Source organism: Nomascus leucogenys, chromosome 7b, assembly GCF_006542625.1.
Source record: "Nomascus leucogenys isolate Asia chromosome 7b, Asia_NLE_v1, whole genome shotgun sequence".
Lineage (NCBI taxonomy): Eukaryota > Metazoa > Chordata > Mammalia > Primates > Hylobatidae > Nomascus > Nomascus leucogenys.
This window is the reverse complement of record NC_044387.1, coordinates 144,698-201,825: the sequence shown is the minus strand read 5'-3', so window position 1 is coordinate 201,825 and position 57,128 is coordinate 144,698. Positions and strand designations below refer to the sequence as shown.

The window sequence follows — 57,128 nt, the reverse complement described above, 5'->3', positions numbered from 1 at the left end:
CAATAGTCCTTAGGTAGCTTGTCATCTATGTTCCATGTAACATTGATGACGTCATACTAGTTGGACATGGTGAAGAAGGAAGCGCTCTGGCCTTGTTAAGGCCATGCATGTCAGAGGATGAGCGAGAAGCCCTCAGCAGTTCTGGAGCCTGCCATATCAGTGACGTTCTCAGGGGTGCAGCGTTTGAGGGCAAGCCAGGGACAAGTTATTGCATCCTGCATCCTTACAAGGAAGAAAGAGGCACAGCATTGATGCACCTCTGTGTTTTGGAGTCAGCATGCACCACACTAGAGGATACCTCTCTGACCCCTTTATTGGGTAACGGGAAAACTGCCAGCTTTGAGTGGGGCCCAGAGAAAAAGAGGGCTCTGTTAAAGATTTGGATTGGGGCCGGGCGCGGTGGCTCATGCTTGTAATCCCAGCACTTTGGGAGGCCGAGGCAGGTGGATCACGAGGTCAGGGGATTGAGACCACGGTGAAACCCTGTCTCTACTAAAAATACAAAAAAAAAAAAAAAAAAAAAATTAGCTGGGGGTGGTGGTGGATGCCTGTAGTCCCAGCTACTTGGAGAGGCTGAGGCAGGAGAATGGCGTGAACCCGGGAGGTGGAGCTTGCAGTGAGCCGAGACTGCGCCACTGCACTCCAGCCTGGGCGACAGAGCAAGACTCCGTCTCAAAAAAAAAAAAAAGATTTGGATTGGGAGATGGGCTTCCCTGCTGCATAGATCCAATGGGTTACCGGGGGGCTTATTTGGGGTAGGAAGGACCCTATATGGCATCTCTGGCAAACTCCAGTGGAAGAGTTGTAGTGCACTGTCCTAGAGTTCTTGGACAAGACCATGCCTTCTGCCGCAGAGAACTACTCACCAAGTGAGAGCAGTACCAGGTACGCTGCCAGACCCAGGTAGAAACCGAGCACCTGCTAGTGGGACATCAGTGACCATGCGACAGGGTCTGCCCAAGAGACGTATTGTCAGATCCTCCAAGTCAGTAGGTCAGAGGCTCAGTAGCAGTTGATGGTGCAATGAAAAAGGTAGCCTTGGGCTTGGACCCAAGCGTGTCTAGTGGGTAACAGTCATTTACAGGAAGAGGTGGCAGTGTGGCCCCACATCTGCTTTGCACTGATATTTCTCCCTTAGCAGACAAGCATTCTGGTCTGGTTCGTATACGGGTCAGTTTGATGTGTTGATATGAACTGAAAATGAACCACAGGTACACTACAGTCCCACTCAGGGTGACCCTAAAGGACGATAATAGGAAATCCTCCATGGGGCTGAGCTTCCAGCAGTTCATGTGGATATCCACTTTGTGTGGAGGGAGTGGACAGAGTAGTGGCCTGAGGGAGGGACGCATATGGACTTCTGGGTTGTGACGTCCTGCTGGCTGGTCAGGGGCCTGAAAAGAGCAAGAGGGGAAGATGGGCCTACAGGAGTGGCCACGCAATATGTGCATCTTTCTCCCTCGTGTTAATACTGCAGAGGAGTCGCTGAACAGCAGGATGGATGGGATGTCAGTCAGCTGTGCCCCTGGCTACCCATGTGCTTGAACAGTGGATTGTGAGTGGAGGCGTCATGCAGAAGGGCACAGGTTAGTGTCCGCCAGCACAGGCCTTCTTTTATCAAGGCTTGTCTCATGATTACTCCTGCTGAAAGTGATCAGTGCTGAGCCCCTCCTGAGATACCATCCCTAGGGCACCCCAACTAGTTACTTAGTGGCAAGTCGGTTACAGCCCTTCATCCTTGCTGGAGTTGACATCTGCTCTGGATAAGGGTTTGTTTTCTGTATCCACAGGGTCCCAGGCCAGCATCACTATCCAGGAGCTTCAAGCATGCTCCGTGTACCAACATGGGATCATGGGTCACGTTGCCTCATGCCAAGAAAGCCATTTTATAATGAAAGAGCTATGGTAGTGTGTGGATTACCATGAGATCCACTGCTTCTCTAATATCCTGTGTTATGTAAAAGCAGCTAGGCTACTGGAAAGATGGGCTGACTTTTTAAGGGCTTAGCTGAGGTCCTGGTTCTCGGACAGTATCCTGAGGAGATGGGATATTTACACTGAATCAGAGTCTAATATATGGTCTCTGCCCCCAGTAGATACATCATGTGGATCCGAGAACAGACACAGGTCCAGGAACCCAAGAGTTAGGATTAGCTACTTCTCACCATCATTCCCAGTGACTCACACGTAGAATTTGTACATTCTGTCTCCACAGCCTTAGGATCTGCTGGATTAGAGCCTGTTTCCCAGGTAGGAACGCTTCCACGAGGGCACTCCCACTGGTTGCAGGAAGGATACCTCCGCTGAGCCTGAATCTGCAAAGACCACCAGGTTACTCTCAGCTCCTCATACTGGTGGACCAGCAGGCCACAAAGGAGGGGATACTTGATCCTGATAAATGGTGAGGAGGTAGCGTGGCTGCTGCATAATGGGGCAAGCAGGCATTGGTCTGGCACTTAGAGGATTCATCTAGGTCTGTCTTAGTGCTTCCATGCCAAGTAATGACAATGAAAAGGTCTTTTCAGCAGCCATAGCCTCTAAGAGCTCAGATGCCTTAGGGTGAAGGTCTGGGCGACGTCACCAGGCAAGCCATGGAGACAAGCTGGAATACTGGTGAGGGTGAGGCCAAGGAGGAGGTGGCTGCTGAATATCTGTTACTTGGGAGAAGCTGTAGCAGTGGGGATTGTATTTGTTCTGCTAAGCCTCTTGTATTAAGGCTTTCATAGGAGTTGTAACTAGCCTTTACTTTGAAGAATCGTGACAGAGTAGACTCAGTGTTGTAGTTGAGTAGATCTGAGGGGTGCAGGAGATGGTGTCTTCACTGATGCCCTCAGCCCACCTTTAACTGCAGTGGACACAGAGCTGCATCTCTGCCGTGTGTCTTTGCACTTCCTGCTCCAGGCCTTCTCTGATACCATGGCAACCCCTGAGCCTGTGCCGAGATCGTGCCACTGCACTCCAGCCTGGGCAACAGAGCTAAACTCCGTCTCAAAAAAAAAAAAAGGGCGAGGGGAATACATACAGGAATGGACTGTGAGGATACAAAGCCAAGAATGAATTGTAGATTAGTGCAAATTTATCAACATGGGTGCACTTCAAAGAGAATCTTTGATTCCATATTTTGGCTCAATGCCTGGGAGTAGTTATGACTGTGCCTGGTTGGCTGAATGAAGCCTGGACTCCTTGGTGGTTTACACTGATGGGAAGATGAGAATGTGGAGTGGATTTGTGAGTATGTGACATGACCTGGCTGCCACTCTCCTCTCTCTATCCCTTCATTAGACTGTTGTGTAATTAAAAAAAATAGGTTATAAATTTCTTTTCAAGATAGTAAAGGGGTACATTCAACAAAATGAAAAGGCAGCCCATGGAACGGGAGAAAGTATTTGCAAATCATATATCTGATAAGGAGTTAATATCCAAAATGTATAAGGAACTTACAAAACTCAATAGCAAAACACCAAATAACCCAATTTAAAAATGTGAAAAGGACCTGAATAGACATTTCTCCAAAGAAGACATGCAAATGACCAACAAGTATATGAAAGGGGCCCAACATCACTAATCAGGGAGATGCAAACACCACAACGAGATATGACAACGCGATCCACCTCGCACCTGTTAGGTTGGCTATTTTATATATATATATATATATATATATATATATATATATATATATATATATATAAAGGCAAGAGATAACTAGTGTTGGTGAGGATGTGGAGAAAAGAGAACCCTTGTATACTGTTGGTGAAAAGGTAGATTGGTACAACCATTATGGAATACAGTAAAAAATTAAAACAGAACTACCATGCAATCCAGCAATCCCACTTGTGGATGTATATCCAGAGGAAATGAAATCAATATCTTGGAGGATATCAGTACCAGCATGTTCATTGCAGCATTATTCACAATAGCCAAATTAGGAAGCAACCTGAGTGTGCATTGGCAGGCGAATGGATAAAGGCCAGGTGTGGGTGCTGGCTAGGGATTCTAAAATTATGGGAAAACTGGAAAATTGATATTAGGGGACCATCTGCCCCTTTGGCCATGCCCTCTCTACTTCCTGTATACAAAACTCACTCACCTTATCCTTAAGGGAGACCACTGTAAAAGTTCTAACTAGTTGCAGCATCCAGCTCAAAATTTAGGTTCTCTGACTTCTATGCAATTTGCTCCTTCAGGTCCAGAGGTAGATCCTTGTGGTCCAGTGACTTATAAAAGATTTGTCATTCATCCTCCAACAAACTCAGTGTACACTAGTTTAATCCAATGACGTATAAACTAAAACATATTTTATGTGTCCCAAACATACAAAGAAAGATTAAGGGCCGGGCGCAGTGGCTCATGCCTATAATCCCTGCACTTCGGGAGGCTGAGGTGGGCAGTTCACCTGAGGTTGGGAGTTAGAGACCAGCCTGACCCACATGGAGAAACCTCATCTCTACTAAAAATACAAAATTAGCCGGCGTAGTGGCGCATGCCTGTAATCCCAGCTACTCGGGAGGCTGAGGCAGGAGAATCGCTTGAACCCAGCGGGCGGAAGTTTCAGTGAGCCGAGATCGCGCCATTGCACTCCAGCCTGGGCAAAAAGAGTGAAACTCCATCTCAAAAAAACAAAACAAAAAACAAAACAAGAGTAAGAATTGGGTAAATACAACAAAGACCCCATATTTAGACCCAATCTCTAGTCTGTGGCACTTGCCAAATTCTGTTGAGCATAAATAGTGAAGTCCCCTTTCCTAGCAGCGCCGGCTCAGTTTTCCGGAATGTTTCTCCTTGTCTGTTACACTTCGTGTCCACATCTAGGAGGACGCTGGAGAGGAACCTTCCTGGAGGCTGCATAGTTTCTTCTATGGGATCAAATGCCTCCTGGCTTTTGTAAGGGTTACTTTAGGAGCTGAACTGTCAGAGGGTTTGAGATTGTAGTTTCTTTGGTGATACGATTTCTCCACATTTTCAGTAGTGACATTCTAGCTTCATAACATGAGTTGGGAAGGTTTCTGCCTCCTGTTTCCTGAAATGGTTATGTAGGGTTAGTATTATTTCTTCCTTAAGTGTTTGCTAGAATTCACCAGTAAGGCAATCTGGATCTGGAGTTTTCTTTGTGGAAAGGTTTTTAATTGGTAATTCAATGTCTTTAGTAATTATGAGGCCATTCAGATTTTTCTATTTCTTTTTGTTCCAGCTTTGGTAATTTGTGTCTTTCAAGAAATTTGTTCATTTAATTTACATTGTCAAGTTTATTGGCATAAAGTTGTTCATAGTTTTATAATTCTTTTAATATCTGCTGAATCGATAATGATATTTGTGCTTTCATTCCTGATAAGGTTATTTTTGTCTTCGTTTTTCTTGATTAGTCTAGCTAGAGGTTTATCAATTTTATTGAGTTTTTTAAAGAACCAGTTTTGGTTTCATTGATTACCCTCAATTGTGTATATATTTTTTATTCCATTGATTCTGATCTTTCCCTCTAATTCACTTTTCCCTCTCTCTTTCTTTCTTTCTTTCTTTCTTTCTTTCTTTCTTTCTTTTTCTTTTCTTTCTTTCTTTCTTTCTTTCTCTCCCTCTTCCTCTTCCTCTCTCTCTTTCTTCTTTTCTTTCTTTCTGACAGTCTCACTCTGTTGCCCAGGCTGGAGTCCAGTAGCACTATCACAGCTTACTGCAGCCTTGACCTCCTGGGCTCAGGCGATCCTTCAGCCTCCTGAGTGGCTGAGACTACAGGTGTGTGCCACTACCTGGCTACTGTGTGTGTGTGTGTGTGTGTGTGTAGATGGGGGTCCCACTATGTTGCCCTGGCTGGTCTCGAACTCCTGGGCTCATGCTGTCCTCCCACCCTGGCCTCCCTGCTGGGATTACAGGCATGAGCCACCACACCTGGCTCATTTATTTTTCTTTCTTTCCAGTCTATTACTTTTAGCCTATCTTGGTGTTTATATTTAACATTTCATTTCTTGAGGTAGCTTATAGTTTGTGTCTCACTTTTTAAATACATTCTGATAATCTCTGCCTTTCAATCTGAGTTTAGATCATTTCTATTTAATGTAATCATTGATATTATTGGATTTAAATCTACCGTCTTGCTATTTGTTTTATTTGTCCCATCTTACCTTTGTTCCATTTCCACTTCTTTTCTGCTTTCTGATGGATTGATCAAGTGTTTTAGTATTCTGTTTTATTGCCACTCTTAGCTTATGAATTGTGTTTTTTTGTAATTTTTAAAATGTTTTCTCTAGGATTTATAATATACATTTTTAACTTCTCATAGTCTACCCTCACATAATGTTATAGCATCTCACATATAATGTAAGAGCCTCCTTACAGCAGTGTGTTTTCCTTTCTCCCTCCCATCCTCTGTATTGCTGTTGTTATGTTTTAGGGCTGGGCATGGTGGCTCATGCCTGTCATCCCAGCACTTTGAGAAGCCAAGGCTGGAGGATTCTTGAGCCCAGGCATTCAAGACCAGCCTAGGCAACATAGTGAGACCCTGTCTCTACAAAAAAATAAAAAATTAGCCAGAAATGGTGGTATGCACCTGTCGTCCCAGCTGCTCGGGAGGTGGGAGAATCATGTGAGCATGGGAGGTTGAGGCTACAGTGAGCCGTGATCATGCCACTGCACTCCAGCCTGGGCAACACAGTGAGACCCTGTCTCTGAAGAAAAAGAAAGAAAATATGTGCAAAACCCACAAAACTATAAAGAATAGTCAAGCAGTTTGAAAAGAACCAAATGGAAGTTCTAAAAGGAAAGTTTTAATTTAGTTCAAATTTTAGTTGAATTTTAATTTCAACTAAATTAAAAACTTAGTATGCAGCTTTACCAGAAGATTATAAATAACCAAAGAGAGAGACTTCATGAGCTAAAAGATAAATATGAATAAAGTATACAGAATGCTGCCTGGAAAGACATAGATATGGAAAACCTGGAAAAAGGGTTAAGAGACATAAAGGCTAGAATAGGAAAATCCAACATGAGCCTAATTAGAGTGCCAGAAGGAGAAAAGATGGAATGGAGCAGAGGAAATATTTGAAGAGATAATGGCTATGAAATTTCTAAACTAATGAAAGTCACATAATTGGGAAATTCATATAAATTTATATAATTGAGAACCTCATGCAGAAAAAAATACAAAATAAACCCACACGTAGATACACCACATTGAAACTTCAGAACACCAAAGACAAAAAAAGTCCTAAGTGCAGCTGGAGATGCGTGGAAAATGACCTTCAAGGGAGTGACTGAGAGCTGAAGTTTTGTAGCAACAAGGAAAGCCAGAGGAGGGCAATGGACGAGAACTTCGAGGTGATAATGGAAACTAATGACGCAGAATTCTGTATCCTGTAAAAATATCTTTCAGGAACCAGGACAAAATGAAGACATTTTCAGACAAATTGAGTTTACTACCGAAGATTCTCATTAAAGAAACATTTAAAAGGTGTACTTCAGGCAAAAAGAACTGGTATCACAGGATGATCTGACAAGGAAAAAGGAATGAAGAATACAGAAAGAGGTAACATTTGGGTGAATCTAAGTAAACATTGATGGCTTAAAGCAACAATAACAATTCCTATGGGTCTTGAAAAGAAAAATAATAGCCAGGCACAGTGGCTCACACCTGTAATCCCAGTTCTTTGGGAGGCTGAGGCAGGAGGATTGCTTGAGCCTGGGAGGTTGAGGCTGCAGTGAGCCAAGATCATGCCACTGCACTCCAGCCTGCGTGACAGTGAGACTCTGTCTAAAAAACCAGAAGAAAAAGGAAAAACAAAGAATATTAAAATGCATAATAATAAAATTTAAGTTGGGACTGGAGTAAACAGAGTTAAATACTTCTCGGGTCCTTGTATTGTTCAGGAAAAGGGTAAAACTGTTGATCAGCTTTAGGATTTGATAGTTTAAGTGTGAGTGTCACAATTAACAGCATGCCTTAGATTGGATTCCTTCAGAAGAAGTAGCTGAAACGAGGATTCACATGCAAGTAGTTTGTTTGAAGCTGCAGGAAATAAGGTGGGTGGGTGAGAAAGTGAGGCAGGGGAGGGAAGAAGTGCCATCCTCCCGGCTGCCTGGTCCCTTATCCTGTGGCCTGTGTAGCAAGATTGTACTTATAACTTAGCTGTTAGATCCAGAGGATAAAGACAGTTTTTGGGGCTGCACATGGTGGCTCACGCCTGTAATCCCAGCACATTGGGAGGACGAAGCGGGTGGATCACTTGAGCCCAGGAGTTGGAGACCAGCCTGGAAAACATGGTTAAACCTTGTCTCTACCAAAAAAAAAAAAAAAAAAAAATACAAAAATTAGCCAGGCATGGTGGCAGGTGCCTGTAGTCCTAGCTACTTGGGAGGCTGAGGTGAGAGATTTGCTTGAGCTTAGGAGGCAGAGGTTGCAGTGAGCCAAGATCACGTCACTGCACTTCAGCCTGGGTGACAGTGAGACCCTATCTCAAAAAAAAAAAAAAAGTTTTTGTTAATCAAATTAGGTAATTATGCTGGGAGTTCCAGGATGACAAGTTTGTGGGTGTAAGAGGCCTGATAGCCGGCCGGGCGCAGTGGCTCACGCCTGTAATCCCAGCACTTTGGGAGGCCGAGGTGGGCGGATCACAAGGTCAGAAGATCGAGACCATCCTGGCTGACACGGTGAAACCCCATCTCTACTAAAAAATACAAAAAATTAGCCGGGCGTGGTGGCGGGCGCCTGTAGTCCCAGCTACTCGGAAGGACGAGGCAGGAGAATGGCGGGAACCCGGGAGGCGGAGTTTGCAGTGAGCCGAGATCGTGCCACTGCACTCCAGCCTGGGCGACAGAGCAAGCCTCCGTCCTCCCCGCAAAAAAAAAAAAAAAGGCCTCGTAAATCTCTGTTCAGGGTCTCCAGCAACCTATCAGGGACTCTCCCTGTCAGGCAGAGCCCTGTCATCACCAACTTTAGTGCGTCTTTGGGAGGAATTGGGGAAATCTGAGAAGCGCTCACCAAACATTCTCCAGCTTGATAGCTCCTGGCATGCTTTGCTGGGCCTGTTCCCTTTGCGCTCATCGCAGTAAATGGAAAACTCTCCAAAATTTGTATGTCAGAGAGAGATTTGTCGAGGCTGCAGTGCTGTCCTCGTTGGGGCTATGATCCTGCTGCAGTGCGAAGACTTTGATGAAAGTGTATAATCCTGTTGTTTATTCAGTTATTATAAAGGTGTCTTTGAGCACCTTTCAGATTTCAGAGATTTAAAAGATTTCCTGGCCAGGCGTGGTGGCTCATGCTTGTAATCTCAGCACTCTGGGAGGCCGAGGCAGGCGGATCACTTGAGTTTAGGAGTTCGAGACCAGCCTGGCCAACATGGTGAGACCCCATCTCTACTAAAATACAAAAATGAGTTGGGTGTGGTGGTGCATACCTGTAGTCCCAGCTACTTGGAAGGCTGAAGCAGGGAGAATGGCTTAAGCCTGGGAGGTGGTTGTTGCAGTGAACTATGATTGCACCACTGCACTCCAGCCTGCACGACAGAGCAAAATCGTGTCTCAAAAAAAAAAAAAAAAAAAATTCCCGATAGTAGCAATCTATTTAAAAACTTCAACTGATGCATGTTATAATCATCTTCTGCACTGGTAGAAATCTGTTTTCTGAAAGGTATAATTATGTGTGAGATTTCTTTCTTAAACCAGAAGGATTTTTTTTTTTTTTTTTTTGAGATGGAGTCTCTCTCTGTCACCCAGGCTGGAGTGCAGTGGCGCAATCTTGGCTCACTGCAAGCTCCACCTCCCAGGTTCATGCCATTCTCCTGCCTCAGCCTCCTGAGTAGCTGGGACCACAGGCACCTGCCACCACGCCCGGCTAATTTTTTGTATTTTTAGTAGAGATGGGGTTTCACCGTGTTAGCCATTGTGCTCGATCTCCTGACCTTGTGATCCGCCCGCCTCGGCCTCCCAAAGTGCTGGGATTACAGGCGTGAGCCACCGCGCCCGGCCTACTGTCACTTTCTTTAAGGCATAACAACGTCGTAAATGCCATGGCCATGATTTTGGATGTCCTGTACCATCAGGTGAGAATTACCATTTTCTTTAACATGGGTCGTGCTTGTTTGCTGATGGAAATGATCCAGAAGAGAAGGACAAGTTGACGGTTGAGAGGGTTAATGTCAGGCAAGAAACTTGAGTGGACGTTGAGGAAAGAGTGAGGTTCAGTGGACTGGAGGTTTGTGGTGGTTTCATGACACATGGACTGGAGATTTGTAGTGGTTTTATGACACAGCTCCTAAGTTCTTTGGCACTCTTCCCATGGAGGGGTAGGGTCTGTGACCTCCCTCTTGAAGCTGGGTAGGCTTGCAACTGCTTTGACCAATAGGCACAGCAGCAGTGATGCTGTAGGACTTCCAAGGTTAGACCAGAAAAGGGCATGCCCTCCAAGGATCCTCACTCTGATGGGAACCAGCCATCATGTAAGAAACTCTACCCTTGGCTGGGTGCGGTGACTCACGCCTGTAGTCCCAGCACTTTGGGAGGCTGAGGTGGGCGGATCACCTGAGGTCAGGAGTTCGAGACCAGCCTGGCCAACATGGCGAAAACCCGTCTCTACTAAAAATGCAAAAAAAAAAAAAAAAAAAAAATGAGCTGGGCGTGCTGGCAGGCACCTATAATCCCAGCTACTCGGGAGGCTGAGGTAGGAGAATCACTTGAACCCGGGAGGCGGAGGTTGCAGTGAGCCAAGATCACACCACTGCACTCCAACCTGGGTGACAGAGCGAGACTCTTGTCTCCAAAAAAAAAAAAAAAGAAAGAAAAGAAACTACCCTGAGACCACCATGCAGGAGAGCCCAGTGGATGTGCTGCTGACAGCCGCGGCAGAGCCCCCAGCTCACACTCAGCATCCACTGCCAGCCTTCTGAATGAACCGTCTCAGACCTCGAGCCAGGCTCACCTCCAGCTGCAGCCAAACCTCAAAAGAGACCCAGGCAAGAACTTCCCACTGGAGTCCTTCCTGAATTTCCACCCCCAAAACAAACAATTGTAAATAACAACTGAATTGTTTTAATCCACTAAGTTTGAGGATAATTTGTTACACAGTAATAGTAATTGAAGCACATTTCTTATGGAGTTAAAAAAAAAAAAAAAACAGGCTCGACACAGTGGCTCACACCTGTAATCCCAGCGCTTTGGGAGGCTGAGGTGAGTGGATCGCTTGAGCTCAGGAGTTTGAGACCAGGCTGAGCAACATGATGAAACCCTGTCTCTACAAAAAATAAAAACATTAGCCAGGTGTGGTGGCACACACCTATAGTCCAACTACTCTGAGGAATGAAGTGGGAGAATTGCTTGAACCTAGGAGGCAGAGGTTGCAGTGAGCTGAGATCGCACCACTACATTCTTGCCTGGGTGATAGAGCAAGACCCTGCCTCAAAAAAAAAAAAAAAAAAAAAAAAAAAAAAAAAAAAAAAAGTGGGTATTGTAGTAATGCAGCAAGAGACCAAGAAAAGTAGGAGGTAGTGATCAGAGACCTGGCTGCGTAAAAATCAAGATTCGGGAAATGGTGGCGTTAGGACTTCACCATGGTGAAGGTAGAACTCTTAATTTTCATCTTTATTAAATGTCTGTTTGCAGTTTTAACCATTGGCATATTTATTTTGTGTTTGTGATTTCTGTGAAATATGAGTACAATAAAGACGGATAGTTTGCATTTGTTTTCTAATCTCTCAGACTGTTGTCAGAAAATGTTCTCTGACTTTTTAGAATTGCTGTGGTCAGGATTGTGGAAACTGTTGCGATTCCAACTGTCCCTTCCAAGTCCAGTCAATTTTGTGCTTTGTAATGTCTGTGCCATTCGTGCACCACAGAGGGAAGAAAGCGTTAAAATGGTCATGTCACAACATCTTGATTTGTCATTGAAGGAGAAGGAGAAGGAGTCTGGAAGGTCGCTGACAACGGGTGGTGGTCAGGAAGGAAAACCCAGTGCCCGTGGCCCACAGGCCGGAGGAGGAGAGAACTTCAAGGAGGGATATTCAACTCCCTGTGGACCCCCATTTGTTCATCCATACAATGATGCTCTGAGGAGCACACAAGGAAGGTGCAAATTTGATAAAATGTGCATGATGTAAGGAGCATAAACCCCCTCAGGAAAGAGATGCTGCCTTTCCACTAATGTATCCCTGAGCTGCACAGAGCAGCCCTGGGGGACTGGGAGGCCATGGTCCCAGTGTGAGGAGCAGGGGAAAGGTGAGCCTTAAATGATCACCAACAAACAACAGGGCCCGTGTCTGGGGCTTACACATGACACGTGGTCCTCACAGCACCATTGCTCAGAGGAAGAAACCAAGATCTGGAGGGATTGAGTAATTTGCCCACATTCAACAAGTTGGTGCGCAATGAAGAGTGGCTCCCCTTTCAGACCTGAAGGCCGACGATCTTCCATCTGTGCTCTGGGGGCAAGACGGGAGGTCCACAGATAAAATTGCGGGTGGTATCCCTCATCTCACGGTCTTTACGCTCATGGGACGTGGGAGTGACCATCTTTTCAGAGGGAGGGAAGGAAGGGGAGAGGCTTGAGGAAGGTTTTGGGGGTTAGGATCTGAGATGAAATTTGAGACTATAAGATTTCAGATCGGATGCTGTGGCTCATGCCTGTCATCTCAGCACTCTGGGAGGCCATCGCTTGGACTTGGGCCCAGGAGTTTAAGACCAACCTGGGTAACATAGTGAGACCCTGTTTTTACAAAAACAAACAAACAAAATGCCAGGTATGGTCATGCGCGCCTGTGGTCCTAGCTACTCAGAAGGCTGAGGCAGGGGGATTCCTTGAGCCCAGGAGTTTGAGGCTACAGTGAGCTAGGGACACACCACTGCACTCCAGCCTGGGTGACAGCGGGAGACCCTGTCTCAAAAAAAAAAAAAGATTTTAAGCTTGCTGCAATTCCAGATGAAGGTAGATCCTGGAAGCACTTTGTGGAAGAGGTCACCACACTTGAGTATTAAAGACTGTTGACAGATCAGAAATCAAGGAACTGACTGACCACGGTATTGGACAGGTCATTTATGTGGATGTCCAGATGAACCAGTTTGGCGAAAAGACTCGGGATCAAAAGGAGATCTAGAAAGTTGAGGTCAAACTCTCTGTGAAATCTGGGAAGAGATCTGGATTTTCTGGGAAAGGCAGGGAGTGGTTAATAGGCCCAGACTCCTTGAACTTCAGAAATGGGGAATGTTCTTAGTGCTTCTAAAATGGAAAAGACTGTTATGGCAAAGACCTGATGCCCCGGACTGGGTTAGAGACCATAAGCTCTCTCATGCATTCATTCACGTCTGCTAAGCACCTACTGTTTGCCGGGCACCATGCTTGGAGCCTAGGGCCTTCACAGAGAGATGACAGCCTCTCTTCTCTCCAGCCAAGTCAAGAAGGCAAGCATAAACTAGTAAATGGCTTTGTTTTTTGTGTTTTTTTTTGAGATGGGATCTCACTCTACCCCCCAGGTTGGCTGCAGTGGTGTGATCTCAGCTCACTGCAACCTTTGCCTTCTGGGCTTGGCCAATTTTTTTTACTTTTGGTAGAGACATGTTTCCAAGCTGGTTTCAAACCCTTGAGCTCAAGTGACCCAGCCACCTTGGCCTCCCAAAGTACTGGGGTTATAGGTGTGAGTCACTGTGCCCAGCCAAGTAAATGCCATTCTTAGAAAAATACTGTAATTGGCATAAAATATAAATTGTGATGGGACACCAAAGAGTGCAGGTTCAATCAGGCCCTGGCCACAGGCCTCTCTCTGAGCTGGAATGGCGATACCCACCCTTCCCAACTTGCATGAGCTCCTTCTGCCATGTCGTTTCTGGTGTTTGTCACTCAAGTGCCTCGTCTTTTCCTAAGGAATAATTTTCCAGGCCAGGGGCAGTGGCTCACACCTGTAATCCCAGCACTTTGGGAGGCCAAGGAGGGCAGATCACCTGAGGTCAGGAGTTTGGGACCAGCCTGGCCAACATGGCGAAAACCCATCTCTACTAAAAACAAAAACTAGCCGGACATGGTGGTGATTGCCTGTAATCCCAGCTACTCGGGAGGCTGAGGCACGAGAATCGTTTGAACCCGGGAGGTGGAGGTTACAGTGAGCTGAGATCGTGCCACTGCACTCCAGCCTGGGCAACAGAGCAAGTTCTGTCTCAAAAAAAAAAAATTTTTTTTCCACAGAACTAAGACATAAAGAAATCTTAGGGCACATAACTTTCATCAAGGGGGAAGAGGGATCGCACTCTTGTTGAAACGCCAGCCTCCTTCTTTAGCCAATATTTAGCCAGGTGCTGTGGTTCACACCTGTAATCCCAGAACTTTGGGAGGCTGAGGGCAGAGGATAGCTGAGCCCAGGAGTTTGAGACCAACCTGGGCAATACAGAAAGAGTCAGTCTCTCTCTCTCTCTCTCTCTCTCTTTTTTTTTTTTTTTTTTTTTGAGACGGAGTCTTGCTCTTGCCAGGCTGGAGTGCAGTGGCGCAATCTCGTCTCATTGCAACCTCCGCCTCCCAGGTTCAAGTGATTCTCCTGCCTCAGCCTCCCGAGTCGCTGGGACTACAGGCGCCCGCCACCACGCCTGGCTAATTTTTTTGTATTTTTAGTAAAGACGGGGTTTCACCATGTTGGCCAGGATGGTCTTGATCTCTTGACGTCGTGATCCACCCGCCTTGGCCTCCCAAAGTGGTGGGATTACAGGGTGAGCCACCGCGCCCGGCCACCGGTCTCTATTTTAGAAAGAAAAAAGTGTTCTGCAACCTCCCTAGTTCTGCGCCCTCAACCCTGATCTCCCGCCTCCTCCCACAGCCACCCTCTCGAGCTCAGCTTCAACCATCGTCCTCCCCACAGGGCTCCATCCCAAGCCAGAGCGGGTCAGTTCCCTACACAGGGCCCAGCAACACGGTGCCCAAGAAAAAGTGTTTCCAGTGGGACGCACATCGCCTCCGTGGGTGCTAACTTCTCCCGGTGCCCGTCGGTACCTCTGTCTGGCTGTGCCGTCTCTACTGAGTGCTCAAAGTCCACTTTTAGTCCCAGCCAGCATCCTCTGAGTACCTTGTGCTCGATTCTGAATCCAGCCCTGCTCGGCGACCCTTGTGCAGACGTCCCCGTGCAGCCCCGGTCAGCACCCCGTGGGGACAGCTCCGGTCAGCACCCGACGGCGGACAGCTCCTCCCGCACCTCCCGCCTCGCCCGCCACCCCGCTCCGGGCCGCACCCGGGTTAGGGTTCCTGGGGGGATCCTGGGGGCGGCGGCGCAGCTCCTGGGACCGCCCCGGCCTCTCGCCCAGAGGAAACAGCCCACGGTGAACCCGAGGCCCCGGACCCCGGCGCTGCCTCTCCGGCCTCCCGCCCCGCGCGGGTCCTCCAGGGCGGGGCCCGACGCCCACCCGCCCGCCCCTTCACGGGAAAAATCCTCATCGCACGCTCGGCCCTTCCCCAACCAGCGCCCGGCAGTGAAGCCGCCGCCTCTCCTCCAACCAGCGTCCCCGGCCGCGTCGCTCCCCCGCCTCCCCCGCCGCCCTCCCCGCGCCGCCGCGGAGTCCGGGCGAAGGCGAAGTGCGCGGGGCGGGCGCCGCAGGGCGTGTCACGAGGTGAGCGGGGCGGGCCGAGCGCGGGCGCGGGGCGCGGCGAGGCTCCCGCACCCCCCGCCGCAGTCGCGGGCCTCTCCCGGAGAAGATGGCGGATCGCGCGGAGATGTTTTCTCTCTCCACCTTCCACTCGCTGTCGCCGCCGGGCTGCAGGTACCCCCTCGGCGCCCGGGCCGGGCTGACCCTCCGCTCCCTGCGCGCCCCCCGACCCCTACCGGCCCGGACCCCCGTCCCCGCCGCTCCAGCCCCGCCGCCGGCGCGGACCCGGCCCCAGCCCCCTGCGGTCCTTGAGCCTCGGCTCGGGCGCCCCACCCCCACCCCGCTCCCACTCCCTCCATCTTCACCGCGCGTCCCCAGCCTCAGTGACCCCTGGGCCCCGCCGGGATTCTGAGCCGCGCCCGGCCTGGACGGCTGACCTGTCAAGGGTGGAGGCCCTGTGCCGACCCTCTGCGGCGGAGGATGCGGGCGGGATGCGGGCACACCCTCCCAGCGCGGCGTGTCCCGGTGGCCTTGGCCTCTTTCAGTGGACGCCAGACCTGGCAGATAGGGCCTGGCCGGGAGAGAGTGGAAATCAAGCCCGGAGCCCTGCGGGAAGGGACTGGGGTGGGGAGGACGCTGGGCCTCTGGGTTTAGGCCTCACTCCGCCGGAGAGGGGGAGACAAACAGGCCAGACTCTCCTCCCACAGCAGGCGCGACCCCTCCCCATCTGCCGCTGCCGCCGTTGCAGCTCCCCCTCCCCGCTCTGCAAGACCTGACCCCAGGGGCCTGGAGCTGCGCGTGGAGGGAGGAGAGGCTGCTGGCTCTCCAGGGAGGCGGGGTGGGAGGGGTGGGGGCAGGGTTGGCTCCTCCGGGGCAGGCCTGGCTCAGATGGGGGAGGGGATCCACAGGAGAGCAGAGCTTGGGGGTCAAGATGATGGCAGGATGTGTTCCGAGAGCTGGGGGCTGTGGAAACCACGGGGCGTAGGAGCTGAGGCCTCCTTCTGCCCCTCCTCAGGGCCAGTTGCCAGGCAGGGAGTCCAGGGTTGGTGGCTCTCTGACCCTGGTCTCCTTTCCAGGCCTCCCCAGGACATAAGCCTGGAAGAATTTGACGACGAAGATCTGTCTGAGATCACTGATGACTGTGGCCTGGGCCTCAGCTACGACTCAGACCACTGTGAGAAGGTGGGGGAAGAGTTGGGGACACAGATCCAGCTCAAGGGAGGGCCTCATTAGGCTCTTCTTAGCGTTCACTTGGGGTTTGAGGGTGGGTGTGAGCTCAGCCTTGAACCGGGGACTCCTCTGATAGCTCCTCCCCACTTAACCCTTGAGGTTTCCTAGGTATCAACTCTCTCTTATTCCAACACATTGCAGGCCTCCACGCAGGGCCTTCCCCAGCATTCTCCCCCACCCCATCGGTGGCCAGCCCGGGGCAGGAGGTGCTCCTTTGCTTTGGGTGCCCTCTGTCCTCAGATCACTCCCAGAAAGATCTAATCCCTGGCAGCTGCCATCACAACCTTGTCCCCTCCGCAGCCCTGTGCCCTCGTCTGCAGCTCCCATCTGTCTGTTTCATGTCTCCCCCTGCTGAAATCTTTTCTCGCCCGTCTCCTGCTTCTCCTCCTCCCTGTCTCTCCACATTTCTGCTTTCATTTATTGAAGAACATTTCTGAGCAACTGCCATGTGGCAAGTACTGGGGGCTTCTGGCTGCTGGGAGTGGAACAGGACAGCTGCTCTCCGGAGCTGCAACTTAGTAGAGGAGAAAGACTTGTAAGGGACAATGGCTGCCCACGTGTCAAGGGCTGCATTCCAACAGGGACATAAGTTCCACGAGGGGGAAGGGAACCCAATCCACACTGAAGGAATCAGGGAGAATTTCCAGAGGAAATGTCAGCCATGCCCTGAGGTTAGCAGAGCCAGGCAGATGGGGTAGGTAGGAGGGAATGGAGGAGAGGAAGTGCCAGCATGGGGATTAACTGTGCCAATGGCCCTGGGGTTGGTGCAAAGTTGGTGAATCCTCAGAGTGCAGGCTGCCTCTCCATTTATGCATTTGTTTGGTGTTTACTGAACATCCGCTGAGCCCCAGGTCTTGTTCTTGGGGGTGGGTACAACGGTGCACAACATGGACATGACCCTGCCCTGGTGGGGCTTGCAACAGACCAAAAACCATGTCCAGTAACTGTAAGTTGTTTGCAACAGACCAAAAACCATGTCCAGTAACTGTAAGTTGTGTTAAAACGCTTTGAAGGGAACACGGTGCTGGTGTCAAATGTGACGGGGTTCTGCAGTTAGATGAGTCTAAAAGTGGGGCTGGGGCTGCTCTGAGAATCCCTGTCATTCAGCTGTAGAGTTTGGGCCCTTCCCAAGAACTGGAGTGATCCCGATGTGTGTTAGGCAGATTTTTAAAACATCGCCCTGTAGACAGAGGGGCAGAGTGAGCTGGAAGGGGCTCTCCTTTGACTGATGCTCCTCGATTTCCCTTCTCCTAGCACCTGGGCCCCTGGGCTACTGCTGCCCTCTGGCCCAGCCCTGCTATCTCCCTCCGTCCTGCAGGACAGCCTCTCCCTGGGGCGCTCGGAGCAGCCGCACCCCATCTGCTCCTTCCAGGATGACTTCCAGGAGTTTGAGATGATCGATGACAATGAAGAGGAGGACGATGAGGACGAGGAAGAGGAGGAGGAGGAGGAGGAGGAGGGAGATGGGGAAGGCCAGGAGGGAGGAGACCCTGGCTCAGAGGCACCTGCCCCCGGGCCCCTTATCCCCTCCCCTTCCCTGGAGGAGCCCCATAAGCACCGGCCCACCACGCTCCGTCTGACCACACTGGGGGCCCAGGTGAGTGCCGGGACCCACAGCTCCCTGGAGCTGAGCCTGGGTTCATAGCACCTGGGACTGCAGCCAGCCCTGCTCACCCCTTGGGAGCTGGAGGCCCCCTCCTCAGGACGCCGTCATGTGTCTCCACCCCAGGACTCCCTGAACAACAACGGAGGTTTTGACCTGGTGCGTCCGGCCTCCTGGCAGGAGACAGCGCTATGCTCACCCGCCCCGGAGGCCCTCAGAGGTGAGGGGCGGTGGGCCCGCGGGGCACGGGGAAGCCGGGGAGGAGGGGAGGGAGGACGGACTGGCTGCTGGAAGAGGTCTGGGTGGTGCAGAGGGTGACCCCACCTCCCTGCCCAGCAGAGCTCCCGGGCCCCCTCCCTGCCACGGACGCAGGGCCCGGCGGGGCGCAGTCGCCAGTGCACCTGGGTTGCGACTGCGAAGGGAACCGGCCTGCGGAACCTCCGGCGCCAGGGGGGACTTCGCCCTCCTCAGATCCCGGCATCGAGGCTGACCTGAGAAGCCGCTCGAGCGGCGGCCGCGGGGGACGTCGCAGCAGCCAGGAGCTGTCCTCGCCCGGCTCCGACTCGGAGGACGCGGGCGGCGCGCGCCTGGGGCGCATGATCTCGTCCATCTCGGAGACGGAGCTGGAGCTGAGCAGCGATGGAGGAAGCAGCAGCAGCGGCCGCTCCTCGCACCTCACCAACTCCATCGAGGAGGCCTCGTCGCCCGCCTCGGAGCCGGAGCCCCCGCGCGAACCCCCGCGCCGCCCCGCCTTCCTGCCCGTGGGCCCCGACGACACCAACAGCGAGTACGAGTCGGGGTCGGAGTCGGAGGCGGACCTCAGCGAGGACGCGGACTCGCCCTGGCTGCTCAGCAACCTGGTGAGCCGCATGATCTCCGAGGGCTCCTCGCCCATCCGCTGCCCCGGCCAGTGCCTGTCTCCTGCGCCGCGCCCGCCCGGGGAGCCCGTGTCGCCGGCCGGCGGGGCCGCCCAGGACTCCCAGGACCCCGAGGCGGCCGCGGAGCCCGGCGGCGTGGAGCTGGTGGACATGGAGACGCTGTGCGCGCCGCCGCCGCCCGCGCCCGCCGCGCCTCGACCCGGCCCCGCGCAGCCCGCGCCCTGCCTGTTCCTCAGCAACCCCACGCGTGACACCATCACGCCGCTGTGGGCCGCTCCCGGCCGCGCCGCCCGCCCGGGACGAGCCTGCTCCGCCGCCTGCTCCGAGGAGGAGGACGAAGAGGACGACGAGGAAGAGGAGGATGCCGAGGACAGTGCGGGGCCCCCCGGGGGCAGGGGCACGGGCCCCTCGGCGCCGCGGGACGCCTCGCTGGTGTACGACGCGGTCAAGTACACGCTGGTGGTGGATGAGCACACGCAGCTGGAGCTGGTGAGCCTGCGGCGCTGTGCTGGGCTGGGCCACGACAGCGAAGAGGACAGCAGCGGGGAGGCCAGCGAGGAGGAGGCGGGCGCGTCGCTGCTAGGCGGCGGTCAGGTCCAGGGGGACACCTCGCCGGACAGCCCTGACCTCACTTTCTCCAAGAAGTTCCTCAATGTCTTCGTCAACAGTACATCTCGGTCCTCCAGTGAGTGAGAGGTGGGGAAAAGGGGGATGGCCCAGAGGAATGTGCAGACTCCCTGGCCCCAGTCCCAGGGTCCCCCACAGTGCTCAGGGCCCCCTGAGGGTCTGGCTGTGGTCAGGGCTGGGTGCCCTCTCCCACTCAGGACATGGCATGAGGTGGCCTGCTCTGCCTCAGCTCCTTCCCGCTCGTAGGACACCGACACCGGACTGCGGAGGGGACTTGGCCTCTGCCCAAGGCCAGGCCTCTAAGCACTACTCTGACTCTCTGACTCTCTGTCTCCCTGTTTCCCCCGCCTCTGTCCTGCCGGGTCTCTCAGGCACCGAGTCCTTTGGCCTTTTCTCCTGTCTGGTCAACGGCGAGGAGCGAGAGCAGACTCACCGGGCTGTGTTCAGGTACAGCCTCCCTCCTTGCTGGCGGTGGCCCCGGCCTCAGTCCGTGCCATCACAGGATGCCAGTGGACACGACCGTCAGTCCCGCCCCCCTCCCCAGTGACCTCTCCCCCAACGGCAGGTTCATCCCGCGGCATCCAGACGAGCTGGAGCTGGATGTGGATGACCCTGTGTTGGTGGAGGCCGAGGAGGACGACTTCTGGTTCCGTGGCTTCAACATGCGTACGGGGGAGCGCGGTGTGTTCCCCGCCTTCTACGCCCATGCGGTGCCCGGCCCTGCCAAGGACCTGCTGGGTGAGGTCCCAACCCCGAGGGGAGGCTTTTCACCCCAGATCCTCCCCTCTGCCCCCGCCTGACCTGGGCCCTCTGTGCCCCCCTCCCCAGGGAGCAAGCGGAGCCCCTGCTGGGTGGAGCGCTTTGATGTGCAGTTCCTGGGCTCTGTGGAGGTGCCCTGCCACCAGGGCAATGGCATCCTGTGTGCAGCCATGCAGAAGGTCAGTGTGGAGGCCAGGCAAGTGCAGGCTGAGGGTCCGCATGGCGGCCACACCAGCACTGCAGGCTAGCACAGGGCCTTGAGGCTCCAAGGCCTGAGGTCTGATTTCCTCCAGGGAGGGTCTGGGGGATGCTGCAGGGGTAGCCCAGGCCCTGGTTCAGAGGCCTGAGCAGGTGAGTCTAGGGCAGAGCACAGCAGCTGTCCCTCATCACCTCGGGGTCTCTGGGCCACAGATCTTCCAGTTGGCCCTGACTGCCATCAGCCCTTCCTCTTCCTGTCTGGAATCAAGACCAGCCCTCCCAGCCTCTTCCCTGGGAGCCCTCTACTCATCCACTCACTCAGTGGACATTTAGTGAGCACCTGCCCAGGCACCAGTACTGAGACTGAGGCTGGGGGGCAGGAGGGAGCAGAGCAGAGCAGCCCTGCATCTGAGAGCTCCCTCAAGCTTATGGGGCCAGGCAGTGAAGAGGCCAGGGTGGGTGGGGTCTGTGTTCCTGGCTCCTGAGCCAAGCGCAGCAGCCTGCCTGGAGGAGCAGAAGGAAGATGAAGCAGGCTGACTGCAGAGAGGCGAGTGCCCCTCCTGAGCCTGAGGAGTGGCCAAGGCCACGCCCCTTATGTCTTCCAGAATTGCGCCTCGGGGTCCTCAGCATGTGTGTCCTCAAACATAAGCTAAAAGGGGCAGAGGCGTAGTCCCGCCAAGGGAAAGAAAGGCCCTTGTGGGCCCCTCAAGACCCTCTTCTCCCCCAACTTCTTCTGTAGATTGCCACTGCCCGGAAACTGACTGTCCACCTGCGTCCTCCTGCCTCCTGTGACCTCGAGATCTCTCTTCGGGGGGTCAAGCTGAGTCTGAGCGGAGGAGGACCCGAGGTGGGAGTGTGGGGGACTGGGGACCGGGGACTGGGGGGGTAGGGTTAGGCCACGGAGTCCGACGGGGCCGGGCCTCAGGGGCATCCGGCAGGCGGGAGGCAGGGGTGGCGCCAGGCCTCGGGGCGTCTGGGAGGCGGGAGGCAGGGGTGGTGCCTCCTTTGACACGGGCTTCTGCCCACCTCTGCTCTAGTTCCAGCGCTGCAGCCATTTCTTCCAGATGAAGAACATCTCCTTCTGTGGCTGCCATCCCCGCAACAGCTGGTGAGAGTCTGACCATCCCCGAGTCCCCCAGCCGCCCCCCGAGTCCCCACAGACTCTGAGCCCCCACAAACCCTGAGAGCTGCCCGCGCCCAGCCCTGAGAGCTCCACCTGCACCCACTTGGCTCTGTGAGCTGAGCCTGCAGTGGTGCCTGCTCTGAGCTGGACTCAGGAGGTGCGGGTCAGACAGGCTTGCATCTGGTCTGGGTGGAGAGAGGCACACGGGCGAAGGATGTGAGAAGCCTGTGTGGGTGCGGAGGACGCCCGAGTGGGCCTGGGGCTCAGGATGGCCAGCCTGGAAAGACAGCAGGTGACAGGGGTGGAGAAGTGGATCTTCCTGGTGGGGTCCAGCTGAGCCAAGGGTGTGGGATGCACTGGTGGGGAGCTGTAGGCTCTGGGGCCTGCGTGTAAGGGGAGCAGCTAGAAATGCCGGGGGAGACCTGGACCCTTTTGACTGAGCCAAGGAGCTGTACTTAATCTTGCTGGTAATGAGGCCATAGGAGGCTCCTAATGGAAGGAGGTGACACAGTCAGGTTGACGTGCTGGCTCTGGCTGCTGTGCCGACTGCATTGATGCAGGTGCTTGCTGCTGGTAGGGGACCTGGTGGCTGCTGAGGTTATACAGGTGCCATGTCCTGAGACCAAGTGTGCAGATGCAAGAGGCATTGAAGAGGTAGTACAGGCAGGACCTAGGTTGACCAGCTGTAGAGGGTGACCTGGAAGAGACCAGGATGACGTCTCCCTGGGGGATGGTTGTACTGCAGCCCACACACCGAGAGGGGATGCGGGATCAATGACAAACACGGTGAGACTGAAGCGGCCGTTGGTCCCATGGGTCTGGAGTTTAGGAGGGAGACCTGGAGGGAAGTTACCAGGTCAGAGCAGGTAGATCACTGAGGCAAGAGGGGAATGGCCAGGCAGGGTGAGGGGAGGAGGAGGTGCTGGCACAGGAGCAGCAGGCCAAGGGGGCTGCCAGCTTCCCTCCAGGCACAGGCCCCTGCCCTCTGTGTCCCAGCACCCTAGAGGAAGGAGATCAGAGAGGAACCAGAGAGGCAGAGCCAGCCAGAGGCTGGAAAGGACTTGCGGGGAGTTGGAGGAAGCAGGCTCACAGGCAGGCAGGACGCAGCAGGGCACGGTGCTGCCAGGACTGAGGCGTGGGACAGACGTCAGTGCATCTTGGGGGCCTTGTGGACCCTCCCTGTGGTTGAGAGTGAGGGTGCTGCCTGCTGGAAGATGCAGAGCCCTTTTGTGTCATCCCCGTCGAGTGCGGAGATGGTCTGATGGGATCCGTGCAGAGACGCTGCTCAGTGGGGTGGAGAGGTGGGACAAAGTGCAGGGGCGCAGACCAGACAGCAGGGCCAGCTCTGGAGTGGAGAGGTGGGACAGTGTGCAGGGGCGCAGACCAGACAGCAGGGCCAGCTCTGGGGTGGAGAGGTGGGACAAAGTGCAGGGGCGCAGACCAGACAGCGGGGCCAGCTCTGGGGTGGAGAGGTGGGAAAGGCAGGGGCGCAGACCAGACAGTGGGGCCAGCTCTGGGGTGGAGAGGTGGGACAGCGTGCAGCGGCACAGACCAGACAGCGGGGCGGGGGGGGGGGGGGGGGGGCAGACCAGACAGCGGGGCCAGCTCTGGGGTGGAGAGGTGGGACGCGTGCAGCGGCACAGACCAGACAGCGGGACAGCTCTGGGGTGGGAGGTGGGACAGTGCAGGGCGCAGACCAGACAGTGGGGCCAGCTCTGGGGTGGAGAGGTGGGACAGCGTGCAGCGGCACAGACCAGACAGCGGGGACAGCTCTGGGGTCACTGGGACAGCGGACACTGCCAGGAGAAGAAGAATGACCCAAATGTCTCGTCAGAAGGAAACTGGGTGAAGCTCAGGCCTCAGGCTGGACACGGCCCCAGCTAGAATTCCGTGAGAGGAAGGTGGTCAGTCGAGTTTAGGGTTTGGGGTCAAGATGTGGCATGAGTGTGGGAGGAGGCAGAGGAGCTGCTGCCCTGGCCCAGACCTTCCTAATATTTGTCACTCCAGACCCCCCGTCCCCGGTCCCTCGCCATGAGGAGGCACGGAGGAAACCGTGTGAGGTGAACGGTAAACTCGTTTCGTCGTGGCAGTGGTGGTAGGTCAGGAGAGCGTGGGATGTGCTGTGTTGGGATCTGGTATTAGGATGTCTGGTGTTGGGATCACAGACTGTAGCCTTTTCTCCCAGGGCTGCCCAGCCTGCCTGTGTTCCTGGGCAAGCTCCTGAACCTCTGTGCCTAGCTCTCCATCAGGGCCCTACCTCAGAGGGCTGTTGTGAGGCTTCTGTGAGTTAATCGAAAGGGCTGAGGATGGTACCTGAGTAATGCCGGAAGCCAGACCTGCGGGTCGGCGCTCATGACCGTGATGATGTGAACGCGGCATTTGAGGCGGGCCCTGTGCTCTGTCTGTGGACAGCGTGCACACACAGTCCTGGCGAGCAGACCATCATGTGGCTTCCCATCTGGTGGAATCGCAAAGCCCCGAAGCCACGGGGGAATGGACGGGTCGGCCAGTTTCAGGGGTGGGGGTGGGGCAGCGTCCTGCTGCAGAACTGTGACTGCCTCTTCCTCTGGACGATTTTTTTTTTTTTTTTTTTGAGTCGGAGTCTCGCTCTGTTGCCCAGGCTGGAGTGCAGTGGCACGATCTCGGCTCACTGCAAGCTCCGCCTCCCAGGTTCATACCATTCTCCTGCCTCAGCCTCCGGAGTAGCTGGGACTACAGGCGCCCGCCACCGCGCCTGGCTAATTTTTTGTATTTTAAGTAGAGACGGGGTTTCACCCTGGTCTCGATCTCCTGACCTCGTGATCCACCTGCCTCGGCCTCCCAAAGTGCTGGGATTACAGGCGTGAGCCACCGCGCCCGGCTCTGGATGATGATTTTTTGATTTTTGCTAATGTCTGGGATGGGAAGACAGCACAGGTGGAGGAGCTGGGCAGTGACTCTGTGAGTAAGGCCCCGCAAGGAGCTGCTTTCCACTGGGAGTGAGGGATAGACCAGAAGAGGGTTTTACAGACCAGGGATAACGTCCAGCCCCACCTCGGAGCTGGGCAAGGGCTGTCAGTCTGCTAGGCCCGCAGGAGGAGGCCTGAGTTGGCAGGAGACATGGTCTCCAGTAGCCGGGCAGAGGCCTTGCTCTGTGGTCCTGGGGCAGGCCCTGAATAGGGCCACAGAGGGCGGCAGCGCCAGCTCAGAGAAGGGAGATGTGTCCTCAGCGTGGGCCAGACGCCCCTGGTCATCACGGAATTAACTCAGAGCACGAACTCTCGGTAGGTGCCCAGCCCTGTGCTTGGGCTGAAACCAAAAAAAGACAATTTCAGATCTTGAAATTGTGCGACCCCCACACTCCTGTCCCTTACCCTCTCCCCAAGCCCTTTGTTCCTGCCTCTTCTCTCTACATCATTTGTGGGGTGGCCAAGGCTGGGCCAGGGCTCTGACGAGCCCTCCACACTGACTTGCCCGCAGCTATTTCGGCTTCATCACCAAACACCCCCTGCTGAGCCGCTTCGCCTGCCACGTCTTTGTCTCCCAGGAGTCCATGAGGCCGGTGGCGCAGAGTGTGGGGTGAGTGGGGCCCCAGGGTGTGGGGTGCAGAATGGGTGCGGGGGTACGGAGGTGGGGTGCGGAGGTGAGCAGGTGGGGGCAGGAGCCTGGCAGGGGAGGTCTGGGGAAGGAGAACCAGATGTGCTGTGTAGAGAGGGCAGTGGCGGGTGACAGTTTGGGGTCCTGGGCATGGGGTGGGAACAGGCACAGACACATGGCCCAGGCACTCTGGCAGGGGTAGAATTGCTGGGCCAGGAGCGCTGAGGGTCACACTTGGGGGTGAAGTGGCCATGCCTGGGTGGGGGGTTATGGATGCCTGCGGAGGGAGGAAGGAAGGAGAGCTCAGAGGCGCTGTGGAAGGCGGTTTGGGGGTTGAGGACAGGCCCTGAGTGGCTGGTGGAGGACCGTCTTTCCCCAGCCGCGCCTTCCTGGAGTACTACCAAGAGCACCTGGCATACGCCTGCCCCACCGAGGACATCTACCTGGAGTAGCCCACCCACCGCTGTCTCCTGGCCGTCTGCTCCAGGCGCAGCTGGGGCTGAGGACGTCTCGAGAGGCCGCCATGGCTTTGGCAAGGACTGTGCTGGGGGGACGTGGGACCTTACGCTTGTGGGGGTCTGCTTGTGGAGGAACTCTCGTCCTCGGTCCCCAGGGCGCAGCTGTGGGGGCTGCGGGGGAGTGGAGACCCCGCGCCCCTGCTTTTCCTCAGATCCGTTCTTTCTCTGTGTTGTCCTCCTCCTTCCCTCCCCAGTCTCCCTTTTCTCTCTCCTGGTGTCTCTGCCCCTCTCTGTGCCTGCAAACCTTTTCCTCTATTCTTCACTTTGGGGTCAGAACTTCGGGGGTGTGGAGGAGGTGCGGCTCTAGGGACGGGTAATGTCGGGTTCCAAGTGATGCCCTCCTGCCACTCCCCTGCGATTTATAAGGGAATTTTAATTTTTATAGTGAATCTCAAGGGATCATCCCTTCCTTGACCACAGGGACAAGAGGGGCCCCCTCGCCCCAGCCCCACCCCACATGGAGCTCAGGGGGAAGCAGGGAGGGGTTCCCAAAAGAGCCCTGCGGAGGCTAGGAGTGGTTCTTGATGCTCACCTGAAGCCCCTAGACGCTGCTAGGAGGAGGGGGCCCCTCCTGGGCCCCCAATACTCCTCCGCTTGCCGCTGCTAGCGCACCCCTGCAGTCCAGCGTGCATCCGCCCCACGCACGCCCTGTGCTGTGTTTCTGGGCCCTGCCCATGGCCTCAATAAACTCTCTGCTTGGTGTGACATTGGCTGTTTCTAGGGGGTGCTGAGACACGGGGCCAGGCGCCTAGGGGCTGCCCATTGTGGTAGGGACAGAGTCCCCCGTGGCGGGGGTGTTGTGGGAATCTCACCCTTTTAGTTCTTCCCGAAATTGTGCCGGGGGTCCCTGCGGTGCTGCTCTGGGGCCTCATCTGAGGTGCCGTATCTAGAAGCACCCTTGGGAATTCTCCCCAGGTACACTCGATTGGCCACAAAGGCATCCGAGGCTGTGCAATGGGGTGTCCTTTCCACGTGCACGGACTGGGGGCCAGCACGGCTCAGGTCAGTGTGTAGTGGGGGCATGAACTCCTTGAAGAACAATCTGGCCGGGCAGTGGCTCACGCTTGTAATCCCAACACTTTGGGAGGCCGAGCCAGGCGGATCACCTGAGGTCAGGAGTTTGAGACCAGCTTGGCCAACATGGTGAAACCCCGTCTCCACAAAAAATACAAAAATTAGCCAGGTATCCTGGCGCACACCTGTAATCCCAGCTACTCAGGAGGCTAAGGCACGAAAATCGCTTGAACCTGGGAGGCGGAGGGTGCAGTGAGCCGAGATCGCACCACTGTACTCCAGCCTGGGCGACAGAGGGAGACTCCGTCTCAGAAAAAGGAAAAGAAAAACAGTCTACTGAGATCTTAAAATTGATATTTAAAAAATTCTCCAGAGAAAGCCAGAAGAAAATAGGTGACTTTTTCACTATGTGCTTAGATGATTGTAGACGCCCAGCAGTGTTCCCTCCCCGGCCCTCCTGGGTGAGCCCGCCTCCCAGGCAGAGGTCAGCATGGCCTGGGTCCCTCTGTCTGAGCCCAGGATTCGTGCGACACCAGGAAGACAACAGTTGAAGGTTCCTTAGTGAGCTAAGGGAAGTATACACAAACTTACTACATAAACATTAGAAAGCGCTGTCCGTAAAAAACACGTCCCTACAGAGCCAACAAGCAGAGAAATAGCTGCCCAGTGTTAGGAAGCGCATCATGATCCAGAGGTTTAGCCCGTGTGCAGCGCACAGACCTGAGGCCCCAGAGGGACCGAGGACGCAGACCAGTGGCACGACGGAAACGCAGAACGTTTATGAGAAAACTTTCCTACTAATTGAGATAAAGCTGTAAAGAGGCAGATAGCCCCACTGGGTGTGTACGTTTGAAACTTTTGCCCCCTGTGCTAGGGCATTCGGGGTGTGGCCCTCAGTCCCCTGTAGCTGCTGCCTGGAAACCGTTGCCACCCACCCACCTCCTCCCTCTGCTCTTCCACTCAGGTGAGAATTCTCCAAGCCCCGCACTCCGGCGCCCCGTCCCGCCCCTGCCCGGCCTGGCCCCGCCCCTGCCCGGCCTGGCCCCGCCCCTGCCCCGCTTGGCCCCGCCCCTGCCCGGCCTGGCCCCGCCCCCCGACGTGTCTTCAGGTCTCTTTCCCTCCAGCCGGCCCTTAGGACGGCTGTTGGACGTGCTCGTGAGCCCTTCACCTGTCTGCCCTCCACCTCTCTGCAGCTACTTCTGCAATCTCATGGTCTTCTTGAGCTTGGCCGCCCTCCACGCCCCATCCCGGGCTTGGTCGGTTCTGGGGTCTACCGCTCTGGCTTCATCCCTCCCACAGTTTCGAGGGTTTCCCTGTGCTCAGGCCCCTGGCGGTCGCCCCCTGTGCAGACCACTGGGCAGATCCAGCTGACCTCCAGGGGCACTTCCTCGGCTCATCACTGGGCCGGTGCTCTGCAGAATGAGCGGTGAGAGCCACTGTGGCTGGCCAGAGGGTGCCACTCACAGTCACTTCAGACTCACAGGAGCCTTCGCCCCCACCCCTGCATTCATCTGTATTCTATGTTTTTTGCCAGTCACCTGAGCTGCAGGCCTTGGTCACCCCAGACTCCTCCCTCCTGTCACCCTTATCCTCACCCCAGCACCTTTACCTCTGCCCCTGGCTCCATTTCCCCCTCCTCTGCCTGGACCAAACCACCCTGACTTTCCTGGATCTTCGTGCAACAGCCTGCTCCGGCCGCTGCCTCACTGCACCTGCAAATCCACCTGCACCCACACCCAGGCCAGGGTTTTTAAACAGAAGCCTCAGCAGATCCCTCTCTCTGGCCAGCTCCGAAGCAGGTCCCTGTTGAACCTCAGCATGACCCGCCCCCACCCCTGCATCCCACTTCTGCTCTGGGAGCCTCTGGGTTCCTGGGCGCACCTGCTGCCCTTCCCTGTTTGCCACTGGGTGACCTCCCGTCCTTCTGGGCGCTCCCGGGCCCTGGTCTCGGGCCTTCTGAGGACTTGCTCCTGGCTGCTCTCCTGGTAGCGGCTGCTGGCTGTGAGCCCAGAGTGCAGGCGTGGCTGTTGACCTTAGGTCCTCCCAGAACCTGGCGGATCGCCTGGCTCACAGGCAGGAGGCGCTGCATGATGCCTCCAACTTCCGCCAATCTAGCCCAAGGATGGCATCCTAAATAAAACATGTTCTACAGAAAAGTGTTTATTGCATTCTTCTTTGAAATAATGTAAGCAAAAAAGTAATCTGAATATTGACCAATAGGGTTAATTGATTAGGGTATATTTACCTAATTGAAATATTGGGCAGATGTGAAAAAAAGTGCCAATGTTTGTAATTACACAGAAAATTTCTGTTACGCTATTAAGTGAAAATAAATTTCTGGGCACAGTAGCTCATGCTACTGTGTAATCTTAGCAATTTGGGAGGCCAAGGTGGGCAGATCCCTTGAGTCTGGGAGTTCGAGACCAGCCTGAGAACATAGCGAAACCCCTGTCTCTACAAAAAAAAAAAAATTATCTAGGTGTGGTGACACACACTGTAGTCCCAGCTACTTGGGTGGGTAAGGGAGGAGGTTGAGGCTGCAGTGAGCCATGATCATGCCACCGCACTCTGGCTGGAAAGAGCAAGACACTGTAACCACAATGAAAGAAAAGAAAAGGAAATGAGAGAGAGAGAGAAAAAGAGAGAAAGAGAGAGACGAAAGAAAGGAAAGAAAGAAAAGAAAAAGAAAGAGAGAAGAAAGAAAATAGGCAGGGTCATACGTAGCATGCTAGAAACTATATGTTGAAAAATGCTGAAAGGAAACACAAAAAATGTTAAAAGTCATTTTTGGCCGGGCGCGGTGGCTCACGCCTGTGATCCCAGCACTTTGGGAGGCCGAGGCGGGCGGATCACGAGGTCAGGAGATCAAGACCATCCTGGCTAACACGGTGAAACCCCATCTCTACTAAAAATACAAAAAATTAGCCGGGTGTGGTGGTGGGCGCTTGTAGTCCCAGCTACTCGGGAGGCTGAGGCAGGAGAATGGCGTGAACCTGGGAGGCGGAGCTTGCAGTGAGCTGAGATGTGCCACTGCACTCCAGCCTGGGGGACAGAGCAAGACTCCGTCTCAAAAAAAAAACAACAAAAACCTCATTTTTGCTGAAGTTGAGCTGAGGGTGTTTCTCTGCCTTTTTTTCCTGCAGCAAATATGTCTTAATTTTTTGAAGTGTTATTTGCTACTTATTAGAGACCTCCAAGTGCAAATAGAAATATCCACAGAAAAAACTAAAGATAAAAAAGTTAAGATAAATTAATCAACCTCAAACAAAAAAGTTATTTTGGCTACAATAAAAATACCACCCCATAAGGTTATCATAAGGCTTAAATGAATCTGCCACTCAGACAGGCCAAGGGTAGTGCTTGAGTAAGTTATTATTTTTATAAACACTATAAAAGTAGGATTTCCCGGCCGGGCACGGCGGCTCATGCTTGTAATCCCAGCACTTTGGGAGGCCGAGGCGGGTGGATCATGAGGTCAGGAGATCGAGACCACGGTGAAACCCCGTTTCTACTAAAAAAAATACAAAAAAAAAAAAAAATTAGCCGGGCGTGGTGGGGGGCGCCTGTAGTCCTAGCTACTCGGAGAGGCTGAGGCAGGAGAATGGCGTGAACCCGGGAGGCGGAGCTTGCAGTGAGCCGAGATCGCGCCACCGCACTCCAGCCTGGGCAACAGAGCGAGACTCCATCTCAAAAAAAAAAAAAAAGTAAGATTTCCCTATTTTTAAAAATATTACTTTCCCTGGCCGGGCGTGATGGCTCGCACCTGTAATCTCGGCACTTTGGGAGGACGAGGTGGGTGGGTCACAAGGTCAGGAGATCGAGACCACCCTGGCTAACACGGTGAAACCCTGTCTCTACTAAAGATACAAAAACAAAATTCGCCGGGCATGGTGGCGGGCGCCTGTGGTCCCGGCTACTCGGGAACCTGAGGCAGGAGAGTGGCAGGAACCCGGGAGGCAGAGCTTGCAGTGAGCGGAGACTGCACCACTGCACTCCAGCCTGGGCGACAGAGTGAGACTCCGTCGAAAAGAAAAAAAAAATTACTTTCCCTATAAAGAGTAACACATATCATTATAGATATTTTGGAGACTGCAGATGATAGAAGAAAGGCTAAAATCAACTGTATTTTTACAACCCAGAGATAACTGTTTCTAATATTTTGGTGTATTTTTTCCAGTCTCCCTTCTACATTAGGGTTGAAGGCAGAGGGAGGTTAGGGTAATCAAGAAGAATTTAAAGCAAAAGATAAAGGCAAAATAGGGGAGGTTGTTGCAGGCACACCTTGGAGATTTTGCAGGTTTGGTTCTAGAGCACCACAATAAAACTAAGATTGCAATAAAGTGAGCCACACAAATTTTCTGTTTTCCAGTGTATATAAAAGTTATGTTGGCCAGGAGTGGTGGCTCATGCCTGTAATCCCAGTGATTTGGGAGGCCGGGGCAGGAGAATCACTTGAGCCCAGGAGCTCAAGACCAGCCCGTGCAACATGGTGAGACCCTGTCTCTACCTAAATAAATAAATAAATAAACAAGAAATTAAAAAAAACTTTGTCCATAAGAAACAATTCTTCATCTGCTCAAGTTTTATCCTGAGATGGCAGCAATTCAGTCACATCTTCAGGCTCCATGTTTAACTCTAATTCTCTTGCTATTATAATACTTTCAACACATTTGCAGTTACTTCCTCCACTTGGACCTGTCACCTCAAAGTCATCCATGAGGGTTGGAATCAACTTCTTTCAAGCCCTGTTAATGATTTTAACGATGATATTTTGACCTCTTCCTGTGAATCATGAATATTCTTTTTTTTTTTTTTTTTGAGACGGAGTCTCGCTCTGTTGCCCAGACTGGAGTGCAGTGGCGCGATCTCGGCTCACTGCAAGCTCTGACTCCTGGGTTCAAGTGATTCTCCTGCCTCAGCCTCCCGAGTAGCTGGGACTACAAATGCCTGCCACCACGCCTGGCTAATTTTTTGTAATTTTAGTAGAGACGGGGTTTCACCGTGTTAGCCAGGATGGTCTCTGTCTCCTGACCTCGTGATCCGCCCACCTCGGCCTCCCAAAGTGCTGGGATTACAGGCGTGAGCCACCGTGCCCGGCCGTCATGAATATTCTTAATGGCATCTAGAATGGTGAATGCCTTCCAGAAGGTTTTCAATGGACTTTGCACAGATCCATTAGAGGAATCACTATCACTGCTATGGCTTTATGAAATGTATATATATTTTTTGAAACAGAGTCTCACTATGTTGCCCAGGCTGGAGTGCAGCGGTGCAATCTTGGCTCACTCCAACCTCCTCCTACCAGGTTCAAGCGATTCTCCTGCCTCAGCCTCCTGAGTAGCTGGGATTACAGGCGCCCACCACCACTCCTGGCTAGTTTTTGTATTTTTAGTAGAGAAGGTGTTTTGCCATGTTGGCCAGGCTGATCTCTAACTCCTGACCTCAGGTGATCCGCCCGCCCCAGCCTCCCAAAGTGCTGGGATTACAGGCATGTGCCACCATGCCCAGCCTGGAATTTTTTTTGAGATGGAGTTTTGTTCTTGTTGCCCAGGCTAGAGGGCAATGTGGCATGGTCTCGCTCACTGCACTCTCTCTGCCTCCCAGGTTCAAGCAATTCTCCTGCCTCAGCCTCCCAAATAGCTGGGATTACAGGCGCACGTCACCACGCCTAATTATTTTTGTATTTTTAGTAGAGACAAGGTTTCATCATGTTGGCCAGGCTGGTCTCGAACTCCTGACCTCAGGCGATCCGCCCGCCTCGGCTTCCCAGAGCGCTGGGATTACAGGTGTGAGCCACCATGCCCGGTGATGAAATGTATGTCTTAAATGATATGAGTTGAAAGTAGAAATGGCTCCTTGAAACATGGGCTGCAGGACGGACGTTGTGTTAGCAGCATGAAGACGTTGATCTCCTCGTACAGCTCCATCGGAGCTCTTGGGTACCAGGAACATTGTCAGTGAGCAGCAATATTTTGAAAGGAATATTTTTTTTCCGAGCAGTAGGTCTCAACAGTGTGCTTAAACTATTCAGTAAATCAGGCCATAAATAGATGTGCTCTCTTCCAGGCTTTGCTGTTCGATTTAGAGCGCACAGGCAAAGTGGATTTAGCATCTTTCTTTTCTTTTTTTTTTTTTGTTTTTGAGACAGAGTTTTGCTCTTGCTGCCCAGGCTGGAGTGCAGCGGCGTGATCTCGGCTCACCGCAACCTCCGCCTCCCGGGTTCAAGCAATCTTCCCTGCCTCAGTCTCCTGAGTAGCTGGGATTACAGGCGCCCACCACCATGCCCGGCTAATTTTGTATTTTTAGTAAAGATGGGGTTTCTCCACGTTGGTCAGGCTGGTCTCGAGCTCCTGACCTCAGGTGATCTGCCCGCCTCGGCCTCCCAAAGTGCTGGGATTATAGGCGTGAGCCACTATGCCCAACCTAGCATCTTTCTTAAGGGCCCTGGGATTTTCAGAATGGTAAATGAGCATTCAACTTAAAGCCACCAGCTGCATTATCCCCTAACAAGAGAGTCAGACTGTCCTTTGAAGCTTTAAAACCCGGCATTGACTTCTCTCTAGCTATGAAAGTCATAGATGGTGCCGAGCGCGGTGGCTCATGCCTGTAATCCCAGCACTTTGAGAGGCGGAGGCAGGCAGATCACTTGAGGTCGGGAGTTCAAGTCCTGCCTGGCCAACATGGTGAAACCCCGTCTCTACAAAAAATACAAAATTAGCCGGGTGTGGCGGCACATGCCTGTAATCCCAGCTACTCGGGAGGCTGAGGCAGGAGAATCACTTGAACCCGGGAGGTGGAGGTTGCGGTGAGCCGAGATCGCGCCATTGCACTCCAACCTGGGAAACAAGAGTGAAAGTCCGTCTCAAAAAAAAAAAAAAAAAAAAAAAATTCAGAGGTGAATTTAAACATTGTTCCATTGAAACGTTCCCTGGGCTCCCCCTTCTGGTCACTTGGGGGACGGACGAGCACACAGCCAAGGAGGGGCCCCAGGGCGGGGAGGGGAGAAGTTTCTCTGCAGGGGCCCCTCTTACCCTGTCGTTCATGCGATCACTTGGGCTCCGGATATCCCCTCTTCCTTCCTAACGCACCTGAGGGGAAACCACAGAATCAACTTGTTTGTTTGTTCCGTCCATTTCAAAACACACTTAGCCCCTTGGAGAGGACACTGAGCTCCCTGAGGAAGCTGCTCTGTGGGAATGGATGGCTGCCAGCCTGGTGAATGGATTATCTTAGGCTCACAGGAAAGGGGCTGTTTTGTAAATCAACAGTAGCAGTGAAGAAAGGGCAGCGCAGGGAACTGTGGCTTTTGGGGGCCACAGTAACAGTGTGTATGTCACTGCAAATATGCATGTCTATGCATGCTTGTGTGCACGTGTGAGTCCTTGTGTGTTCACGTGTGTACGTCCCCGGGGGGCATGTATCCCCAGATGCGTGTGTATGTGCCTGCGTGCACATGAACGTGAGCGTGCATGTGTGCGTATTTCTGTATGCATACACATGTGCACATACGCATACGTGTACATGCCTGTGTGAGGAGGGTGCATCCGGCTCAAACAGCTAACTGACGAAAAGCATTTCTGAACACAAACAAATCAGAGCAAAACCAAAAGCGGAATGGGGGAGTGGAAAAATCTGCTTCTCTTTCCCACCTTGGGTGAAGAGTGCATTTGAATACCCTCCTCAGAGCTCATTTATCGTTCCACCCCCACCTCTTGGTTATGTTCTCGTAATACCAGGTGCCCTTCGTTTGTAGCATTTATCATGGTTAGATTGTTACTGAAATAGAAAATACGCAATGACGTCATAAAGTATGCACATCTTACGTGTGTGGGTTGATTGCTTTATACATATGCATGCATCATTTTATGACCCCTTAAGATTTGGAACATTTGTAGCACCCACAGGTTCTCTGGTGTCCCCGGTCAGGCAACTCCACACACCCCACCCCCTACCAGAGGCAGTGACTTCAATCACACTGAAATCTCAGGTGCATCTGACATCCCGGGATTAAGCTCATCTCCTTTGCTAGACTGTAAGCCTGGTGAGTGCAGGGTGGGTCTCCTCTGACAACCCCATGCCCAGCACTGCACGGTGCTGATGCCTAAACACGGGTGGGATTAACTCACTTATGAACACTACCCAAGTGAGAGGAAGTGGAGCAGCAGAGCTGGAGGAGGTGCCTGAAGACTGTGGTTGGGTGTTAGTACTCATTTAGTTCTTGCTAGAGGGTTTGGTCTTTCCATGTGATACTGGAATCATGCCTCCAGTTCAGTTCCTCTCTGCCCTCATCTTGAACCACAGCGCTGTTTGAAATGCTTGTTCCTCGGTGCCATAAAGAAACAGCACTTGAACACAAATTTAATTTTCTTTTATAGTTTCTGCAGAAAGGGTAGACTTGCCAGCAGTTTTGCCACGAGAGTGCACCGAACAAAGGAGACAGCGTCATTTATAACCTGATGCGTCCACCCTCCTGCTGTGTCCGGTTTCCACTGGCTGGAACGGGACCTCACGTTCTGTATTTGTCCCGATTGGTTAGCAACTTAGAACATTTTAAAAGAGGCAAAGAGAGAGGGGAACAAAGGAAGGAGGAAGTAACTGGTGGAAATGCTGAGAAAGGTAAAAACACCTTCAAATAAGGAAGAGGAACAGGCTATGAGCCTAATGCTTGCTTGGGCCAGTATAAGCATGCCAGGGCAAATATTTAGGCTAAATTGTGGGAGCTAAGAACATAAAGGACATTGAATTCTTTATTACGGCTAGCAGTTATTTAAGAATGTTAGTACAGGTCTTTGAATAAATTTTGCTTTTAAGAGAAGTTACTATTTACTCCTAGATGGGGAGGAAAGTCTGAAGAGGAACCTCTACTTCACTTTTTACAGCGCCACCTGGGGCCAACACCTCCACTCGGACCACAAGTGCATGAGGGCCCCCCTTGTGCCAGCATCAGGGGCTGCTGGGCACCCCAAGGAAACCACCTTATGGGGGTGATTCCAAACACAGCAGGATTTGGGGTGTGGTCAATGCAGCCCTCAAACCAGATGAAAAGGGATGAAACAGTTGTGTGGAGGGTCCTCAGCACAGTCTGACACCACAGGCTCACACAGGCACACGTGCCCGCCACACAAACCATTCATAGGCCACATTCCAGCAAGGCTCTTGGCTGCAAGTAACGGAACCCTCACTAGCAGTGGCTTCAACAGGCAGGGTTTATTTTCTTATGCTTGGAGCTCTCCAGGTAGGCAGCTGGAGACGCTGGGTTAGCAGCTGCCCAGTGTCCAATCAGGGCCTGTGACTGCTACGCAAGGTGCTCACGCCCAGGGCTGCCCCAGTCGTTCACTACCAGGACTCCTGGTCACAGGCTACTCCTGAACCAATCACTGGATTGACTGGCTCAGGCTGGTCACCGCCCTCCTTGGAGAGAAAGAGGCTGCAACTCCAAGATCAAGGGACCTTTGCCCAGCACTGAAAAATAGGAGCCCATAAGGAAGGAGGTGGCTGTTTGGTAGCAACGAATGGTGTTTGCCACGGGGAGGTGTCTGAACACCCGGATGGTGTGCTCCTCTCACTTGGCCAACACTGAGGGAGCACCTGGTGCGTGACTGGCCACCTGGGCATGCACGTGGGCCTGGCGTCAGTGTGCCATGCCGCACAGACACGGGCAGGTGCTTAGATGGTCCCTCCCTGCAGAGGAGGCCAACAATGGAGGCAGAGCATTGCTGTTGAAGGGAACAGCCAGGCCACCCCCTAAGACTGGGGGGAAGCGGGTGTGGGTGGAGGCCTCAAGGGCAAACTAGGTCATTGTAAGGGGTTTGGATTTTCTTCTGAGAAGCCTGTGAAATTTAGAGCAGGAATAGATGCTCAAGCCCAGCCTGATGTTTTATTTGTTTATTTGCAGACAGGGTCTCACTCTGTCCCCAAGGCTGGAGTGCAGTGGCACAATTATCACTCACCACAGCCTTGACCTACTGGGCTCAAGTGATCCTCCCACCTCAGCCTCCCAAATTGCTAGGACAAATGGCACCATGCCTGGCCAATTAAAACAAATATTGTTGGCCAGGCGTGGTGGCTCATGCCTGTAATCCCAGCACTTTGGGAGGCTGAGGCGGGTGGATCCCCTGAGGTTAGGAGTTTGAGACCAGCCTGGCCAACATGGTGAAATCTTGTCTCTACTAAATAATAAAAAAAATTAGCTGGGCATGGCAGCATGCACCTGTAGTTCCAGCTACTAGGGAGGCTGAGGCAGGAGAATCCCTGGAACCTGGGAGGTGGAGGTTGCAGTGAGCGGAGATGGCACCACTGCACTCTAGCCTGGGCGACGGAGCGAGACTCCGTCTCAAAAAAGAAAAACAAATCTTTAGAGCTGGGGTCTCACTGTGTTGCCCAGGCTGGCCTGAATTCCTGGCCTCAGGCAATCCTCTCACCTCAGCCTCCTAAAGCCCTGGGATTACAGGAGCGAACCACCGTGTGCAGCCTAACAGATTTTTTTTTTGAGACAGAGTTTTTCTCTTGTTGCCCAGGCTGGAGTGCAATGGCGCAATCTCGGCTCACCGCAACCACTGCCTCCCAGGTTCAAGTGATTCTCCAGCCTCAGACTCCCAAGTAGCTGGGATTACAGGGATGCACCATCACACCTGGCTAATTTTGTATTTTTAGTAGAAATGGGGTTTTTCCATGTTGGTCAGGCTGGTCTCGAACTCCTGACCTCAGGTGATCCACCTGCCTTGGCTTCCTAAAGTCCTGGGATTACAGGCATGAGCCACTGCACCCAGCCAACAGATGTTTTTAAGAGATCACTTTGTCTGCTGGGTGGAGAATCATTAGTAGTGGGTCAAAAGGTAAAGGCAGGAGACAGAAGTGTGGGCACAGGTGAAATGCAGAGGCCTGGGAGGGTGGAGGGGCCCCAGGAGGGCTGTCTCAGGGTCTGCTGCTGTGCCTTCCCAGGAGCCAGCAGGGGCTCCAGGCCCCTTACCCCACCTGGAGTGTGCAACTCATCACCTGGCTTCAGACAGGTTTCTGGTAAGAACCAAGGAGGTCCAGTGCCTGTGCCTCTAAGAACGCTTCTTCTGGGGAAAATCCCGTCTCTCAGGTACTTTGCATCTTCTGAGACTTCTGGCCACCGCGCCCACACCCTCCCACCCTGTTCCTGGCACTCAAAGGCACGTGGCGCTGCTCCTGTGAACGGATGTGCCCGTGTCCTCATGGCTGACGTGTGCCTGTGTGCACTGACCCACGCAGATCACCAAGGCGCCAGGGCAGCTTCCAGAGCCACGACACCAGGGTTCAAATCCCAGCCCAACCTCTTTCTGGCTGGGTGATCTTGTACAAGTCCTGAACCTCTCTGCACCTCAGTTTCCTCATTTGTACCACAGGGGACCAGCACCAGCACCAGCACTACCCCAGGACTGGACGAACTGTCACACCTGCAAGTCTCCACTGGTGTTATTACGTTATCAGGTACAAACTCCCTCCAGACACCCGAGCCTCCCCCACAGGCTCCCAGTGATGAGCCATCACATGCCCAGGCAAGCCGAGGGGCCCTCAGGCATGGGGATCTGGGCAATGGCAGCAAGCTGGGTGGGGGGTGCAGCCAGGATGGCAGCAGATCTGCAGGGCGGGGTCCTCGCCCCGGGCCACCTGGCTGGGGCCGAAGGTCACAGCCGCATCTAACTGGGCCTTGATCAGCTGAAGCTGTTTCAGGGCTTGCAGCACCTCTGGGGTGGCCCCGGCCACACCCCCCAGCAGGTTGTAGTTCTCACCAGGGTCCTTGGACAGGTCGTAGAGCAGCGGGGGCTCATGAGCAGTCAGAGAGCTGGAGGCGTGGCAGGCAGGGTCTGCAGTGGTGTCGCTGTGGGCAGAGCCTGGGGAGGGGGCCAATTCTGTGCACAGGGCAAGAGCGAGAGGAGGGGCCAGGGATCTGGGGCTCCGGGGAGGGGTCAGCAGGTCAGGGGGAGGGATCCACGGGGAGGGGTTACCCTGGGTGAAGAAGTGAGCCTTGTACTTTCCACTCCGCACAGCAAAAACCCCACGGACCTCGTCTGGGTAGGACGGGTAGAAGAAGAGAGACTGCCGAGGGCTCTGGGGGCAGAGTCAGGGGTCACGGGGTGGGACAGGCCCCAAGCACTGCACATACCTGGGGCTGCCAGCCCTGGTGTGAGGCCCTGGACGTGCACCGCTTCTTGCCCACCCAGGAACCTCAGAGGTGGCACCACTTGGATGCCACTCAACGCAGGAGGCACTGAGGCACAGACTCTCAGGCACTGCCCACACTCACCCCAGGGGAGGGCCAGGACAGGGGCCAAGGATCTGGGATCAGGGGTCACCGGCCCTACCTTGCCTGTGCCCAGCAGCAGGGGGCTGAGGTCAAAGCCATCCAAGGTGACATTGGGCAGTGGGGCCCCAGCCAGGGCTGCCACGGTAGGCAGCAGGTCCAGGGAGCTGGCCAGCTCATGGGTCACGCCTGGGGGCAGGAGGCTGTTCAGTCACTCAGTTCGCCATCAAGGTTGGGGTGGTGGGGCCAGGGTTCCAAGGAGAAGGCCTGCGGACTGACCGGGAGCGATATGACCTGGCCAGAAGGCCAAGGCCGGTTCTCGGACACCGCCCTCGTAGGTCGTTCCCTTTCCACACCGCAAGAGGCCAGAGCAGCCGCCTCGGGACATACGCATGGTCTCAGGTCTGGGACACAGGAGGAGCTCATGAGCCATGGAGCCACGGCCCCTGAGCCACAGAGTGACCAGTGGCCCCACACCTCTAAGTCACACAGCTTGCCTGGAGGTGTCCAGCATGAGCCCGGCACCGCCCAGGCCTACCAAGACCAGCTCTCTGTGCACCTGTGTCTCCTGACTACACCTTGGGTGCCTGCAATGTGGCCAGCATCTCCTGACACCCCCTCACCCACTATGTTCTTGGCAAGCAGCCGAACTGCAAGGCCCCCACGGCCCTGGCCTGTGACAGGGCCGGAGCACCCCGCTGCCCTGCTGGCATACCCATTGTCTGCAGTGAAGATGACCAGCGTCTCTTCAAGCAGCCCCAGGTCCCGTATGGCTGTCATCAGGGTCCCCACAGCTGCATCCAGCTCCATCAGGGAGTCCCCAAATGGCCCGCGGCCTGAACGCTCTGCAAAGCTCTGCCCACTGAACTGAGGGTAGTGGGTGTGCTGGGGGCAAAGACTGGAGTTAGCACTGGGTAGGGGTCATGGGCAGCCAGGGGGTCGGGCCAAGATCACTCACATGAGAGGCGTAGTACAGGAAGAAGGGGCGATCCTGGCGCTGGGCGTCGGCCATGAGGTCACGGGCGAAAGCCACGTAGCGGGCCTCTAGTCCGGGCAGCCAGGGGGGCTGCGCCTCCACGGACAGGTTGGCCAACAGTGGGATGGGGACCAGGCCCTGGTCACAGCCACCGTCGCAGGGTGTGGCCGGCGGGAAGCAGGTCAGGTTCTGGCAGGGGCCCTGAGGCGGGCAGCTCCCGTGAGGGCTGGGCTGGCAGGCGGGGCTGCGGGGGCATCAAGGGCTGGGGGACTCTGAGAGGTGGGAGGGTGGCTGAGGGCCCCGTTGGTTCCTACCTGGTCGTGGGAGTACGGGATGCCTAGGAATCGATGGAAGCCCTGATGGGGGGGCAGGAAGGCCCCCTCAGGCCCCACCCCCAGGTGCCACTTGCCGGCCATTCCTGTGAGGTAGCCTCGGGCAGCCAGGACTTCGGCCACGGTCACCTCCTCCAGGGGCAGGCCCCCCCGGGAGCTGGGCACCAGGACGCCAGGGTACATGCCCATCCGAACCGGGAGCCGGCCGGTCAGGAGGGCGGCCCTGCAGGACAAGTCACAGAGTCCCTGAGACAGACAGAAATGTGGCCTTCCCTAGAGAGAGAGAGACGTTTATCCCGCCCTCCTGCAATCCACTGGGAGGAAAGGGGTGGAGGGTCGCGGCGGGAAAGAGGCGCGGCCCCCTCCTTACCTAGAGGGTGTGCACAGAGACACAGGCACGTAGAAGTCTGTGAACCGCAGCCCTCCTGCTGCCAGCCGGTCCAGGTTGGGGGTGGTAGAGCTGGGGTGCCCATAGCAGCCCAGGTCCCCATAGCCGAGGTCGTCAGCAAAGATCAGCACGATGTTGGGCGGACGGGCAACGGCCAGGCCAGCAGCCAGGGCCAGGAGGAGGGACCGCGGTGCCCCCATGGACATGGGACCGAGGGGTCTGTCCCAAGAGAGGGAGGGGGCTACTTCGCTCCAGCAGGCTTGTTCCGAGACCACAGACCCAGGCGCCGCCCTTCCCTGAGACCCCAGACCCAAATACTCCCCGACCCTGACGGCCGCCTCCTGAAGCTCCCGAGGACCGGGGCCCGACAGTACCGGGAGACCGTGGGCCGGGACGGAACTCCTCCAGGACCGGGGCACCTTCAGACTCTCCAGCGGAGATCGGAGATCGGAGATCGGATCCTCTTCGCCTAGCGGTCCGGGCTCAGGGTCGGGGGCATAAGTCACTTGACGCTGACCGGCGGAGTGTCGGGCCAGGGGGAAGGCGCCGGACCGAGCCCAGATGGGGCCAGTACCGGGCTGCGGGCGTTTCCGCCTCGGCCCCGCCCCGTGACCTGTGACCCTTGCGAGGCGGGGCCAGGGCGGGCCGGGGCGAGGGGCGTTGCTGCGCGTGCTCGCTCCGAGGCCGCAGTTTGCGCCTGAGGCTGTTGGCTGCGGTCTTGAAACCCGCTGTGGGAGCTGCTTCTGCGCGGTCGGCCCCGGCTGAGGCGTCCCGGGCTGCGCGCGGGGCTCGGCGCTGCGCGATGTCCGGGGCCCTCTCGGTCCGGAGCTTCTCCAGAGGAGGAGCGGCTCGTGCGTCCCCCAGACCTCCGGTGCTGGGAGACGTGGGCCCTCCTTTAAGAGACCCGGTGAACGAGCAAATCGCAGGGAAAACCGTGCAGCCCCATGGACTGCGGGCTTTTCCTTCACGACTAGCAAAGGCTTTGACACCCTTTCTCCTGCGTACGTGTGTCTGTGTGCGTGTAAGCTGTGGCTGGGTGCGGGGGGCTGTGTACGTGTCTGTGTGTGGCGGGTGTGGAGTGGTTGGGGTAGGTGTGTGGTGTTTGAGGGGTGTGTGTGGTTGGGGTGTGTGTGTGTGTTTTTTGTAGTGTTTGAGGGATATGTGTGTGTGGGTTTGAGGGGTGTGTGGGTGTTTGGGGGTGTGTGTGGTTTGAGGGTGTGTGGCGTTTGAGGGGTGTGTGGGTTTGAGGGGTGTGTGGGTTTGAGGGGTGTGTGGCGTTTGAGGGGTGTGTGTGGTTGGGGTGTGTGGTGTTTGAGGGTGTGTGTGGGGGTGTGTGGGTTTGAGGGGTGTGGTGTGAGGGGTGTGTGGGTTTGAGGGGTGTGTGGGTTTGAGGGGTGTGTGGCGTTTGAGGGGTGTGTGGGTTTGAGGGGTGTGTGGTGTTTGAGGGGTGTGTGGGTTTGAGGGGTGTGTGGCGTTTGAGGGGTGTGTGGCGTTTGAGGGGTGTGTGGTGTTTGAGGGGTGTGTGTGTGGTTGGGGTGTGTGGTGTTTGAGGTGTGTGAGGGGTGTGTGGCGTTTGAGGGGTGTGTGGCGTTTGAGGGGTGTGTGGTGTTTGAGGGGTGTGTGGTGTGTGAGGGGTGTTTGGTGTTTGAGGGGTGTGTGTGTGGTTGGGGTGTGTGTGTTTGAGGTGTGTGTGGTGTTTGAGGGGTGTGTGGTTGAGGTTTGTGTGTGGTGTTTGAGGTGTGTGAGGGGTGTGTGGCGTTTGAGGGGTGTGTGGTGTTTGAGGGGTGTGTGGGTTTGAGGGGTGTGTGGCGTTTGAGGGGTGTGTGGCGTTTGAGGGGTGTGTGGTGTTTGAGGGGTGTGTGGTGTTTGAGGGGTGTGTGGTGTTTGAGGGGTGTGTGGCGTTTGAGGGGTGTGTGGCGTTTGAGGGGTGTGTGGCGTTTGAGGGGTGTGTGGTGTTTGAGGGGTGTGTGGTGTTTGAGGGGTGTGTGGTGTGTGAGGGGTGTTTGGTGTTTGAGGGGTGTGTGTGTGGTTGGGGTGTGTGGTGTTTGTGGTGTTTGAGGGGTGTGTGTGTGGTTGGGGTGTGTGGTGTTTGAGGTGTTTGAGGGGTGTTTGGTGTTTGAGGGGTGTGTGGTGTTTGAGGGGTGTGTGGTGTTTGAGGGGTGTGTGGTGTATGTGTGTCTGCGGTGGTTGAGGTGTGTGTGTGTCTAGTGTTTAAGGTGGGGTGTGTCTGTTGCGTGTGTGGTGGAGGCATGGTGTGGTGTGGAATGTGTGTCTGGGTCCAGTCTGGCCTGTCGCAGGGTTACGCTCCTGGGGAAAAACTCATCTGAGGACAACGTGATTGGATCCTGGCTCCCTCGTTGGGCAGCCTTGGACTTAACCTTTTTGATCTTGAAGGAAAACAAAATATGTCACCTCCAAATATATTTCCTTGACATGGTTCAAGACGGTTACTCAGAAGGACTGGAAATAGAAGAATAGCTGAAAAGCTGTCTTTTGTGGGGGAGATTTGCATCTGTGGAGAGAATCTACACTGATGTGGCCAGGCCTTCTCTGAGGCCCTCCCTTGCCTGGTCTGGGAAGAGTAACAGAGTCTGACGCCTTCAAAGGTCTGAAGGGAACATTCACCATCTGTTCTCTCTCCGGGCTGCTACCTGTGAGGTTTCATCTATAGAACAAGGCCACCTTTGCTAGCCAGGCCTCCTCTGCTCTCCCTCCCGTAACCGGTCTTGCCTCTGTCACCTGATTTTCCACCGTAAACTGTTTGTGGCCATGCTTTGAGCCCCTGTTCTTTCTGTAACCTCAAGATGGTATATAAGCTTCTGAACCCCACTGGGAGGTTGGGGTCATCACTCTGGTTCTCCCTGTGTGCATGAATAAATCTGTATGCCTTTTCTCTTACTAACCTGGCTTTTGTGGGTTGATTTTCTGTGAACTCAGAGCGCAGAAGGTTTTTCTCTAGGCTCCTACAGTTTTGGTGCAGTCAGTAGGATAACTAAAATCACTCTCCTGGGAGCCTCCATCAGGGGAACCCAGGAGCCGACAAGCTGGCAGAAAGAAGGGTAAGAAGGTCTTAGCAGCCAGCCTCCCGGCCTCTCTGTGGAATCTTGTCAAGCTGACGGTAAAAATCACTGTTTACCTTGTTTTCCTCTTCAAAGTCTTAATGAGAGAAATGTATTTATGTGATTAGTTTTGTATTCATATTGTTTGATTGCTTTTTTCCCCAGAAATAGTCATCTTTCATTCTTGTCCTTCTGTGTTTTTCTATCATAAAGAGGGGTATCATGGGGTAAAACACAGGCCTAAAACCCCTGTAAGCCCCGTGTTGGGGCAACCCTGCAGGCTAGTCAGTTCTGCAGCTCTGATCAGATGTGTCTAGTTAGACAAACTTTGCTGTGGGTCCCTGAAATGAAAACTGGATGAGAGTCTCCTCTTTTCTGATGTCCTTGAAAGCTTGAGTTGTGAGCAAGTGGGAATGATGCAGGTCAGGCAAACCCCAAAGTGGAGCTTGGCCAGTGAGGGTTTTGGCTTTGCCCAGGAAAGAATTCAAAGACAAGCCAGAGGTAGAAGAAAACAGCTTTATTGAACAGGTGGCGTTACAGCTCTGTGACTGCTTCTGCAGAGCAGGGCCACCCCGTAGGCTGAGTGTAGCAGCTCAGGGCAGTTTTGCAGTCACATTTGTGACACACACTTTTGATTGCATGCAGATTAAAGGATGGTTTATGCAGAAGTTTCTAGGGAAGGAGTAGTCATCACTGGGTCATTGCCATGGAAAGGGGTGGCAACTCCTGGGTGTTGCCATGGCAATGGTAAACTGACATGGCACAGTGGCGGGCATATCTGACTGAAAGCTGCTATTGCCCCAACCCTGTTTTAGCCAATCCTCAACCTGGTCAACTGTCTAAGTCCCACCTCCTACCTCAGGAGCACTCTCTTGGCCTCTGCCAATCAGAGGTAGTGACTCGCAGGTCACATTTTGTGGTCAGTTTGAAAATGGTTGGGAACCCAAGACATGTAAGATTTTAAGCAGCACTGTTTTTGTTCTGAATGTGTCAAGCTTTCAGTTTGTCTTAAGAAGTCCCTGCCAGGCGAGGTGTCAGAGCCCCGGCACTGGGGAGTGGTGGTCAACTTGCGGGTTGGTAAAAAGAATTTACCAACAATAGGTTTGGAAAACGAAAGTTTGGCCGGGCTTAGTGGCTCATGCTTGTACGGTCGGCACTTTGGAAGTCCAAGGCGGGTGGATCACCTGAGGTCAGGAGTTCGAGACCAGCCTGGCCAACATGACGAAACCCCATCTCTACTAAAAATACAAAAAATTAGCCGGGCATGATGGCGGGAGCCTATATTCCCAGCTACTTGGGAGGCTGAGGCAGGAGAATCGCTTGAACCTGGGAGATGGAGGTCGTAGTGAGCTGAGATCATACCATTGCACTCTAGCCTAGGCAACAAGAGTGAAACTCCATCTCAAAAAAAAAAAAAAAAAAAAAAAAAAAGAAAGAAAAGAAAAGAAAGAAAGTTTATTAGAATGCTGCGGAAGAGTGCAATGGGGTGCCTCAGCAAGAGGACTGAGTACGCCGGGTGCATTTCTCCTTAAGGGCATTTATAGGCCTTAAAGTGGGGGCTTAACAGTAATTTGGACCATATTAGCCATGTAGGTCATGATAAATGATTACATTTATAGTAATTTTGGTGCCTTAATGTCAGCAAGGGTTGTACAGTGAGTTTCGGCATGGCATTCTGGAGACATATAGAAATTCTAGTTACTTATAAAATTTTTTGGGGAAGAAATCTGGAACCAGATGCCTGCTTTAGATAATAGGGAAGTTTAGTTCTAATTTTCCCCAGATAAGGAATTTTGCCTCGGAGGGCCTGTTTGATGTTTGACAGTCGCGAGGTGGTCTTTGCTCCCTTCTCAATTCCTCAGATAAGGAGCTTTTGTCTCTGGGGCCTGTTCGATGGTCACCAGGTGGTTTTTGCTCTCCTCAGGCCCATCCATAAGGGGCTTTTGTCATCCCAATCCTTGTTGCCTGGTCAGTCCTCAGAAAGCCCAATCCCAACAGGCCTACCCTGTGTTACAGGTTAATGGGTCTGTGACTGGCAGCCCCTGACAGATTTGTGTGTTACTGGAGGCACTGTATGTACAAACACCATCCTTAACTGTCTCTGGCAACAAGAGTCTTTTGCTGTCTTTGCCTGTTCCTGGGAGTGAATTTTGGGGGCATCATTGGAACCTCCTCTTCTATGCCGTCTCTAAACCTGGAAAATAATCTTTTGGGCTTTCCATGAAGGGGCTTATTGGATTGAGTTGCTGTTGGAATAAATACATCATTGGAAATTCTGATTGTCAATAGCCAAAAGGTGAATCCTTTACATTAGAAAGATCCCTAAAAAAAAAAAAAAAAAAGATTTTAGAGGTCTCTCATTCTAAACAATTGCCTTATTTGTATTTGTGGGGAGATTAAAGGAAAGACACATAATAATGTTGTGGCTAGCCTTAGAAATCCTCTTCACAAAATTAAAGAGCAAAAATCTGACCTGTAACAAGTTAAAATCCTTTGTGCGCTCAAACCATTGCTTTGGATCCCTGCAGAATTCACAAAACTGCTGCATCTTGGAAACTACTTAAAATTCTGTACTTTCACTGCCATGGCCTGGGTTCAGTTCCCAGTAGAGGAACCAGTCCCTTTTGGTTTGATATTTGTGTGACTTTTAAATTCTTTCTTTTTTTTTTTTTCGAGACGGAGTCTTGCTGTGTCGCCCAGGCTGGAGTGCAGTGGCATGATCTTGGCTCACTGCAACCTTTGCCTCCTGGGTTTAAGCAATTTTCCTGCCTCAGCCTCTGGAGTAGCTGGGATTACAGGTGTGAGCCACCATGGCTGGCTGATTTTTTTGTTTTGTATTTTTAGTAGAGATGGGGTTTCACCATGTTGGCCAGGCTGGTCTCGAACTCCTGACCTTCTGATCCGGCTGCCTCGGCCTCCCAAAGTGCTGGGATTACCAGAGCCACGCACCCGGCCAACTTTTGACTTTGTGGAGAACTCACTTGTTGTTGACCTTCCCCCTCCACAGGCAGCTTTTGATTCCCTTTCTTTGAGCTGTCTTTGGGGTGTCTCTGGATGTTGTCAGGACTGCTTTGCACCTCTGTGGAGATGGCTTGTGTGTCCTTGGTTAAGTCCATAGCTTTGGTTAAGGCTTATTGGTTTTGGCGAGTCACTTGGGAAGTACCTTTGGTTTAAAAAAAAAAAAAGGGCTCAAAGCCATGGCTATCAGCTGTTTGTCTCAGCTAAAATCTGATAATAAGATATTTGAAAGGATTTTAAAAAAGAGCTCTGTGGTCAGAAGTTGGCTTAATTAAAAACAGGTGAGCTGATCTTCAAGCCATGTATCTATAGGCTTTTCTGCTTTTGGACCCTGTTTCTGGGAATTTTTTTTCAGTTGACTGAAACTCCTTTAAATTGTATGTTTGGTCTTTCTGTTTGGTTCCTTTGTTGGTATAATTTTGATGAGAAAAATGTAAAATTGTATTGGCCTTTTAGAACCTTAAAATTTTTCCAAATTGGCCCCTCTAAGGATTGCAGTCCCGTTTACTTCTACCCCTCCATACTCTTCCATCCCCTTTGCCGTCTTTGGTACCTAATGAAGGGATCTACAAGAGACTTCTGATGACTTAGAGACCCCTTGGGGAACGCAAAGAAAGGTGCCCCGCACCCCCCTTTTGTCTTCCTTATGGGGCCTGAGGAGTCGTGGGTAGCTTCCTCTCGGGTCTAAAGCTCGGCTGTCTTTGGCACTGTGTCACTGGATCTCTTTGACTTTGGGGATACCAGGGATTACGTGGCACTGTGAGACAGTGCGTGACCTGAGTGTGTGTGATGGCCGGCAGGTCACTGGCGAGGGCTGCCTCACACTGTTGAAGGTGGCTGAAAGCAGTTGTAGTGAATGGTTGTTCCTGCAGTGGCTGCTTGTTTATCTGCATGTTTAGATGAGAAAGGCACAGTCTGAACACTTGGAGGCTATGGAAGCACTTGGCGTCAAGGGCTGAGACTCCATGGGCTGATTGCTGTGGGCAGTCACAGGGGAATGTCTTCATAGTGAGGTACACTGTGGAAACATTGTATGGCTTTGTCTCATATAGATCTCTTTTTAGAGGGAACTCAGCATTCAGTGTTAAATGTGGGATCCTTGATTTTAGAAGGTCTAGATGCTCTGCTTTCCAGCTGCACCTGCTTTTCACATATTTAAATATTAGGTACTCCAAACTGCAAATGCTTTTTTGGCCATGTTCATTAATGAGCTCTGTCCTGAGCCCAGTGGTCTAGTTCAAGAGATCGAGACCATCCTGGCCAACATGGTGAAACCCCATCTCTACTAAAAATACAAAAATTAGCTGGGCATGGTGGCGTGCGCCTGTAGTCCTAGCTACTCAGGAGGCTGAGGCAGAAGAATTGCTTGAACCTGGGAGGTGGAGGTTGCAATGAGCCAAGACTGCACTACTGCACTCCAGCCTGGGTGACAGAGTGAGACTCCATCTCAAAAAAAAAAAAAAAATTGATGTTAAAATTAGAATATCTTCAAAGTCGTCAATCTTAAATATAATTGAGACATCTTTGCCTGGGCCAATTGGTCAGACAGGTTTATACAGTCTCTGTTAGATGCTTTAAGGTCATAAAATTTGCTTCTGTCATATTTTTGATACTTGCTTAATTTGTCTGTGGACTTATGTCTTTGGCTTTGAGCCTTTACATTCTAGGGTCAAAACAAGTGGACATGATGTGGCCTGGAGACATCTGTGTGTCTGCAGTGCCCGAGCCCTGTCCTCCCTGGCCCAGCTGTGCCCCCTGCAGTGCCCGAGCCCCATCCTCCCTGGTCCAGCTGTGCCCCCTGGCCATGCTGGGAGGGGTTGAGTCCTCCAGGCATTGTCTTTGTATTAGTCTGTTCTCACACTGCTAATAAAGACATACCTGAGACTGGGTAATTTGTAAAGGAAAGAGGTTTAATTGACTCACAGTTCAGCGTGGCTGGGAAGCCTCAGGAAACTTACAATCATGGCGGAAGGGGAAGCAAATGCGTTCTTCACATGAGGTCAGGAAGGAGACGTGCAGAGCGAAGCGGGGAAGGCCCCTCACGAAACCATGAGACCTGGTGAGAACTCACTCACTAGCACAAGAACAAGATGGGGGAACCGCCCCTTCATCTAATCACCTCCCACTGGGTCCCTCCCACAACACCTGGGGATTTGGGGAACTGCAGTTCAAGATGAGATTTGGGTGGGGATACAGCCAAACCATGTCAGTCTTTAAAGCTCTGTCCTTTGTCCTGGGCTTTGCATCTTTAATAACAATTAAAATTGCTTACTTCCTATGTTTTTCACTGAAAATTAGGCTTCCTAAGAGTTAACATTGTAATTAATATATGTATTTAAAACTACTAGATATAAGAGAAACACTTCTATATGCAAAGTTTATAAGGAAAGTAGGATGTGTTTTTGGTAAGGAAGGTTATAAAGAAGACATGAGAATGAGGTTTTTGTTAAAGGAAAAGTAATTTTGTCTAGTTTTGATGTTTTTAAAGGTTGTTTTAAATTGAAGGAATAAAAAGAATGATAGATAAAACTGAATATGTATATAAAGTTTGAGAAACAAAGAATGGGACAAATTTTAAGAGGTTATTAAAGGTTTATGGAACTCTTATATGGTCAAAGCTGATTGAGATTGAATGGATCTGTTTTTAAGTTTTTATTAAAATTAGCTTTAGTATTAATAATATGCTAATGTAAAGGAAAGCTGATTGAGATTGAATGGATCTGTTTTTAAGTTTTTATTAAAATTAGCTTTAGTATTAATAATATGCTAATGTAAAGGAAAGCTGATTGAGATTGAATGGATCTGTTTTTAGGTTTTTATTAACATTAGCTTTAGTATTAATAATATGCTAATGTAAAGGTAGAATTTGGTTTTCATTTTTGAATAAGATTTTCATGTAGTATTAATAAGAGATAGTAAAAGATTTTTGTTTACCTTTTGAGTAAACTGCAAAAAAAGGAGGAGTAGGCCGGGTGCGGTGGTTCACGCCTGTAATCCCAGCACTTTGGGAGGCCGAGGTGGGTGGATCACCTGAGGTCAGGAGTTTGAGACGAGCCTGGCCAACATGGTGAAACCCCGTCTCCACTAAAAATACAAAAATTAGCCGGGCGTGGTGGCGCGTGCCTGTAGTCCCAGCTACTCAGGAGGCCGGGGCAGGAGAATCACTTGAACCAGGGAGGCGGAGGTTGCAGTGAGCTGAGATTGTGCCACTGCACTCCAGCCTGGGCAACAAGAGTGAGACTCTGTCTCACACAAAAAAAGGAGGAGCAGAGAGTTTGCCTCATGCTGTCTTCATTTATTTATTTATTATTTTGGAGACAGGATCTTGCTGTGTCACCCAGGCTCGTCTCGAACTCCTGAGCTCAAGCAGCCCTCCTGCCTTTGTCTCCCAAAGTACAGGGATTACAAGTGTGAGCCAGCGCGCCTGGCCCAAAATTATAATTATTATGTTAAATTGTTGTATGTCACACAAAAAAACAAATCTCCTTGTGAACTGCATCTTTAACCATCATTAGTCGAAGTCATCTGTCATCCACAGTCAATTACTGTTTTACTTTGATTCTTTTTAAAAAGCAGCTTATAATTAGCTACAGTTCAAGACTCACTTCTTCCTCAAGGAAACTCATGTAAAGTACCCTGACAAGTACTTTTTTGTTTTGTTTTGTTTTGTTTTGAGGTGGATCTGGCTGTGTCACCCAGGCTGGAGTGTGGTGGCACGGTCTCGGCTCACTGCAAGCTCCGTCTCCCGGGTTCATGCCATTCTCCTGCCTCAGCCTCCTGAGTAGCTGGGACTATAGGCGCCCGCCACCACACCCGGCTAATTTTTGTATTTTTAGTAGAGACGGGGTTTCACTATGTTGGCCAGGCTGGTCTCGAACTCCTGACCTCGTGATCCACCTGCCTGGGCCTCCCAAAGTGTTGGGATTACAGGCATGAGCCACTGTGCCTGGCCTGTTGATTCTTTTTATGTTTTACTTTCCAGAGTCAAGAAAACGTTTTTTCTCTTAAGCTGTTATAGCTTACAGCAATTGAGTAAAGTATACTTTTGTGAGCAAAATGGAAACATTTACCTTTCCCTTTACTTGATTTCTCCAAATTCAAGAACTATTTGTGAGTTTTTCTATTTTGTGGCAATATAGTTATTTTCATAAGTTCAAAAAGGATCTGTTTTCTGGCTAGATGTGGGGGTTCATGCCTGTAATACTAGCACTTTGGGAGGCTGAGGTGAGAGGATTGCTTGAGCATAGGAGTTCAAGACCAGCCTGGGCAACATAGTGAGACCCCATCTATATTTTTTAAAATGAAAGAAGAAATCCATGTTCTTCTTTAACAGGACACAATTGGAGACACTGGTTATTTTACAAATGCTTTGACTGGATGTGATTAGACTGCTTTGAAGAATTGAGGTTGATTCATAGAGCCAATAAAACGCCCCTTGGAAAGGCTGGCCTGGTACCTTGTATACATGGTTCCCTTACAAGGTTCCTGCCCTTGCAGTAAGTAAAAAATGTCACTTTATGACAGGCCTAGGAACCACAAGATATGCTGGAACCTGAAAGAAGAATTCACCCAATTCATACTGGTACTCAGGGATAGTCTGATGGCAAATATTTGGGTTGCCTTCCTAGACTCAAGATGCTTTTTTTTGAGATGGAGTCTCATTCTGTCTCCCAGGCTGGAGTGCAGTGGTGCGATCTCAGCTCTCTGCAAGCTCCACCTCCCGGGTTCACACCTTTCTCCTGCCTTAGCCCCCTGAGTAGCTGGGACTACAGGCACCCGCCACCACGCCTGGCTAATTTTCTTTGTATTTTTAGTAGAGATGGGGTTTCACCGTGTTAGCCAGGATAGTCTTGATCTCCTAAGCTCATGATCCACCCGCCTCGGCCTCCCAAAGTGCTGGGATTACAGGCGTGAGCCACCGTGCCTGGCCTCAAGATGCTTTTAAAAGTCTAATCTGAAGGCCGGGCGCAGTGGCTCAAGCCTGTAATCCCAGCACTTTGGGAGGCCGAGGCGGGTGGATCACGAGGTCAGGAGATCAAGACCATCCTGGCTAACACGGTGAAACCCCGTCTCTACTAAAAATACAAAAAATTAGCCAGGCGAGGTGGCGGGCGCCTGTAGTCCCAGCTACTCTGGAGGCTGAGGCAGGAGAATGGCGTGAACCCGGGAGGCGGAGCTTGCAGTGAGCCGAGATTGTGCCACTGCACTCCAGCCTGGGGGACAGAGAAAGACTCCGTCTCAAAAAAAAAAAAAAAGTCTAATCTGAGATTCCTTATGAAAAATTCTGGCAAAGCCAACTTTAAGAGGTTGAATGTCCAGTCAGTATTATTACTGTTCTTTATGCAAATAATCAGGCCAATTATAATAAGACTAAAACTTATTTTATTAATCAGTTGTTCTTACTGTGATTTGTCTTTTGTACAAAAGGGAGACTGGAGAGAGAAAAATATGTTTTAGAAGAAAACTATAGTACACCCGTTATTAGAGTCCGGACTGACTGTTGTTTTTGAGTTGTTATCGTTTGCCTATAGTTTGAACTGAATCCTGCATTGTTTCCTAGCTCCAAGTCTCTAAACTAATGCTTTCCAGTTTTTCTCCCATTTTTCTAATTTAAAGTCACTGGAAATTAAAATGGCTTTTCTTGAAGCCCTGCAACTGAAGCTAAATGACTTATAAACTTCAGGAGAAATCATCACAGCGACTTACATATAAACAGCCTTTGTGCCTGTTGATATATGGACTATTCGGGAAGTTCACTTGAACGCCCAATTAGAACTACAATCCAGAAAAATCTGTCAAACTGCCATTGCAGTCTGAAGATGCTCCAGATGCCTCGGACTGAGGAGAGCTACAAAAGCTAGTCTATGGATGACGCCAGACATTCACCGCTTTTTTCCTTCTGTTTCCGCAGAATTGTATCTCGTTGAAGATCTGTCTGTGTGAATTATATACGAGTCCCAGCCCATCTGCAATGCCACTTCTTGGAATAGGATACAGCTGTTTAACTGAACTGATCTAGTCTCAGGACTGAGACGGATTCAAGAAAATATGACATGATACATATCTATTTTTTAGAGTCAGGGTCTCAGTCACCCAGAAAGTGGTGTGATCACAGCTGTCTGCCGCCTTGACTTCCCAGGCTCAGGTCATCCTGCTGTATCAGTCTCCCAGGCAGCTGGGACCACAGGCACAAACTACCATGCCTGGCTAATTTTTTATTTTTTGTAGCAATAGAGTCTCCCTGGGATGCCCAGGCTGGTCTGAACACCATGAGCCACTGTGCCCTGCCAGGATGACATTTAAATTTGTCCTTTTCTGCTTATCCCAATTTCTTTTTCCCCCACTTTGCCTGTCTCTTATCTAACAACCTCTAAGTCAAATCTCTTCAAAGCTATCAACTTTCTTTTTATATGGGCAACTTTCTGAAAGTCTCAAAGTGGGGACTGAAGGAAACCAAAATATTTCACCCCAAAATGTATTTCCATGGCTGGGCATGGTGGCTCACGCCTGTAATCCCAGCGCTTTGTGAGGCCGAGGTGGGCAGATCACCTGAGGTCAGGAGTTTGAGACCAGGCTGGCCAACATGGCGAGACCCTGTCTCTACTAAAAATACAAAAATTAGCCGGGCATGGTGGTGCATGCCTGTAATCCCAGGGAGGCTGAAGCAGGAGAATTGCTTGAACCCGGGAGGTGGAGGTTGCAGTGAGCTGAGATTGCACCACTGCACTCTAGCCTGGGTGACGGAGTGAGACTCTGCCTCAAAACAAACAAACAACAACAACAAAAATATTTCCTTGACATGGTCCAAGACAGTTACTCAGAAGGACTGGAAATAGAAGAATAGCTGAAAAGCTGTCTTTTGTGGGGGAGATTTGCATCTGTGGAGAGAATCTACACTGATGTGGCCAGGCCTTCTCTGAGGCCCTCCCTTGCCTGGTCTGGGAAGAGTAACAGAGTCTGACGCCTTCAAAGGTCTGAAGGGAACATTCACCATCTGTTCTCTCTCAGGGCTGCTACCTGTGAGGTTTCATCTATAGAACAAGGCCACTTTGCTAGCCAGGCCTCCTCTGCTCTCCCTCCCGTAACCGGTCTTGCCTCTGTCACCTGATTTTCCACCGTAAACTGTTTGTGGCCATGCTTTGAGCCCCTGTTCTTTCTGTAACCTCAAGATGGTATATAAGCTTCTGAACCCCATTGGGAGGTTGGGGTCATCACTCTGGTTCTCCCTGTGTGCATGAATAAATCTGTATGCCTTTTCTCTTACTAACCTGGCTTTTGTCAGTTGATTTTCCGTGAATCTCCAGAGGGCAGAAGGCAAGTTTTCCCTTGGCCTCTACAGTCTCCAGTTTGTTTAATGGTCAAATGGAAATGACAAACGTGTATCTGAATGTTGACCTAAAAGAAAGAAGCTGAAGCAAAATTAACATAAGCAGAGGGTTTATTTGGGCCAAGCTTGAGGATTGCAACCTGGGAGCAGAGATTCAAGTTGCCCTGAATATACACCCTGATTGGCAACAGTTACAGTAGTTTTTAGAAGGAAAAGAGGTGGCCGGGTGCGGTGGCCGCTTGTAATCCCAGCACTTTGGGAGGCCAAGGCAGGTGGATCACTTGAGGTCAGGAGTTCGAGACCAGCTGGGCCAACATGGCGAAACCCTGTCTCTACTAAAAATACAAAAATTAACCAGGCGTGGTGGCATGTGCCTGTAATCTCAGCTACTTGGGAGGTTGAGGCAGGAGAATTGCTTGAACCTGGGAAGTGGAGGTTGCAGTGAGCCGAGATTGTACCATTGCACTCCAGCCTGGGTGCCAGAGCGAGACTCCGTCTCAAAAACAAAACAAAAAAAAAACAAAAACAGATAACATTGGCTATACATTGTTCTTTCTGCTTGAGACAGTCTCACTCTGTTGCCCAGGCTGGAGTGCTCACTGTACCCTCCGCCTCCTGGGCTCAAGTGATTCTTGTGCCTCAGCCTCCTGAGTAGCTGGGATTTACAGGTGTGAGCCATCACACCCGGCCTACATTGTTCTTTGTGTCACAAATTCCAGGAACATGAAGATAATGGTGAGGCAGCTGGTCTGGAACAAAGCGTCCTGAAACAATTGTCCCCAGCCATTTTTGCAGAAGTGCGGGATTACTGGGGTCCCACACTCATCTTGGCCGCACACCCTGCCTAGTTCAGACTCTGCTCTGAGCTACCTCTTTTCTCATCAGTGTAAGAGACAGCCCCAGAGGGGGCTTCGGTGGGGATTTTATTCTGTGTGGCTGAGGGCCCCGAGGTTGCTGTAGTAATTGGGCCCTGCCAGGGTATCTCTCTCCATAGCCCCTGCCCTGCACAGTTTCCACTGCAGGTGTCCCCAGGACAGCTCCCTCAGGGTGGCCCCTCCTAGGGTGGCTCCCCAGGGCAGCTCCTTGACCTTGGGTTTCTCCACAAGCTCAGGCTGCCCCTCGGGGAGGGGCAGGACCTGGTCTCCTGATGGGGAGCGCTTTCCCTGGCCACTGACCCTGCAGCCAGCGGGAAGGTGGACAGGGCTCTGGAAGAGCCTCTGGGGACCAGGGTGAGGGTTCAGGACTCGACTTCCACTGAGGCCCAGCTGTGTGTGGGGAGCTGGCATTTTCCTGAGGAAACGTGAAAGCTCCAAGATAGAGGCCATGTGGGAGCAAAGTTTGAAGGGACTCCCAGAGATGGGGTGGGAAGGGGCTGGGCTTGAGGCTGCTGCTGACCTTGTGGGGAGCAGGAGGGGCCAGTCTCTGCCAGCAAGCCCCTTGATGTTACATTCCAGTGTGGTTTCTGCACCTGTGCATGGCGGGGCTGGGGGGCAGGGGTGCGCTGCTGGCGCTTCCATCTGGAGCCAGAACAGAAAGCTGCTCGGTGGCCCAGAAATCTTTGAACCTGTAATTGGAGCTATCACAGCTGGTCGGCGCTGTGAATTGGAGTTTAAAAGGAGACAATCAAAGGCACTTTCTTCTCTTTCAACTGGAAGCTGGGAACTACCCCAGGACCGGCCCCTTCTTCCCGAGAAGAGCCTGCTTAGGGTTGTAGTGTTACGCAAATGGTGGCACCTTCCCCCTGGGCTCTGGAGGCCGCTCAGGTGTTGCCCACGTGACAGCTGCCTCGGCCCAGCCCTGACCTCCCGGCCTGGAGGAGGGGATGTGTGTGCTGCCAGCTATGTTTGTTCAAAGCCAAGCTCTGCAGGCCATCCTGCCTTTTGGAGATGTGAGTTCTTTTTCTGCATTGACAGAGCCCCAATTGGAGGCAGCCTGCTGGGGTTCGGGAAGTGGATCTGGACGCCTGGGGCATTGCTAATTTGGGACTAACGCCCACAGTCAGGAGAGGGCCTTGAAATGAGGGGCATGGGTCTTGTCTTTTTGCACCTTGGACAAGGGATGGAAGAAGCCTCTGTGTGGGGAGGGGAGGGAGTCGAGCTGCTTCCACAGGAACACGTGGCCTGAGTGGAGGAATTCTGCAGCAGTTCATGAGACCTGCTGACATGGGGATCCACCTTAGGCCCCCTGGGTAGCCTTCACCTTCCCCACCCCTGTGGGCCTGCTCCATCCTCGTCCCTTCAATAACCACCTTGAGGCCCTGTGGCTGGTCCCAACTCTGAAAGGGCTCTGCTGGTCCCAGCTGGGCAGATACATGACCTGGCCAAGGGGGTGGCAGGTACCGACTGGGAGGTTCTTGTGGAACCCACTGGCAGGGAGAGGAAGGCAGGAGGTTCCCAGAAAGAGGGGCAGCCTTTTTTTTTTTTTTGAAATGGAGTCTCACTCTGTCACCCAGGCTGGAGTGCAGTGGCGTGATCTCGGCTCACTGCAAGCTCTGCCTCCCGGGTTCACGCCATTCTCCTGCCTCAGCCTCCTGAGTAGCTGGGACTACAGGCGCCCTCCACCACGCCCGGCTAATTTTTTGTATTTTTTTAGTAGAGACGGGGTTTCACCATGTTAGCCAGGATGGTCTCCATCTCCTGACCTCGTGATCTGCCCGCCTCAGCCTCCCAAAGTGCTGGGACTACAGGCATGAGCCACCGTGCCCGG

General features: G+C 52.6%; 2 protein-coding genes across 11 annotated transcripts; one reads left to right on the top strand and one right to left on the bottom strand.

The window, feature by feature from the left end:
• The first annotated feature begins 15,502 nt into the window (after positions 1 to 15,502).
• Positions 15,503 to 26,745, top strand: MAPK8IP2 (mitogen-activated protein kinase 8 interacting protein 2). 3 transcript variants are annotated; one of them, XM_030815253.1, is made up of 12 exons: positions 15,503 to 15,702; positions 16,605 to 16,710; positions 18,077 to 18,355; positions 18,488 to 18,581; positions 18,833 to 19,924; positions 20,238 to 20,313; positions 20,432 to 20,604; positions 20,695 to 20,804; positions 21,563 to 21,670; positions 21,861 to 21,931; positions 25,406 to 25,504; positions 25,902 to 26,745. In XM_030815253.1, the coding sequence occupies exons 1-12, from the start codon at positions 15,638 to 15,640 to the stop codon at positions 25,972 to 25,974; spliced, it is 2,346 nt and encodes a 781-aa protein (XP_030671113.1). In that variant the 5' UTR covers positions 15,503 to 15,637; the 3' UTR covers positions 25,975 to 26,745. The 3 variants fall into 3 exon arrangements, with proteins under 3 accessions (XP_030671113.1, XP_030671112.1, XP_030671111.1); XM_030815252.1 differs by having other exon boundaries at positions 18,701 to 19,924; XM_030815251.1 differs by having other exon boundaries at positions 18,698 to 19,924.
• Positions 26,746 to 34,085: 7,340 nt separating this feature from the next.
• Positions 34,086 to 41,636, bottom strand: ARSA (arylsulfatase A). 8 transcript variants are annotated; one of them, XM_030815246.1, is made up of 9 exons: positions 41,393 to 41,635; positions 41,001 to 41,237; positions 40,613 to 40,853; positions 40,281 to 40,499; positions 40,038 to 40,207; positions 39,602 to 39,726; positions 39,384 to 39,511; positions 39,027 to 39,129; positions 38,469 to 38,912 (listed from the first exon to the last, which is right to left on the bottom strand). In XM_030815246.1, exons 2-9 carry the CDS (start codon positions 41,222 to 41,224, stop codon positions 38,593 to 38,595), a joined length of 1,530 nt encoding a protein of 509 aa, XP_030671106.1. In that variant the 5' UTR covers positions 41,225 to 41,237; positions 41,393 to 41,635; the 3' UTR covers positions 38,469 to 38,592. The 8 variants fall into 8 exon arrangements, with proteins under 8 accessions (XP_030671107.1, XP_030671110.1, XP_030671108.1 ...); XM_030815247.1 differs by adding an exon at positions 34,086 to 34,142 and having other exon boundaries at positions 38,811 to 38,912; positions 39,027 to 39,511; positions 41,001 to 41,636; XM_030815250.1 differs by adding an exon at positions 34,086 to 34,142 and having other exon boundaries at positions 38,811 to 39,129; positions 41,001 to 41,636.
• Between the last annotated feature and the right edge of the window lie 15,492 nt (positions 41,637 to 57,128).

Coding starts and splice junctions, on each gene's coding strand:
- ARSA (XM_030815243.1), bottom strand. CDS start 41,224: ATGTCCATGGGGGCACCGCGGTCCCTCCTCCTGGCCCTGGCTGCTGGC. Junction 39,512..39,601: donor GCCAGGTCATATCGCTCCCG/GTCAGTCCGCAG, acceptor TCCTGCCCCCAG/GCGTGACCCATGAGCTGGCC. Junction 39,130..39,383: donor TGCTGCTGGGCACAGGCAAG/GTAGGGCCGGTG, acceptor CTCTGCCCCCAG/AGCCCTCGGCAGTCTCTCTT.
- MAPK8IP2 (XM_030815251.1), top strand. CDS start 15,638: ATGGCGGATCGCGCGGAGATGTTTTCTCTCTCCACCTTCCACTCGCTG. Junction 19,925..20,237: donor CAGTACATCTCGGTCCTCCA/GTGAGTGAGAGG, acceptor CGGGTCTCTCAG/GCACCGAGTCCTTTGGCCTT. Junction 20,805..21,562: donor TGTGTGCAGCCATGCAGAAG/GTCAGTGTGGAG, acceptor CTTCTTCTGTAG/ATTGCCACTGCCCGGAAACT.